This window comes from Zootoca vivipara, chromosome 10, assembly GCF_965207765.1.
Source record: "Zootoca vivipara chromosome 10, rZooViv2.hap1.1, whole genome shotgun sequence".
Taxonomy (NCBI): domain Eukaryota; kingdom Metazoa; phylum Chordata; class Lepidosauria; order Squamata; family Lacertidae; genus Zootoca; species Zootoca vivipara.
The window spans coordinates 54,108,945-54,171,010 of record NC_142593.1 but is presented as its reverse complement, the minus strand read 5'-3'; the positions used below and the strand labels follow the sequence as shown (position 1 = coordinate 54,171,010).

General features: G+C 46.5%; 2 protein-coding genes across 7 annotated transcripts; one reads left to right on the top strand and one right to left on the bottom strand.

Moving 5' to 3' along the window:
- Positions 1-15,133: 15,133 nt before the first annotated feature.
- Positions 15,134-48,118, top strand: KATNAL2 (katanin catalytic subunit A1 like 2). Of its 3 annotated transcripts, none has more exons than XM_035100585.3 (16): positions 15,134-15,305; positions 23,324-23,394; positions 25,246-25,412; positions 26,630-26,666; positions 27,440-27,563; positions 29,247-29,342; positions 29,620-29,718; positions 30,989-31,066; positions 32,036-32,134; positions 33,913-33,976; positions 34,873-34,991; positions 38,254-38,345; positions 40,375-40,485; positions 41,530-41,692; positions 43,276-43,378; positions 45,167-48,118. In XM_035100585.3, exons 1-16 carry the CDS (start codon positions 15,255-15,257, stop codon positions 45,304-45,306), a joined length of 1,614 nt encoding a protein of 537 aa, XP_034956476.1. In that variant the 5' UTR covers positions 15,134-15,254; the 3' UTR covers positions 45,307-48,118. The 3 variants fall into 3 exon arrangements, with proteins under 3 accessions (XP_034956476.1, XP_034956477.1, XP_034956478.1); XM_035100586.3 differs by having other exon boundaries at positions 15,143-15,305; positions 26,633-26,666; XM_035100587.3 differs by lacking the exon at positions 25,246-25,412 and having other exon boundaries at positions 15,174-15,305.
- HDHD2 (haloacid dehalogenase like hydrolase domain containing 2) lies at positions 45,387-60,486 on the bottom strand. 4 transcript variants are annotated; one of them, XM_035100588.3, is made up of 7 exons: positions 60,138-60,486; positions 56,905-57,013; positions 54,598-54,806; positions 51,677-51,761; positions 50,880-51,096; positions 50,714-50,777; positions 45,387-49,735 (listed from the first exon to the last, which is right to left on the bottom strand). In XM_035100588.3, exons 2-7 carry the CDS (start codon positions 57,003-57,005, stop codon positions 49,632-49,634), a joined length of 780 nt encoding a protein of 259 aa, XP_034956479.1. In that variant the 5' UTR covers positions 57,006-57,013; positions 60,138-60,486; the 3' UTR covers positions 45,387-49,631. The 4 variants fall into 4 exon arrangements, with proteins under 4 accessions (XP_034956479.1, XP_034956485.1, XP_034956482.1 ...); XM_035100594.3 differs by having other exon boundaries at positions 60,374-60,452; XM_035100591.3 differs by having other exon boundaries at positions 59,932-60,147.
- Positions 60,487-62,066: the final 1,580 nt, after the last annotated feature.

Genomic DNA, 62,066 nt, shown 5'->3' with positions numbered 1-62,066 from the left:
TGCCCCGCATAATCGATCACAAGATGCGGCGCGCGCATCGGTTGGTGGTTGCATAGTACAGTATATATATACCCCGCCTTTTCTCCTGATAGGGGCTCAAGGCGGTTTACAGACAAAAAAATATACCGTAGGAACCGCTAGAAACACGACTCACAGTTAAAAAGCAACTGAAATATACTCGGAGTCGAGAGTGAATTTCATGCTCTTTATTCAGCTCATATTCATCAAGGAGAAGAAGAGAAGACGAATGGCTCTTTTCCCAAAACCATCTGCTTATATACATTATTTACACAATGGGCCTTGCGTGATTGGCTACTTCAGGGCTACACCTGTGGGCCAATTATATTGTGGATTGACTTCTGCCTGCAGCCTGATTGGCTGCTCCTACAGGCCAATCAGGTAGCAGATTCACTTCTGCCAGCCGCCTGATTGGCTGCTCCAGCAGGCCAATCAGGTTGCGGATTCACTTCCACCTGGAGTTGGATTGGGTAGCTCCCGCTGATTCTGAATCCTATTGTTCTAGGATTCAGCTCAGTACATAACACCCCTCCCCTCTAAGTTCCAGTCCTGCCCGGGAAGTTGCATTCGTAGTCCCCAAGGTCTGCTGGCCGCCTCCGTGTGCGTTGTGGCCTGGGGTGTTCCTTGGTCAGGGGTTCTGGTTCTGGCTCGTGTTCCGAGGCCGCTGGCTGTGCCGGGGCTGTCTGGTCTGGCGCCACTGGACCACTAGGTTGTGACTCTGGTTCCGGTGTCCTTCCAGCCTCGGGGCGCCCCTCTGTGCCTACTGCTTCTGCTTCCCCTGCCCACCCCTCTCGCTCTACAGGCCTCACTGCCCTGCTGTCCCCTTGGGACCCCTCTGTCCCGCTCTCCTCCCGGGTTCCTCCTGGGAATCGTCGCCGTAGCTGGTCGCAGTGGCGGCGCCAACATTGCCCCCCTTCCGTTAGTACCTCGTACGACACGGGACCGGTCACCTTGGTGACTGTGGCGGGTACCCATGCTGGGCCTGCCCCAAAATTCTTTGCATACACTGGGTCCTGGGCCACAAATGTCCGGGGGTTCCTGCCTTTCCCCACCACTACCTCATCCTGAGCTCTGTCGGGGTGAAGTCGGTCCAGTCTAGTTGCAAGGCGCCGGCCCATGAGTAGTTCAGCTGGGCTCCGGCCCGTCGTTGTGCTTGGGGTGCTGTGCTGTGCTAGAAGAAATGCGGCAAGGCGGTATTCCCAGTCCCCTTGTGTTATGCGGCGGAGGCTGTCCTTGGTGGTCCGCACCATGCGCTCCGCTTGGCCATTGGTGGCAGGGTGGAATGGTGCTGAGCGGATGTGGCGGATGGCGTTCTGCGCTGTGAAGGTCTGGAACTCCTCTGACGTGAATGCGGTTCCATTGTCCGAGACGAGGGTGTCAGGGAGCCCGTGGGTTGCAAACAGCTTACGTAGTACCCGGATGGCTGCCGCCGTAGAAGTGGACGGTACCAGTGCGACCTCCAGCCATTTGGTGTAGGAATCCACCACTATGAAGAATGTTTTTCCCTGGAACGGGCCAGCGAAGTCCACGTGCAAGCGTGACCATGGATGTCGGGCGGACTCCCAGGGCTGGACTGGGGCCCTTGGGGGATCCGGGCGGGATTCTTGGCAGGTCTGGCAGTGTTGGACCCAGGCCTCTATCTCTCTGTCAATCCCCGGCCACCACACATAACTCCTGGCAAGGGCCTTCATCCTCACTACCCCTGGGTGTGTCTCGTGTAGGGCTGTGAGGACCCTTTTGCGGAGGGGCTGGGGAACAACAACCCTGCTTCCCCATAACAGGCACCCCTTGTGGGCCGACAGTTCATGTTTGCGGTTTGTGTAGCCAGCGAATTCTGGCCCGGGGCTGCTGCTGGGCCATCCTCGCCACACCCAGTCCAGGACCCGGGAGATGACCCTATCTTTTGTGGAATGGTGCGCAACTTCTTGTGCCTGAATGGGTCGGTCGGGAAGCAGCTCCAGGGTCATAACCTCTTGCGCAGGCGCTGGGTCGGGGCCTGTTTCTGGTAGTGGTAGCCTGCTGAGTGCGTCTGCGTGGCCCATCGCCTTCCCAGGGCGGTGGATTAGTGCATACTGGTAGCCGGCAAGGAAAATTGACCACCTGAGGACACGTGGAGACAACACTTGGGGGGTCTGCTTCTCGGGGGCAAACAGGCCAAGCAACGGCTTGTGGTCAGTCACTATGGTAAAGGGCCGCCCGTACAAGAAATCATGGAATTTTTTTACGCCCTTCACGATTGCCAGACCTTCCTTGTCAATCTGTGAGTAGTTTCGTTCGGCTGCAGCAAGCGTCTGGGAGAAGTATGCCACCGGCACCTCTCTTCCATCCGGGAGTTGGTGTCCCAGGACAGCGCCGATGCCATAGGGAGAGGCGTCGCATGCCAGCACCACTGGCAGCCTCTCGTCGAAGTGTGCCAAGACCGAGTTTGAGACGAGCAAGTCCTTGACTGCCTGGAATGCGGCCCTTTGTCGCTGGCCCCACACCCAAGGGGCCCTTTTATCTAGGAGTCTGTGTAGGGGCTCCGCTACCGCTGCCTTATGGGGAAGGAAGGCATGGTAAAAGTTCAATAGTCCCAAGAATGACTGAAGTTCGGGCTTGCTCTTGGGCGCTGGGGCCTCACAAATGGCCCGTACCTTGTCACCGGTTGGATGGACCCCGTCTGCGTCCACCTTAAATCCCAGAAAGTCCACCTGCGGCACTCCCAGTAAACACTTTTCCCGCTTCACCTTGAGGCCCGCCGTCTGGAAACGGTGCAGGACGGAGCGGAGGCGGTCCTCAAATTCGTCTGGTGTGGGCCCGGCGATCAGTACATCATCGAAGAAGGGGGTGACGCCAGGAATCCCTTTAAGGAGAGAGTCCATTAGATTCTGGAATATGCCTGGTGCCACGCTAACGCCAAATTGCAGCCGCTTTACTCTGAATGCCCCTCTGTGCGTCACAATCGTCTGAGCCTCTGCTGTGGCTTCGTCCACAGGCAACTGTTGATACGCTTGGGCCAAGTCCAGTTTGCCAAAGATTTTTGACCCAGCCAGGGTGGCGAGGACATGGCTGACCACTGGCACTGGGTATGCATGGGCCGTGAGAGCCTTGTTTATGGTGCATTTGTAGTCTGCACAGATGCGGACCGAACCATTAGGCTTGACGGGTGTGACAATTGGAGTTTCCCAGGGGGCGTTGGGCACCGGCTCCAGCACTCCTTGCTCCACGAGCCGGTCCAATTCCTCGTCTATGCGGGGTTTCAGGGCGAACGGGACCCGGCGGGCCTTGTGCCTGATGGGTCGTACAGCGGGGTCTAGCTGTAGGGCAATGGGGGGTCCTGTATATCGTCCCAATGCCCCATCGAAAACCCCTGGAAACTCTTTGCATAGGGCGTCCACGTCCACTTGTAAGCTAGTGCGGTTCACCCCGGTAACGGCTAGCCCCAGAGGTCCAAACCATGCCAGTCCCAGTAAGCTAACGTAGGGGCCCTTAACTACCAGCAAGTCCAATTGTTGCTTTCGCCCTCGATATTGCACCCTGAAGGTCCCCACCCCCATTGTAGGGACCTTACGTTTCTGGAAGTCCCGGAGGGTGAATGGGGCCGGCCTTAGTTTGGGACCCCCATTAGGGCACAGTTCCCTTAATGTTCGGGCCGAGATTATGGATAGAGTTGAACCCGTGTCCAGCTCCATGCGGCATGGGGCTCCCTCTATCTGTACCTCTATATAAATTTTCTCTGTGCTGGGATGGGGCAACTGGAATACCTGGTAGTCCGTGATCTCCGTCGAGTTGCCTTGGTGCATGGTGCCGTGTGACCTGGGGCTCCTGGGTCGGTCATCTGATGCTTGTCGACGGGTGAGTCGAGCCCGACACACCCGGGCGATGTGTCCCAATTTTCTGCACTGCCTGCACTCTGCGTTGCGGAAACGACAGGTCCTCCTCTCGTGGTTCTCCCCGCAGCTTGCACAGTTCCCTCCTTCTCGTCGAGGCTGCTGTGGTGTGTGTGCTGCTTGAGTGCGCCGCTGTACTCGGTGTACTTCCTCCCTGTCAGATTCGGATTCGTCGGTGAGGTCTTCGTGGTAGACCCTCGGTTGGGATGGCGGGGCCGGTCGTGCCTCTTGCGTTGACCTCTCGGCGGCTTCGGTTGCCAGGGCTTCCTCCAGAGCAATCTGGAACGTGAGGTCTTTTTTGGCGTAGAGGCGTCGTTGCAACATCTCGTCCCTCAGGCCACCGACGAGGCGGTCACGAAGCATGTTCTCCAACTCTGAGAAGTTGCATAACCGGGCGGCTTGGCGGAGGGAGGTCACAAACCCAGTTATGGTTTCCCCCGGGGCTTGCCGCTTTGCATAGAAGGCATTTCGGCAAGCTACCACCGAGGGCTGTGGTGAAAAGTGCTCCTTCAGCCGTTCCATTATTGTTTTGTAAGAGACGGTAGCGACATCTCTAGGTGCAAGGAGAGCCCGGGCGATTTCAAACGTCTCCTCTCCACAGACGCTGAAGAATGTCGCCCTCTTCATGGCATCGTTGGTGACTTCTTTCGCTTGCAGGAGGAAGTTGAAACGGGCGGCGTACCCTTCCCAGTCTCCTGATGCTGGTTTGAATGGCAAGAAGCTGCTGTCGGTTGCCATTCTGGGTTCCTTGGGTCCTGGAGCTGAAGCCTGGATGCACGGTGCGATGCAGCGGTGCAGCAGGTGGCGGTGCTGCGGTGCAGTGCGTGGTGGCGGTCAGCTCAGCAGGATCCCACCTTCGTCGCCAGTGAAATATACTCGGAGTCGAGAGTGAATTTCATGCTCTTTATTCAGCTCATATTCATCAAGGAGAAGAAGAGAAGACGAATGGCTCTTTTCCCAAAACCATCTGCTTATATACATTATTTACACAATGGGCCTTGCGTGATTGGCTACTTCAGGGCTACACCTGTGGGCCAATTATATTGTGGATTGACTTCTGCCTGCAGCCTGATTGGCTGCTCCTACAGGCCAATCAGGTAGCAGATTCACTTCTGCCAGCCGCCTGATTGGCTGCTCCAGCAGGCCAATCAGGTTGCGGATTCACTTCCACCTGGAGTTGGATTGGGTAGCTCCCGCTGATTCTGAATCCTATTGTTCTAGGATTCAGCTCAGTACATAACAGCAACTAAATATAGAATAAAAACTAGATAGATATACACATTATACAAATAAAAAAATTCCTTCCAGTAGCACCTTAGAGACCAACTAAGTTTGTCATTGGTACGAGCTTTCATGTGCATGCACACTTCTTCAGATACAGTACTTCTTCAGGTGCTACTGGAATGATTTTTTTTTATTTTGTTTCGACTACGTCAGACCAACACAGCTACCTACCTGTAATTATACAAATAGTTACAGTAATCCTATTCAAAGCACATTCTTCCGAAATTGGGCACTGCAGTTCACCCCCTCACGGAGTTACCGTACTTTCCCAGCAGCTACAGTGTCCAGAATAATAGCAATAATTTATTTATACCCATCATTTCTCCCCCAACAGATACTCAAGGCGACTTAAAGACAAAATAGGAACAGCTAAAAACATTTGAGGGACCCCAGTCATTAAAAAAACATTAACAGACTTTTAAGCTACATGTTATTACAGTATTATATCATCATCATTGGGGGGGAGGGTAATGTGCTTTGACTGTGTTTTAAAGGTATAAGTCTGCCTTTGAGGAGAGTTATGACAACAGAGTTGTGGTCAAAATAGCAGGATACACAAATCTGTGTTTTGTCTCACATTCTTCCCCCTTGAAGCCGATTTGCTCTTTGCTACCCATCACAGCCCTAAATTCTTCTGGGTTGATTTGGTAAACTCTTTCTTCCTCCCTCCCTCCCCAAAATATGGGAACTCCTAAATATGTGCAACTCCTAAATTGCAAGCGATTGGACTAGATGACCCCTAGGGTCCCTTCCAACTCTTAAAAGGTAAAGGGACCATTAGGTCCAGTCGTGACCGACTCTGGGGTTGCGGCGCTCATCTCGCGTTATTGGCCGAGGGAGCCGGCATACAGCTTCCGGGTCATGTGGCCAGCATGACAAAGCCACTTCTGGCGTACCAGAGCAGCACACAAAAACGCCGTTTACCTTCCCGCTGGAGCGGCCCCTATTTATCTACTTGCACTTTGAGGTGCTTTCGAACTGCTAGGTTGGCAGGAGCTGGGACCCAGCAACGGGAGCTCACCCCGTTGCGGGGATTCGAACCGCCGACCTTCTGATCAGCAAGCCCTAGGCTCTGTGGTTTAACCCACAGGGCCACCTGTGTCCCTCTTCCAACTCTTATGATTCTATAAAAAAAAGAAGTTCAAATGCTGCCTTGCTGTGTTTCAAGCCACTAATGTGTATATAGCCATAAACTTTATGTAATACCATGTCCATGTGCAGCCACGCATGCCTGGGTGGCAAGAACACTAACTGCTATTCCCACATGAGTTTGGGAAGTTATTGCACTCATGTCGTTGGACCCAGCTGAAAAGAGTTTTTGTTCTTGCAGCTGTGTAGAGCCACAATGTCGTCACTGTATTTTGGGATTCTGTGTATGCTGAAAATCAAAATTATTTGAAGTGGCCCTCAAGCTGATTCCGGGGATTTTAAAGACAATGATTTCCTGCACCCCAAATATAGTTGAAACATATGGGTGTTTTCAGGAACTGGGATTCTAATGAATAAGGAATCAGTGGAGCATGGTGATAATTATTATTGATTACTATGAAGAATAGGGACCCAGGTGGCGCTGTGGTTAAACCACTGAGCCTAGGGCTTGCTGATCAGAAGGTCGGCGGTTCGAATCCCTGTGACGGGGTGAGCTCCCGTTGCTCGGCCCCAGCTCCTGCCAACCTAGCAGTTCGAAAGCACGTCAAAATGCAAGTAGATAAATAGGAACCGCTACAGCGGGAAGGTAAACGGCGTTTCCATGTGCTGCTCTGGTTCTCCAGAAGCAGCTTTGTCATGCTGGCCACATGACCTGGAAGCTATACGCCGGCTCCCTCGGCCAATAATGCGAGATGAGTGCGCAACCCCAGAGTCGGTCACGACTGGACCTAATGGTCAGGGGTCCCTTTACCTTTTTACTATGAAGAATAAACACATATACCAAATACGTAACATAGGCACTTTTCAGCTTAAATGAGACAAAGAATAGAAACACATTTTATTATTCATGGCAATGAATGCAGAATTACTGCCATGTTCCATTTTGAAGATGTTCTCTTTCTAATTACTGTACTTTTTAAAGTGGAAACAGATTTTCAGTTTTACATATTAAGACTAGAATACTGCAGCCCTATGCATGCTTCCTTAGAAGCAAGTCTACAACAGCCATAGGAAAAATATAGTCATGGAAACAGGAGCCACACGATAATTATTCATTCCAAATCATTAAGATGCAAAGAAGCATATTTTTTTCTTCAAAACCCCACTTTTCCAGTAAACAAGTCTGGGTGTTTCCCACACCCAGCCAACAATCTCATGATGCCCAGAGATATTACTGAGAGCGGCTAAAGGTCACCTTGTGATCTTTCCTGAACAGGAATTATGGACCAGATTTGACAATATCTAGTACAGTGGTACCTTGGTTCTCAAACACCTTGGTACTCAAACAACTTGGAACCCAAACACTCCAAATCCGGTTTGCATACTTTTTTTGGAAGCCGAACACACTCAGTTTTGAAGTGTTACGCTTCCAATTTGGGTGCCACACTTCCATTTTGAATGTTACGCTTCCGATTTGAGTGCCACGCTGAGGTCTGATTGTTTCTGCTATTTATTTTGCGTTTTTGTGGCTCTTTGTTTTGTTTTTGTGACTATGTGGAACCCAGTTCAGCTACTGATTGTGTGACTGCAGTACATTGTTTATTGCTTTCATTTTATGGACCAATGGTCTCGTTAGATAGTAAAATCCATGTTAAATTGCTGTTTTATGGGTTGTTCTTAAAAGTCTAGAATGGATTAATCCATTTGGTTTTGGAATGCTTTGGTTTTGGAATGGACTTCCGGAATAGTTAAGTTTGAAAACCAAGGCACCACTGTATACCATACCGGTTCTTCAGGCAAGGCTCAGTGGTACCTCGACTTACGAAGGCGATCTGTTCCACGGCGCTCTTCGGAAGTCGAATCCTTTGTAAGTCAAAGCATCTATTTTGCGCATGCGCAGAACGCACACGCGGCGAAAATACTTCCGGGTTTGCCGACTTCGGAAGTCGAAACCTTCGGAAGTCGAGGCATTCATAAGTCGAGGTACCACTGTACACCAGTTAAAGAAGGCATAAAGAGCAATACTGTATGAAAATCACATACAGTCACACAAGTATTCCTGATCTATACTATTTATTTATTCTTCCACAGTTCAGGTTTTCCAAGAACCTGGACTTATTATTACACTCTAGTTTTCTCAATCTGGACACGTAATTGATTCATAATGACATCATCATACAATGACTTAGATAACATTTTCCTTTTTCTTGTATTGCAACGGAGTAGCAAACTGAAATTTTCAGGGCACTTTGATCCCTTTTCCCTGAGTAGCTTCAGAGGGCTGCATTCATTGGTTGTCATACTCAGAATAGACCCACTGAAAGTGATGGACGTGACTAAAATCCATTCATTTAAATGGGTTTACAGTACTCTGAGTAAAACTTGTCCTGCTTTTCTACTAAAACACCAAAATGACTTCCAATCTCCCACAAGCAAATACTAAAACTCAAGCAATGCAAATCCTTGAAATACCAATAAAGTAACAATACCTTAATAAACAAACAATCCACAGCCCCCACCCCTTTATCTATTTCTGTGTCAAATTTTCAACAGAAACCTCTTCCCCTCTTTGGAAATTACTCCAAAGTAAATTCCACTGTGGTTGTGCCATGTGCACACATTACCAGCTTAAAGTGCAACTTCGTCTCAATGTAGATCAAAACTGATTTTGGGGGGTGGGGTGGGGGTGGAATACATCAATACATATTATTTCATAAGAAAGGAAAGCAGAAATAGGGAATTTTGGCTAATACTGTGCATACACCGCTTCCCAAATCAGCTGGAGAGTGTACTGGATACAGTGCAAACAAAAGTATACACAGCAGAGTTTACTCACAGGTAAGAGTGCACAGGATTCAGCCACCGTTTTATATACCCCCCCCTCAAAGGTTACATGCCACAATTATACCCAAAGCATTTTGAATTTTCCTTGACTCTTTACATTTGTATAAGACTTGGTTGCTATTGTTTTTGCTCACCTCAAATGTAAGTGGCTTTAGTAGCCTTTTCTTTTACTACTACCTTTTAATATTCTGAAACACCGTCTTAACCTTCCAGGGATTCCTTCGTTTATCTTTCTTCTTGTCCTTTTTGTTTCAGTAGACCTGGAGTTGGAAGAAAAGACGGTTAAAGGAAAGGCATCACCCCTAAGAGCCTTCCTCAATTTTCTCTGGGAAGGAGCCATTAAACAAGTAGCAGAGCCTCGCAGGTATGAATTACCGTTGGAAAGAAAGAATACATACCTCGTTTCTCAGAAACCTCTGATCGGATTTTTTGTAAACTGAAGGCAAACCCTCCCAGCCTGTTAACCTCTAAATAGGCACTTGCAGGTGTTAACTATTTAAAGATTTTATTCCTTGAGTTGTTTCAGGTGGCTCTTGATTAAAATTTGGCATGACTTGCCAGGAGCCTTAACTAAGTAAAATAATGTATTATGGGTATTCAGAGCCCCTGTAATTTGTAGGGAACATTAACTGCCTGCCATATTTTCAATATGATGTCTTATTTGGAATGGAGCAGCAATCTAAAGTATAGATATCATATGATTAGCTAAGTACAAACCTAAGTAACATGTATACTCAGAAGTGCCAATTGAGCCCCACCCAGTAAGCATGTTTAGGATTACTGCCTAATGTTTGCTTTTGCTTAATAATACATGTACAGAGGTGTCATAGCTGCCAAGTTTTCCCTTTTCTCGCGAGGAAGCCTATTCAGCATAAGGGAAAATCCCTTTTAAAAATGGATAACTTGGCAGCTATGAGAGGTGTTTTAAGAAAAAACTGCTCCTTTTCCCCTTAGAGCCCGTATAGAGTCCTTATGCAGGTTCTCTATTGGTAGGAGAAAATAACAGGCCAACCAGAGAATATTGAGAAGCAAAGCAGCTAGTAAGCATGATCTTTATTAAACTGTTGCAACAGGGTCCTCACTCACCACATGCAGGAAGGGAGGAGAGAAACCCAGAACATTGGTGCACAAGCTCTTATACAGACTTTTGAAATTGCTTACCCTGTAGCTCAGGGACGCAGATGGCGCTGTGGGTTAAACCACAGAGCCTAGAATTGCTGATCAGAAGGTCGGCGGTAGCTCCCGTTGCTTGGTCCCTGCTCCTGCCTATTTAGCAGTTCGAAAGCATGTCAAAGTGCAAGTAGATAAATGGGTACTGGTCCGGCAGGAAGGTAGATGGCATTTCTGTGTGCCGCTCTGGACATGCTGACCACATGACCCGGAAGCTGTACCCCGGCTCCCTCGGCCAATAAAGCGAGATGAGCGCCGCAACCCCCAAGTTGTTCGTGACTGGACCTAGCGGTCAGGACATGCTAACCTCTACACCCCACTGACCTAGTAACCCCATCCTCTGGTTGTGCTGCTTCAGTACAATTGTTTTCACATATTAAATTGTTCTTAGTTGTTTGTATACTATTGTATACTATATACTATTCTAAACTATTTTTATATAAGGGATTTTTAAAAATTGTGGATGCTTTTACAGTGCTGTCACTTCAAGGCATTTTTTGGAAATTGGTTCATAAATGGAAGAAAATGAACAAAGCAGTTCTCCCTAAAATACCGTTGTTACCAGGCACTTTCTAATACGTATTTATTTAAAGAAAGAGTGTTTTTCTCTTTCTTCTTCTTCAGTCATAACGGGAGAAAAACCACCACTGTACAGAAGGCTGCATGGGAATAGGAAAAACTTTTGAAACGGTATCATGGATTAGTGGGAGAAATCAATGCTTTCAGTCAGGTTTTGTGCTGTAGTAGTTAGAGTTGGATTAGGATATGGGATAGCAGGGATTCAATCCCCACTAAAGCATGATGTTCAGAGTCTGGGTTGTTGTGAGGCTAAAATGAGGGGGCAGGAGAATTGTGGCACTTCACCTGGAGCTCCTTGGAGGAAAGGTAGGATATAATAATAATAATAATAATAATAATAATAATAATAATAATAATAATGTTTTCAGCCCAAGCACACACACCTATGTGCGCACAGCATGGAGTAGAGCTTAGAATCATAGAACTGTAGAGTTGGAAGCTGCCATGCATGTATGATCTCAGCTAGATCATACACGACAGATGGCTTCTACTTAAAAACCTGCAATGAAGGAGAGTCTATATAACCTCCCAAGGAAGTCCATTCCACTGTTGAACAGCTCTTACTGTCAGAAAGTTTTTCCTGACGTTGTGTTGGAATCTCCTTTCTTTATCTTGAAGCCCTTGCTTTAGGTCCTACCCTCCAGAGCAGAAGAAAACAAGTTTGCTCTTCCATGTGGCAGCCCTTAAGATATTTGAAGATGGCTATCATATCTCCTCTCGGCCTCCTCTTTTCCAGGCTAATCATACCCAGCTCCTTCAACTGTTCCTCATAAGGCTTAGTTTCCAGCCCCTTCATCACCTTGTTTGCCCTCCTCTGCGCATGTTCCAATTGCCAGTCCTTCTTAAATTGTGGTGCCCAGTGTTATAAGAATTTTGAGGTCATATCTATATATATATAATAATTGTTCATAAAACATGTACATGAATGTACAGGCACATGTCTGAAGCAGCACAGGAAGACAGGCCTTTCTGACACCATTTTGACTCTCTCTCTGACCAGGTGTTCCTCTGCAAGGAAGAAGTGGGGTGGGGGGAACCTTCTCATTGTCTCAGGAATTAAAGTGATAATCCCTGGCATCCTGATACCTGACTGCCAGACAAAAGGGTGTGATTAACTTGGCTGGGAAACAGGGAAATGTAAATATCTCTCAATTTTGTTGATTAGGTTTTGGGGGGCAGGGGGCAGGGTCCAGACTGCTCAGATTACTGCCACCAGACCTCCCCTTTCATGATGTACCTATGATGAATCTAGGGAGGGGGGTCTTGGGCTACACCCCTTCTGTGACATATGGATGATGCTTCTGGGGGGTGGGCTGAAACCAATTTCAAATTTCTTTTTAAGGGCAAGACATCTTTGTTTGGGGTTCCTTCCTTGTTCTCCTGTGTGAGAGGAAGGACCCTGTTGCAACAGTTAAAATAAAAGTGCCTTGCTTCGTACGTCCTGGTTTGGTCTCTGTTATTTGGTGGGCAGGAGACGCTTAAATTCGTCTGCTTGCCTGGATCCTTGAGCTCTCCCTGGGTCAAGATCCATTTCTCTGGGTTCATAGGAACCAGCTTAAATTTTACAACAATTTGGCGACCACTTCGGGGACCCAGTTTTGCCTTGAGCTCCGGGTTCACTGAGGAAGGGGAGCCCAGCGCGCCCTTGCCTCTTTTGCAGGGGGGTAAACCAACCTCAGGACCCGAGGCACTTGGTAGTAATTGAGAGTCCAAGCGGGACCCCCAGGACGAAGCAACGTTTAAAGGGACAAGGCTGTTTTTTTTTCAGGAACCAGTTGGAAGCTGGAGACAACGGGATTCGACTGAAAGGATCGGTCGTGAGTATTAAAAGGGGACACCTTGGGTGAGCTAAGAACCACAGCAACTAAAAATCTATTTCTCCACTTGGACTATCCTTTTCTACTCTCCTCTTTGGACCTTAGTTGCAGCAAGGCTGCCAGGCACAGTTACAAGGTAGAACTGAGGTCCAGGGCAACAGTCTTTACGTTAAACGCAGAGCTCAGAAAGACTGTCCCAGCTCCCTTCTGCCAAACTGAGCAGAAGTCTGAGCAAACTGTCGCTTTTCTACCAATCTGGGAATCTGGCTATCCCAGCTCTGTTTCCTATTCCTCTGCTCTTAATCTTCGGGTGAAGACGCCCCCCTGCCATGGCGACCTTTGTTAGGTATGACCCATGACCAGAGATTGCAAGTGCGCCCGTTCCTTTCCTACTACTCTGTATCTCTGTATTCCTCAGTTCCGACCTGACATTGCGTAGGCAAGCGTTCAGTAGGATATGAGTCTAGTGTGTAAGAGGCAGGGAAGTTGCTGTGGAACCCTCAGGCAATTGATGACCAGTGGGAGGGTTCCAATAGGGTTTTAGCTGCACCAGGCCGCCTAGTAGTTAGTGCACGCGAACGGCAGGCAGGAACACCACTAGGACGTGGGGGTGAGTCATAGACTCGGGAAGTTAAGAGTGTCCAGGAACAGGGTCGGGGACCCGAACTGCAGTATAAAAAGGCTTAAGTAAAATGGGTGCAACCCACTCTAAGGAATTCCTTTCCCAGACTCCCAACCGAGGCAAAGCACAACTGAGGCTTGGCTCCGGTAAGGACTTTGAGGATGAAAGTCCACTCCAATTCGTTCTCTTAAATTGGCACGAAATCCCCGGGGCGGACAAGCTTGAAGGGAACCAATTGCAAAAACTTTGTAAGAAAAAAACACTGGGTCCGCTTTACTATGGACCACCCAGATGAGGGGAAATGGCTACCAGGAGGTTCCTTTAACATACAGTGAATCTCCGCTTTAAAATTAACCCTGGTGAACTCTGAATGAGAAAAGTTTTGTGAGGAATCCTACAAAGTATGTTATGGTATAAAATTATATATGTTTGCATGTTACATGTTGTCTGTGTTGTCTGTGAAGTGTATGTGCGTCTGATCCTTGTGTCTGCTATAGTTCATTGTTCCCCTTAAAGTAAATGAGAGATATAATCCAGGTTTAGGAAATTAGGGGTTTGTGTAAAATTTGGCCATGACACCCACAGACTGCCTTTTTTAAAGCATGCATAGTTTAAAATAATATAATAATAAGGCAAGCTTGCTTAAATAATCTTATGTAAGGGCTTGATCAACCCAAAAACAATGGCAAATATTTAAAAGAGTGGAGGTAGTGTGTAAAGGTTTGTTTTAAAGAGGCTGTAGAAGGCCATTTTTTCCTCTCCAAAAGTAAAAAGAGGGGGCAGGGTCCAGACTGCTCAGATTACTGCCACCAGACCTCCCCTTTCATGATGTACCTATGATGAATCTAGGGAGGGGGGTCTTGGGCTACACCCCTTCTGTGACATATGGATGATGCTTCTGGGGGGTGGGCTGAAACCAATTTCAAATTTCTTTTTAAGGGCAAGACATCTTTGTTTGGGGGTCCTTCCTTGTTCTCCTGTGTGAGAGGAAGGACCCTGTTGCAACAGCAAAAATAAAAGTGCCTTGCTTCGTACGTCCTGGTTTGGTCTCTGTTATTTGGTGGGCAGGAGACGCTTAAATTCGTCTGCTTGCCTGGATCCTTGAGCTCTCCCTGGGTCAAGATCCATTTCTCTGGGTTCATAGGAACCAGCTTAAATTTTACAACACCAGCACAGTATTCCAGGTATTGTCTGTCCAAGGCAGAATAGAGTGGGACTATTTGGCCACCTCATGAGAAGAGAAGACTCCCTGGAAAAGACCCTGATGCTGGAAAAGATGGAGGGCACTAGGAGAAGGGGACGACAGAGGATGAGATGGTTGGGCAGTGTTCTCGAAGCCACCAACATGAGTCTGACCAAACTGCGGGAGGCAGTGCAAGACAGGAGTGCCTGGCGTGCTATGGTCCATGGGGTCACGAAGAGTGGGACACGACTAAACAACATTACTTCCCTTGATCTGGACACTATACTTCTGTCGATGCCGCCTAGAAAAGAAGTACTGAAGTTTTTTTTACTTCTTTTTTTTACTGCTGAATCACACTGTAGACTCATGTTTAAGCTTACATTTAAGGAACATTAAATGTGCATTTAAAAGCACACGACTCCCTCCTCCCAAATAAAGAAAACCCTGGGCTTTCTATAGCTTTCCCCCCCTCGCAGTGCTACAATTCTCAGCAACCTTAACGAACTACAGTTCCCAGGATTCTTTGCGGGGAAGTCATGTGCTTTAAAAGCTCCCTCTGCCTGCAAATCTTGCCCAACTCTTGATTGGCCAGTTTTTCCATCCCGCCCTCCACCTCTCGCCCGCCTGCCTCTTATTGGCTGAGCCGTGGTATGTTCCGGGATGCTGATTGGTTGCACTCTTTACACCTCGGGAAAGACGCCGCCAAGGCCGCGGAGCTTCGTGTGTTGCCTCATAAAGCCCCGAAAGGAGAATAGGAGCGCTTTTCTTTCGTGTACGAAATGGAGCTAACCTACCAAACGTTGAAATCTACTTATAAGGCCAAAGAAGCGGTAAGTGGAAGGGTAGCCGTCGTTGTGTTTCTCTTCCCCCCCGTTACTATGGTAACTCCCAGCGCTTGGTCTCTGCGCATGCGTGTGGTGAACTGGAACGCGCACGCGCAGTAACGCTGCTCCAGGATGGAGGGTTTGTGAGTCTCAAGAAGAGGGAGCAAAAGTTTTTGGGTGTTGGCAATATTGACATTTAAACAGCCTGAATAATACACACAAAAACTTATAATTATCCAAGCTGTTTAAATGTATATATAAATATATATACGGTCCATGGTGGTCACGAAGAGTCGGACACGACTAAACGACTAAACAACAACATAAATATATAAAATCTTTAATCCGCCCTGGGATGAAGGGTTATTCTTCATTTATATGAATAACAACAACAACAATAATAAACGTTAATGGGAGGAGAAAAAGTAATGATGAAGCAGGAGAGTGGTTTTAATAATTGGTATTCTGCTTTTCCAATGGCAAATGCTGAGCTCAAAGCAGCTCTCAATAATCGAAACAGCATCATTTCTGCTTTCGGGGGGGGGGGAGCCAGGAGGGTCTTTCCAAGGGGAAACCGCTGTAAGACCATAAGAAAATAAGAAGAGCCCAGCTGGATCAGGCTAGGGGTCCAACTTAGTCTACGATCTTGTTATTGTAGCGGCCGACTGAATGTGTTTGGGAAACTAGCAAGAACCAGTTGCACATGAGCAGTTCTCCCCTCCTGTGGTCCCCAGCAACTGGTATTCAGAAGCATTGCTGCCACCCCAATTGTGAAGGGCAGAGTGTAGCCATTGTGGCTTGTAACTATCAATAGCCTTCTCTTCCATGGATTTGTCTCGTCTTCCTAAAGCTGGTGGCTATTGCTGCCTCTGTAGGAGTGTGGGTATCTGAAGAAGTGTGCATGCACATGAAAGCTCATACCAATGACAAACTTACTTGGTGTTTAAGGTGCTACTGGAAGTAATTTTTTTATTCTGTAGGAGCGAGTTCCATAGTTTAATGCACTGTGTAAAAAAGCTATTTCATTTATCTTTAATCTTCCAACATTCAGCTTAATTGTCTATCTGTGGCAGAGTGCATGCTTCATTAAATCTTTCTCTTTACTGATTCACACTCCTGTCTTTCAGGGTAAAATCTATAGGAACATAAGAAGCTGCCTTACACTGAGTGAGACCATTGACTCACCTAGTTCAGTACTGTTTACATGGGCTGGCTGTGGCTCACCAGGGTTTCAGGCAGGGTTCCCTCCCAGTCCTACCTGGAGTTGCAGGGATTGAATCTGGGGCCTTCTGCATGCAAAGCAGATGTTCTGCCAGTGCGTTATTACCTTTCCTCTAAATAGCAATGCAGGAAGCTCCCTTATAGTGAATTGGATCATTGCTCCAATTATCTAATTCATTGTCAACACTGGCTGGCAGAAGTTCTCCAGGGCTTTGGATGGGTTTCACTCACAGGTGTACCTGGAGATGCCATTGGAAATTGAACCTGCTCTGCCTTTGAACTACAGCTCCCCCCCCCAAAAAAAATCCCATGACTTATAATATCAGTAACAAAATAAGAATTGGTGTCTGCCTGCCTCAAGAGACAACTGAGTGTGCCTCCAGGGGTAAAGCCAAACCACTGCCAAAGGGACCTCCCCAGGACATAAGCCTGGACAGTGTGTCTGGAGGTCCTGGGCTGCCCAGACAACTAGACCTCCCTCTCAGGCTTGCTGTTGTGGGCCAAAGAAAAGCAGAGCAACACATTTGGCACCAGCTTGGCTGCAGGAGTTGCTGAAAGGAGGCGTTAACAGGCATTCAAGGCGCTATCCAACCATCTCAGGAACTCCACTTCAGATTTGTGTAGGGTTTACTCCTTAGCCTTTTCTTCTCCTGAAGCTGTCCCACAAGGCAGTGGAGGTACAGGACCAGAGTTTTCCTTCTCCTAGATGGGCTACCTTCCCAGGTGGATGAACCCCATCTGCCCCACACTTCCTTCTGCAGCACATATGCAGAAGCCGCCTTCTTGACTGTTGGACCCACTCTTGGTCTCCTCCGCTCGATCCGCCGTAGCCTGCCTTCACATGCAGAGGAAGTCCCTAACTCACTGAGGGTTTAAGATCCATCAGCTACCCTCACCTGGTTATCCTACCACGCAGCAGGACAACATCCCAGCCATGCTAATCTGGCCATGCCTCTCCTTGCTGGGATCTATCGCCCCTTCCCTGTTCTGAGCACAATGGGCCTCGCTTATCACAACCTGCTCCGGACTCCCTCTTTGCTGCCTTATCCCCAGAGGCACCCAAGGGAGAGCATTACATAACATGGCAAGGAAACTTTTCGTGGCTGGACGTTGCCAGGATTCGCCCTCCCTTTAAACTCCACCCTCTTTGCCCAAGCCAGCAGGTATAAGCAGCCTGTTCCTGAGAGTGGTTGTCGGGTGTTCTTGCCTTAGGCCAAGATTCAGCACATTGTTAGCTAGGGACTCCACTCCGGATTTTGTGTAGGGTTTACTACTCATCCTTTTCTTCTCACAAAGCTATCCCACAAGGTAGTGGAGGTTACGGATCAGGGTTTTCCTTTTCCTAGATGAGCTACCTTCCCAGGTTGAGGAGCCCCTTTCTGCCCCTCACTTCCCTCTATAGCACACACAGAAGCCGCCTTCTTGACAATTGGGCACAGTATTAATCTCGTCCACTCAATCCGCCGGAGCCTGTCTTTAGGGGAAGTCCCTAACTCACCAAGGGTTTGAGACCCATAGGCTACGCTCACCTGATTTAGCTGGTATCAGAAAGGTATTAAAACGGAATCCAAGTTGACATAGATGTAGTAATACTTGCTCACAGAGAGCCTCAAAGGACAAAAATGGTATTCATGGCATGTCTAAAAGCTGCAAAAAAAGAGGTTTGGGGCAGGGGGTTCCCCCCTCCCCACAGTTCTGCAACCACAGTGCCACAACTGAAAAGGCCATGTCCCTGATAGCTTGGCCAGTTGTGGGTTGGGTTGAAATGACTTGGTTTTAAGCAGCGTCATTTGTTACCTGGAATTTGTGGTAAAGTTTCCTTGAAAGTTGGCTTACCACCCTTACCCCGCTACAGAGACCTGCTAGAGGGCAGAGGTGTTCAAGGGCCTGGGATTACTCTTGTTTTTCACAAGTAGATGTTGAGGCTCAATAGCTGACTTGAGCTTTATGTGAACTGACTGCTAGCTCTACAGATTGCCAATATGCTGCACGTGTGCCCATTCCCCCTGGTGAAATTAGTTCTCTTGTAGGCAGTATGATAGGCTGTGCTGTGTGCTTGGTTGAGTGCTGTGTATGTGTATGGTGCCCAGAATGTTTCTCTCCGGTTTGCAGACAGCCCCCCCCCCAAAAAAGTTGGCAACGTCAGTAGACAGTCTAGAACAGGGGTCAGCAAACTTTTTCAGCAGGGGGCCGGTCCACTGTCCCTCAGACCTTGTGGGGGGCCGGACTATATTTTTGGGGGAAATATGTACGAATTCCTATGCCCAACAAATAACCCAGAGATGCATTTTAAATAAAAGCACACATTCTGCTCATGTAAAAACATGCTCATTCCTGGACTGTTCGCGGGCCAGATTTAGAAGGCGAGACACATCCGGCCCCCGGGCCTTAGTTTGGGGACCCCTGCTCTAGAACATGCCTTGGAACCTTTTGCATTGTTTTCAGCAGATGAAATTATGTGAAAATAGTTCCTTGAAGTTCATTAAGTATGAAAATCGCTGGCTCCCCTTATCCCCAGTCTCCAATCAACTAGGAAATGGTTAGGATCCCCCTGCCTACATTATCTGACATTATATTGACTGGGTAGTATGCAAAATCCCATTGATGCAGTCAGTTTGTGTGAATCATAGAATCATAGAGTTGGAAGAGACCGCAAGGGCCATCCAGTCCAACCCCCTGCCAAGCAGGAAACGCCATCATAGCATTCTTGACATATGCCCGTCAAGCCTCTGCTTAAAGACCTCCAAAGAAGGAGACTCCACCACACTCCTTGGTAGCAAATCCCACTGCCGAACAGCTCTTACTGTCAGGAAGTTCTTCCTAATGTTTAGGTGGAATCTTCTTTCTTGTAGTTTGAATCCATTGCTCCATGTGCGCTTCTCTGGAGCAGCAGAAAACAACCTTTCACCCTCCTCTATGCGACATTCTTTTATATATTTGAACATGGCTATCATATCACCCCTTAACCTTCTCTTCTCCAGGCTAAACATACCCAGCTCCCTAAGCCATTCCTCATAAGGCATCTTTTCCAGGCCTTTGACCATTTTGGTTGCCCTCTTCTGGACACGTTCCAGCTTGTCAGTATCCTTCTTGAACTGTGGTGCCCAGAACTGGACACAGTACTCCAGGTGAGGTCTGACCAGAGCATGTGTGCATTCTTCAGGACTACCTGTGATGGTACACAATTTCTAGCAGATATGTGGATTCATCAATCTGGTTGCATTGGCTCAGACTTCTATGCATGATGAAATTCAGAGCTAGAGAGAATGCACATTGTCTGAGAGAAAGAAGATAATGTGCAGTTTGGATGCACAAGTGGAAGTGTGGACCTTAAATTAAGCAAAGTCCCCCCCGCCTTGAATAAAGAACCAGTTGACCAACTTTTAGGACCTATTCATCCAAAGTGTAGTTGAATATTAACATCACTGTATGGTTAGCACATGTGGTGCTGTTTGCTTTCTTTTGGATCGGCTAATCAGATGTTTAATGGGATGCCTGTGCCCTGTTTAAAGATGGGAAGGGAGCACCAAATTCTCCAAGGGCCATGATAAATGCAGAACAAAGCAGGTCTGATCATCACAACTTCATCTCATTTAAAATAAGCAGAGCACCATCAGCATCTTTTAAAAGAAAAAAAGAACCTTGAGGAATTATCTGATTGTAATATTAAAACTTTGATTGCACGCTAATTCATCTTTTGGCAGCTGCAGCAAAAACTATGTGTGGCATTTTAAGAAATGAATAATGTACTCTGTAAGCATTGCAGCTAATTAGGGAAGCACTTTTAGCATTTAAAACTAGCTCCTGTTTAAGTGCCTTAAGCTTTTATTAATTGTATGGACCAAAAACCCTTTATAGTAATTGAAAATTTAATTACACCCATTTTTTTGTTCTAGGAATGGGAGCTTATTAAACTTTAAACACTTAAACATCTATTGAAATACCAATGGCTGTAAAGATGGTGGCATTCTACATACCAATTAAAGAAGCGAGCGTAAATCACTATAAACCTAAACTGAATTTTAAGTAATGTTTTGCTCGTTAAGTGCGTCTATTCTTTCACACATGTACAAGATCTCTACTACTTCTGTGGTAACCATTGGCAGGCCCACGTTAGCGCAGGTCTTTGGAAAAAAAGAAACTCCTTAAATATTGTTCTTGGTGTTCTGCTCCTGTCTCAGGACCTGATGGCAGCAGCTCTTATATGAGAGTAAAGAAGAGATCTTTATTCACGGTACAGGCTCAGCAGCGATAAGTGGGTCCAAGGCACACAAACATGGCAAGAGATGCAGGGCCAAACAGAAGCAACAAAGATACCCCAACAGTTGCCACACTTACCGTATCCTGCAAAGCTTTTAAAGATGAGGCAGAGCACGCGCACTTGATAGACTCTCTCGCCTTATGGATCTGCTGTGCTTCAAATGTGCATCCGATCTCTACTACAGACAGAGGTGGCACCTGGGTCTTGGCAATGGGGCTGTTCAGACTCCGGCTGCCTTCTCCTGCTCAGTTCTTCTCCCATTCCTGACGTGACTGCAGGAGGGGGATCAAGAGAGTTGGCAGAGCTGCTTCTCCTCAACATCTGGTGTCATGAAGGTCAGAGCTCCATTTTCCATTCCTTGCAGCCAGCCTCCCACTTCTTCTCCTTCTCCTCCTCTTCCTCCCTTCTCTATTTCGGACTGCCAAACCATCCTGATGGAAGTGAGTGGCCCATGGCACTCAGTATGATTAACAGGAATTGTGCAGCTCACCTATGGAAGAGATCTGGGCTACAAGGCAGGCTGTGTGTTTTCTTAAATGGGGAGTAGCTGTCCCTCCTTTATCTCAAAATCCTAGGAGTACAACTTTATATATTTGATTCTATTTATGAGTCACTTCCCTTAGCATACCTTCAAGTGATTTCACGGTAAAAACATTGACGATAAAAGCAATTAAATGTAAAAGCTTTTTAAAAGATTGGGTCGTATCCAAAGCTTGTTGTTCCTCTAATGCAGCAGACCTCTGCTTGCGCAACGGAACTGTTCTGTCCTCTCCTCTGCCCTGCAGCCTCCTGTATATCCTCAGCATCTGCTGCCTCTGTACACCCTCAACATCTGGAGCAGATTTTGAGGGTGCACACATGGGGAAGAAAGGAAGGGGGAGTCCCACTGCATGAGTGGAACTCTGTGCATTCATGCACAGATGGAATGGGCAGCATCCTTGAAGGGCAGGTGATTCTGTTGCATCCTTTTCTGTGGCTGGGTGCTTTGAGCTCCTGGTAGCTTATTTCTTTATTGCTAGCCATTTTTTTTGCAGCACACTGGTGAGCTCTCCTAGTATAGTTTCGGAATTGCCGTATTACTCACATTTTAAAAAAGCCAATGCAATTCTGGGCTGCATCAATAGGAGTATAGCATCTAGATCAAGGGAAGTAATAGTACCACTGTATTCTGCTCTGGTCAGACCTCACCTGGAGTACTGTGTCCAGTTCTGGGCACCACAGTTCAAGAAGGATACTAATAAGTTGGAACGTGTCCAGAAGAGGGCAACCAAAATGGTCAAAGGCCTGGAAACGATGCCTTATGAGGAACGGCTTAGGGAGCTGGGTATGTTTAGCCTGGAGAAGAGAAGGTTAAGGGGTGATATGATAACCATGTTCAAATATATAAAAGGATGTCATATAGAGGAGGGAGAAAGGTTGTTTTCTGCTGCTCCAGAGAAGCGGACACGGAGCAACGGATTCAAACTACAAGAAAGAAAATTCCACCTAAACATTAGGAAGAACTTCCTGACAGTAAGAGCTGTTCGGCAGTGGAATTTGCTACCAAGGAGTGTGGTGGAGTCTCCTTCTTTGGAGGTCTTTAAGCAGAGGCTTGACAGCCATCTGTCAGGAATGCTTTGATGGTGTTTCCTGCTTGGCAGGGGGTTGGACTGGATGGCCCTTGTGGTCTCTTCCAACTCTATGATTCTATGATTCTATGATTCTAATAAAGTACAAGACAAATACTCATTTTGAAAAATGCACAGAATGGAAAAATACCTTTCTGTCCTGGGCCACTAGGTGGCTCTCTGGTTCCTCTGGTAAAGCCAGATTCCAGTAGATGAGCTAATGATTATTTTTTTAAAAAAATGATAAACAGTTTTCACTGTCAAATAGTGGCCGACACTTGCTTCATTGTAGACTATAATTACTGTAAATCTTGCACTTTTGCAGTAGAATCCTACACACGTTTGCTCGCTTAGTGGGCTTACTCCCAAGTATAGGACTGCAACCTTACTTTGTGTGTAAATCCCATCAACTGCAAATGGGAGCTGCATGTGTAAAACTGGTGGAATGTGTCCTTGAACTCTGATAATGTCTCTTCCTTGCCTGGATGGAAGATAGAGAGGGTTGTGTGAGTATGGGCAGAAAGAAGTCTACTGTACAAACGTTAAATTTACATCCATTGCCCCACCTGACACAATTGCCCAGCAAAGAAGGTGTTTGTCAGGCTAAAAAAAAAAGTTTTCCATTGCTGCTTCAAAGTCTCATAAGCTGCATGGACACATGCCAGAGCCCTGGTTCCAGGAAACTTTGATTATAGATTCAGTGATGGCTATGATTATAGATTCTTTGCTGGAAACCACAGGAGGAGAGAGTTGCTCTTGTGCTCAGGTCCTGCTTGCAGGTTTCCGACATGAACCTGGTTGGCCGCTGTGAGATCTGGATGCTGGACCAGATGGGACACTGGCTTGATCCAGCAGGTTCTTCTTGCGTTCTTTCTCGACAGCAATAGACTTATACAAGAGGATCATATTCTAAAACTTCCTCTTTTTATTTGCAGGAAGAGATGCGATCAGAAGCCCGTAGAAAAAACCTCCTCATTCTGATTTTACATTATTTAACGGATGAAGGGTATGTTTTCTTTTGCTTACCAGCAAATATTCATGGGGTTTGTTTTTACTGATCTGTTTTTCTTGTTGAATAAAAGAAAAACAGGTTAGCAAAGATATAACCCTAAATAATTGCAAACTTTGTCTTCTTTCTGGCTGCATACGGTAGTAAAACCTGGAGAATTCTACTGGGCTTTCTTCCAGGCAAATGTGTCTGTATACTATAGGCTGGCATCATCGGTAAATTTGTGATCTAGAGAAAGACTTAATACAGTGGTACCTCTACTTACGAATGTTTCTACTTACGAATGGAGCTCCGTCCGCCATCTTGGATGCGATTTAGATAGGATTTTTTTCTACTTACGAATTTTTAGATAGGGTTGCTTCTACTTACAAAGTTTTTCTCCCAATGCATTCCTATGGGATTCGACTTACAATTTTTTTCGACTTACGAATGTGCGTTCGGAATGCATTAAATTCGTAAGTAGAGGTACCACTGTATTTGAAAAGCTTTCCTGCTTAGTCAGCTGGAGGGGATTCCTACACCCCACAGGCAAACGACCTAATTACATGCTTTGTTTGGCTGGCCTGTTGAAACTGTCACCACACTGATGGGTTGTCAAAATGTGGGAGATGATTTTCCAGCAACAGGTATTCTGAAGCATTGTTTCCTCCAACTGTGTGGAGGCAGAGCATCGCCATCATGGTTAATATCCATTGATAGGCCTCTCCTCCTTGAATTTGTCTAATCCTCTTCTTAAGCCATCTGGGTTGGTGTCAGTCACTGCCTCCCGTGGAAGTGAGGTTTTTTTTTAAGGTTTCAAATTTTTAAAATGTTTTGTATATGCTGGAAGCCTCCCAGAATGGCTGGGGCAACCCAGTCAGATGGATGAGGTACAAATAATACATTATTATTGTAAGGGGGAGGGATTACAGAGAACCCCCCCATCAGAAGCAGCCCGTCTCCAAGCAGTCATGAGAGCGAGGGGTCTGAAGGGGTGAGTCAGGAAGTGGAGAAGGAGTGCCAGGGCTCTGGCAGCACTGGAGAGCCCCTGCTCCATGGGCAGAAAGAGAGAGAGGCGGAAAGAGTGGACAGGAGTAGGGCAGACAGAAGATCCATACCTCCGACGCCGGAACTGAGAAAGAGAAGGAAAGGGAGGCGCTTCTCAGTTCCGAGGCTTTTATGCTGGTCCCGAACACGGAAGGGAGTAGTGCAGGAATCTGACTCAAGCGGGTAGACATGAAATGAGCAATCCGTTACACTGTAAATAATGTGCACCAATAAAAACGTCTGAAAGACAAGCATGTGGACGGTCGTTACTCAAGAGTAGTCACAACAAACCCTGACAATTATTATTAGAAAATTGAGTAATACTGCTGCTTGAAAATATAACTCTCAGGGGAGGAGTGTTTGCCATGTGATGAGAGGATGTCTGCTATCACAAGATGACTGTCATTGAAAGGACCTTGTGTTCCATAAGAACATATAGATAGCTAATAAATATTTAAAATGCCAGTGTCAGGATGGGGTAGAAAGCAGGAGGCAAGGGGTCCATGGTCCCTGTGGGCACTATTTTGGGAACTCCAGGAATAGGCTATGATGCCATCTGTTGGAGGCGCATACAAAATAGTGGCTATTGGGTAGAGCTGTTTGCCCAGTGGCAGCTTGGGGGTTGAAGCCACTTGGAAAGACCAACATCAGAGATGATGATGATGATGTTCTTAACAGCTTCAGTGGTGATGCAATGATTCTGGTCCTGTTTTATGTTGCCATTCCCCCTTCCCACATCTTTTGTTTTAAATGTTTTGGGTTTTTCCCCCTACAATGTTATAACAATTGAATAAACTGAACCCCCAAATCTGTAATTCCCAGTTATGTCGACACTGCAAATGCATTGGAGCAAGAAACGAAGCTGGGCTTGCGGCGCTTTGAAGTTTGCGACAATGTTGACCTTGAGACTATTTTGATGGAATACGAAAGCTACTACTATGTCAAATTCCAGAAGTACCCAAAGATTACCAAAAAAGCCTTAGACACCAGTATGTGGCTAATTTCCAGAATAAATGTGTGTGGGTTTTTTTTTTCTTCTTCTCAGGTTTTAAATTCAGATTTTGTTATTACCACTAGTATTTAAAATTTTCTTTAACACCAGCAGCGTGCTGGTGTGGTAGCATTCCTCCTCGCTTTACCCTTATAACAGGCCTGTGAGGTACAGTAGGTTAAACTGAAAGAATGTGACTGGCCCCAAATCACCCCAGTGAACTTTACGGCTGAGTAGGGATTTGAACTCCCAGACCCCAGTCTGACACTCAACCACTGTGCCACACTGGCTTACCGAAGCTGGTTTCTGTGTGCATATCACTTGCTGGATTCAGAGCTGTGGGTGCAAACTGATGCAAATTGGAATGGTGATAGCCGCTCTCCATTCTGCATTAAAGGTGCTGACATTTAAAGTCCTAAATGGCCTCGGCCCAGTACACCTGAAGGAGCGTCTCCACCCCCATCATTCAGCCCGGGCACTGAGGTCCAGCTCTGAGGGCCTTTTTGTGGTTCCCTCACTACGAGAAGTGAGGTTACAGGGAACCAGGCAGAGGGCCTTCTTGGTAATGGGATGGAATTTATGTACGCAATTCACTGCCTTGGAAGTTATCTTGTGCAAACCTTTCTGAGATGAATGGATGCTTTGCAAGGGTCCTACCAGGCACTTGTGTGGTTTGCTTTTGCTTCAGTGGGGTTCGAGCAGAACTTCCCAGTCAGTTGTGTTCCACGTTGTTGCCTGCATGTTTAAAACATATAATACAATACAGTAACCAGTCAGCTACATTTCCATGCATTATTATATGGATATATGAATAATATTATTGTCCTAATATATATTTGATTCTTGGTAGCCTACTGTATTCTGTGGAAACTCATTCCAGGTGTCAATATATTTATCCAAACAAAGTCTACATCTGTAAGCAATCCTTTCAGATGATGTGGGTGTTGTCGTGTCATCAACCATTGATTAAAGGGGATCATGTATTTAGTCTTCCAGTTCATCAATACCAGTCTCTTGTAGAATCCATTTTTATTGTCCAGTTGTCAGCTTCCATTATAGGGAAGAACAACTTGTGTTAGGGCAAAGAGTAGATCACTGTGCAGGGCAAGCTTCAGCATGCTTAACTTTGTGGCTGGATTGTGGCCCTTGACTATATACATTATATTATTTAAAAGAAAGGCAAATTCTCTCTTCTCTCCCCCCCCCCCCAAACAGCAGACAACAAACCAAGAATTGGAGGAAAACAAAAAAGGTAAGAGAAATGGCTGCCATGAGGACACCATTGGTAGTAAAAAAGATTTTTCGTAGTCATGCAACCACAACATTATTCCTGATGGGTGCATTCCAAGAGTGGGCAGGGCCAGACCTAAAGTGGGTGGTGCCAAACACAAAATTGCACCTCTTTAGCATAGGACACACTCTTGGTAGAGGCACACACAGTCATAGTCCCAACACACACACACACACACACACTGCTCCTGCTTAAACCACATTACAAAGTGTGTTGCACTGAGGATGAAAAGAGCCCGTCCCAGTTTGTCAGGGTCTCCCATGTACTGGAGCAGGGTCAGCAAACTTTTTCAGCAGGTCCACTGTCTCTCAGACCTTGTGGGGGCCGGACTATATTTTGAAGGGGAAAAAATGAACAAATTCCTATGCCCCACAAATAACCCAGAGATGCATTTTAAATAAAAGCACACATTCTACCACGTCAAAACATCAGGCAGGCCCACAAATAACCCAGAGATGCATTTTAAATAAAAGCACACATTCTACTTGCGGGGCAGATTTAGAAGGTGATTGGGCTGGATCTGGCCCCGGGCCTTAGTTTGCCTACCCATGTACTGGAGGGTGGGTGCCCAGGGAGAGGGTGGAGCTTTAGCCGGGAGAGGGGGTGTGGCCTGCCAGGAGTGCCAGGAGCTAGGTGGGGAAATCCCATCCTTACCTTAGTCCTTCACTATTGTCAAGGCAGGTTGTAAACCTGACACTTCCTGAAAGCCTTGCTTTTTGTTGTTGTTGTTCCAGGGCAACAAGCAGCACATGTCGGAATCTTCCTAAGATTCAACCAGCAAATCAGAGGCCAGTTTCAAAAAGTATTTCTCGTAGGACAATCGAGCCAAAACATTCCAGCATGGATAGTCCTAAAGAGGTTGAGATTCCTTTTTTATTTCCTCCTCCCGCTCCCGTTTTGTAAATTTGGCGAGTGCAGTGCGCTTAGCAATAGGATACAGCAACCGGTAGATTACTTGCTAAAACCTTTATAGGAGGTTTTGTGTAACGGTATCAGAGAGGTAGAAGGATAATAATAATTAAATAATAATAATTAAAACTTTGGACATCCTGGGACAACCACAGACAGAAATCTGCTTAATAGACATTCCGTCTCCCCAGCAAACTTTGGGAAGAAGTGTTGGAAGGATGGCAACAGCTTTGTAGACAGATAATTGCCTGTATCCTCACCAAATTACAATTCCCCAAGCTTATTGGGTGTAAGCATTTCAAATTATCAACCAGATAACTGGAGTAAGATTAGAATGGATGCCTTAAATATGTTGCTAGATTGTATACAAGATATGCCATAACAAAGGAAGTGAAAACTTGATTATTTATCTCTTAATTGCAGCAAGGGTTGTTCTTGCCCAATATTGGAAAAGCTCTATTGTCCCATCTGTTAGGGAATGGTTATTTAAATCATTAGAAATTGCTCATATGAGTAAGCTAAAAGAGATGGTGTATACAAATGAAATGGACAAGCTGTATACACAGTGTTTTCTAAATGGCAGCTTTTTGTTCCTTATTGAAAAAAACAATTATGGATTAGGGAGTCTTGATATATTTTCATTTACAGAGAGAGTGAGAATATGTGTATAGATTTGCATAATTAGAAGGGAGGGGAAACAATTCCTCAGATCCTTTGGGGATTAGCATTACAGTTAAACTAGACTATAACCAAAATGTGTTTCTACTATAGATATACCCTCTGTATTCCAAAACTATTCTGAGAGTGTTGGGTAACCTGGCTTGGATGAAAAGAGAGAGAAAAGTGTATATAGCTGGATCTGTTTCAAGTGTTACCGCTGCTAAACTTGTAACTGTGGCAGTAATGGCTGGCTTGCACGTCACATTAAACCATAGTTTAAAACAAACTATGGTTCAGTGTGAACAAGCAGTGTGCTGACCCACATTGCCCAAAAGGTTCCCCTGCCCTTGCTGCTTCCATGCCACAGACAAAACAAGCCAGAGTGATTATTTCCAGCTGCCCCCTCCCTGCTCTTCAGGGGTGTCTTACTGAGCAAAGTTCAATATTGAGCATTCCTGCTTTTTCTCATTTCCTGAACTGTGCTCAACAGGAAGCAAAGGCAGAGATCAGCACCGTTGTGTACTAGCAGCAACCATCATGGATGTTACAAACTCCAATAGAATGCATTGGTTGCGCTGGGGGTGCCAGGCACAGAGAATTGTGGGAGTTTCTCAAACATGCCCGCTTGGAAACCTGGAACCAGTGTGGTGTAGTGGTTAAGAGCGGTAGACCCGTAATCTGGGGAACCGGGTTCACGTCTCCGCTCCTCCACATGCAGCTGCTGGATGACCTTGGACTAGTCACACTTCTCTGAAGTCTCTCAGCCCCACCCACCTCACAGGGTGTCTGTTGTGGGGAAGGAGGCGAAAGGGGATTGTTAGCCGCTTTGCGACTCCTTCGGGTAGTGATAAAGCGGGATATCAAATCCAAACTCTTCTTCTTCTTCTTCTTCTTCTTCTTCTTCTTCTTCTTCTTCTTCTTCTTCTTCTTCTAATTTCAAAATTGGCCTATGCTTGTGTTTGTTTTCTGTAGGAGAGTGAAGATGCTTTTTCCCGAGTGCCATCTGAGTTTGGTTTAAACGTGTCTGCAATCCAGAAAGGAAGTGGAGAAGGCACTCATCCTAGGAGGGTTAGTCAGAAGCCTCACAGCATGCATGGATTGTTATTATAAGAGTGTTTGGGTATCTGAAGGTGGAACCTTATGGATGTCTTACAGCAGCCTTCCCTAAATTGGTGCCCTACAGATGGTTTGGGGCAGCCCCACCTTCACCCGTTGTTGATCCAGTGGCTTCCCTACTGGTCTGGCTTCTTACATTTTGGTTCCCTGTCCAACATCTCTTGTGTTCCAGGCTGAAGACCTGCCATGGGCTTCAGGGTCCGGTAAACACTATTTGTTTCTCCTGTAGGGCCAAATCATTGATTTCCGTGGGATGATTCAGGATGCTATCAAAGGAGCATCAAATGAAATTGCTGTGCACAGCCTTAACTGCAATCCAGATCCTTCGGTGAGTGATATTCTTTCTGCCTAGTAAAATAAAATTTGAGAAGAAATAAGTGTCATGCGTGTGGAGGAAAAACTTAAACACGTTGCAGAGTCCCCCAAAATAGACCAGAGACAGTAGTACGTCATCCAGAAGAGCTTTTACTGGTGCTAAAAGCAAATGACCATAATGGCCACGAATCCGAATACAATCAGGAATGGCACAGTCCATAAGAAATCCAGTTGCAATAAAACTTAACAAGAACTTATAATAAGTCTAAAACCTTAACACGAAGCATACTATATATAGAACACCACACAGAGCAAAAGAGAGACAGAAAGAGAAAGTGAGACCCGGGCTCCTTCTGGCCAGTATTTATAATCAGCATGACCTTGCAGAATAGAGATAAGAGACAGCTGTACTCAGCTTCCAGAAGGTATAACCCAAACAACTCATGACCCTTCTGCCTGCTTCTCTCACACAGAGAAGCTTCTACTAGCTTCTAGAATCCTCTTGTATTAAGCAGAATAGAAAAGATCTCTACACATCAGATCAATGCTTTGTGCACTAAGAAACGCAAACTGACAATAAGTATCTGGTAAATCCAACTGGGAAGAAAAGTCTTTTGGAGTGGCCTTTGGACTTGCATGTATCATCCTCTCTCCTCTCCTTGACATGCATAGATGGTGACGTCCGAACTGGAAGTTCTTTTGGCTGTTCAAACGCAATAGCACCTTAGATCCTGGATAGGATGTAGTCTCTCCTCCTATCCACATAGCCACAGCATCTCCCAATTTGGACTTTACCTTCCTCCTAGGTGGAGGAATTGTGTGGGGAGAGCGTGGGGACTTTAAAACGCTGCATATGCACAGGGATAGAGATGGGGCAGGGGAAGATAGCTTGAACAGGACTTAATATGAAAAAAAAAACCTAATCCAAAAATGGTGTTGCATACTTAAAACTTTCACATACTCAATTTAAAGTTTAGCAGCCCCTCAAAATAACCGAAACAATATTTTTTTGTATGCTATAGCATGTCCAACTACCAAGAGACTGTGATCTACTCAAGAATAAAAAGACCGGCTGTGATCTACCCATTGTCATTGCCAGGAGTTGTTGAGCTTTTTTAAGGGAAGGGATGACCAAAGTTGTTGAGCGATTTTTTGGGGTTGTTGTTGTTGTTGTACTTGTTGCACTTCATGCCGCGATCAACCTGGGACACCCCCGCAATCGACCTATTGGACGTGCCTGCTATGCTGTATATAGATTGCATGTACATGTGTCTTTTTTGTAGGAACGGTTATTGAAACCTCTGGGTGCCTTTATTGGGATGACTGGTGAAATGAGAGAACTTGCGACGGTTGTGAGCAGGGTAAGACCGAACCTTGTTTCTTTTCAGTCCTGGAGCATATGCTGAGCCTAGTTGGCCAAGGAATGAATCCTCCGCTTCTCCGCATTTCCGTACCCAACATCAGGATGGGGGAACAGGAGGAAGGTCTATGAATAACCCCATTCTGGATACAGCCCAGCAGGAGAGTCCCCTGTGGAAGCCCCAACCTTCATTCTTCTAGCACAGCTTCCACCCTCTGCCGTGGGGTCCATGCAAGAGATTTCCCTGCTGGGTTGTGCTCTCTGTGTATGCACAGGAGGCGAGACTTGACGCTCTGTGGGGAACCCTTTTCAGATTGAGGGCTTCGTTCACATCTGGGAAGCTTTCTGGGGCTGGGCTGGGGCTAGAGGTGAAAATGGGCAAAGCAACAAGTGAAAATTCTAACTTTCTACATCAAACTAGTTCAAGCATTCACTCCTCAACATGTTTCATCTGATGCACAGCAAGGAGCTGCTGGGATGGGTAGCAGGGAAGAGCCCAGACCTTTACATGTACTTAGAGACCTTCACTTAGGGTACCTTGTGCTCAGCCCATGGGCCATAAAACTCCCACACTGCAGCCCTAAACCTAGATGCTCTGCAGGAGCATCTGTTTCATTGGGATTTACTCCTAAGTGAGCCTGTTCAGAATTTTCAGTTCTCTGCTGCAATAACAATTTTGTGCTTATACCTTCTCTGTGTTTCTCAGGCTTGGATCCCCAGCTGTTGTTGGGACTACAACTCCCATCATTCCTGACTGCTGGCCCTGCTAGCGAGGGATGATGGGAGTTGTAGTCTAACAACAGGCTGGGGACCCACTGAGAAACACTGCAAAGCAACCTGTCTCTTTCTGTGTCACTGTTTTGTTTTTATGCTCTGGCATAACGGAGCTTATTTTGCTGCACCGATGTTTGCCTGACTGTACAGGGAAGCTGCAGCCCTGCCTTTAAGAAGACCAAAAAATGTCTTGCAGGATATCTACCTCCACAACCCGAATGTAAAGTGGGACGATATCATTGGCCTCGATGCAGCCAAGCGGTTGGTCAAGGAAGCTGTTGTGTACCCAATTAGGGTAAGAGAACCTGTTTTGAAAGCTTCTTTCTCTCTGGTTTGGCACTCCTGATCTTGAAAGTGTCAACTTCTCAGCAGTGTTCAAAACTCTCATTGCTCTAAGCGCATGTTGCGATGGGGAATTTCATTAGTGCGAGCAGTTTCTGATCCCTAGGCGCAGTACTGCGCCTAAAATTTTGGATTAAAACTGCAGAGTGGAAGGAAAGGAGGAGCTTTTTTCTGCCTCCCCACTTCCAACTACTCTTTTAAGACTGGAGAAGAGACCCTCTTAAAAATATGAGGGGGTGGGCAGGGGAAGAACTAAACCATGTTAAAAAAGAACATAATATTTTAGCTGCAGTTCATTCATTTTCAGCTTTGTATTCTTGTTATTAAAAAAGCACACCTAGACATTCCGTTGTTGCGCCCATAACCTAGGTTTAAGGTGCCATTTAGCTCCTAGCTTTCATATCTCGGTTTCTAGCACTGATTTTCAGAGGGGGCTAGGGCAGGCTTCCTCAACCTCGGCCCTCCAGATGTTTTGAGACTACAATTCCCATCATCCCTGCTGGCTAGGGATCATGGGAGTTGTAGGTCAAAAACAACTGGAGGGCCGAGGTTGAGGAAGCCTGGGCTAGGGAGCCAAATTGGGCCAGACATGGAATGAGGAATGAGCATCAGATGGAGCTGCCTTGGTTGAGCTGTCTCTGAAGTTGACTGGCATTTCAGCGCCTCCTACTGCCTGCCAGCCAGAGTACAGCTTCATTCCAGTGCTGCTGTGGTGCAGGAGTTTGGCTGCAGCTTTCCCTTCTTGGGCTGTAGGACCCAGATCTCCCTTTACCTTGGGTGGCTGTCCTCTACATGCAGAAGGTCCAAGCTTCAGCCCTTGACATTTCTGATTAAAAAGCATTAGGAACTGGTAATCACAGAGACCCTTTCATGAGACCCTGGGTACCCTCTGCCAGTCAAAGTAGACAGTACTAGGCTGGATGGATATATATATAAGCACTCGTGTTTTTTGGAGTACGTATTCATCTCACTGGCAGTGTCTTTTCAGTGTTTCAGACAGAAGAGACATTTCTGCGTCTGAGACTTTAGAGAGATGCTGCCTACCAGAGTAGGCTGTGATGACCTAAATGGATGAATGTCCTGATCATGCATTAGACAGCTTCGTTGTCTCCTCAAAACACAGATCTTCAGTATTTAAGTCAGAGTTGGGAGGGACCACAAGATCATCTAGTCCAACCCCCTGAAATGCAGGAATGTTTTTGCCCAATGTGGGGCTTGAACCCACGGCCCTGAGATTAAGAGTCTCATGCTCTATCGACTGAGCTACCCCAGCCCTAAGAAACCTTACATTGAGCCATCACTGGTCATAGATTAAGTCACAGAGCTGTAGAGTATTTGTTGGATGACTGTAATGAAAGATAGACTGCCCTGTCTCCATCCCCACCCACCCCACTGTTGCTTACAATACCTTTAGACATGCCCAAGGATATGCCTGCAAAACAGACCTTTCTTCTCTCTCATTTACGTGCTTTGGTGAAGCTGGAAGTCTGCGAAGCAGAATCTGCAAGAGGTTGCTATTTTGCCTCGAGTTTATTGCATGTCTTCTCTGTGTCAGTTACACATGGAGTTCAGTTGCAAACTGCCCCCATAATTCACGTGCTCTACAGATGAACTGTTGCGAAATCAACATATTGGGGTGGTGGTCGTTTGGGTGCCCAAAATGGTTGCAAAAATTGCAGTTTGACTCCCAAGAATTATTATTTAATTCTGATATTATTTTTCTCTGCTTAGTATCCACAACTGTTTACTGGCATCCTCTCTCCATGGAAAGGACTATTGCTCTACGGGCCCCCAGGTACTGTGCATAATTAATAACTACAGTTTGCGAATGAACTCCCGCATTCCCTTAAACCACAGCTTGAGAGACCTTTTTATGCATCCCCTTCCCTTAGGGTAAACACCTTTCTTACTCCTGGCTGAAGGCAGACATAACATATTTCAATATTGTTCACATCCACTGTGTGGACCTGGCCCCATAACTTCTCTTGCAGCCTTGCATATCTTGTGAGATGAATGCATAGCTGCCAAGTTTTCCCTTTTCTCGCGAGGAAGCCTATTCAGCATAAGGGAAAATCCCTTTTAAAAAGGGATAACTTGGCAGCTATGGATGAATGCAAGATCAGCTTCCATTTTTGACCCTCTGGCTGCAGAGTTGCTGTTCTCCATTTAAAAGGAGAATGTTTTAAAGAGACATGTTTCCCATATGCATGCCTTTTTAAAAGCAACCACCACCACCTGCGAATCCCTTGCAAAACCGCTCCAAAGACTGGGAGTGTTATTGACAGAATGGTTAAAAAACGGTCACTGCATCTGTTTTGGGAGGGTTTATTTTATGCAAGGAAAGCAGGTCTGTGACTTAGCTGCTACGTACAATCTCAATAGTACCCTTTCTTCCTATCTCTAGTCCCCCCATTCCTGGGAGAATATTATTTCTCCCAAACCTGAATGATAGTGTTAAGACAGAGAGACAAGGTTTTCTTCCCAGCTAACACTTGCTTGAATGCTGGTCGAGTGATTGTTACGGAAACGCCACTGCCGATAAATTGTTTCACTTTTTCCAAACTCCTTTCAAATGGTCAATTGGGGATTTTTAATGGAGGTATGCCTCTTCTGACCAAATAGCTGAGGGAGAAATGTTGAGGAGCGCCTATGTCAAGACTGAGTGCTGACTGATTTTCCTGCACCTTGTAGGCACTGGGAAGACTTTGCTAGCCAAAGCTGTTGCCACTGAATGCAACACAACCTTCTTCAACATCTCGGCATCCACCATCGTCAGCAAATGGAGGGGGGATTCAGAAAAGCTTGTGAAAGTAAGAGCGCCTTCTGTTTTTCTCATGTCCTGGCGGAAATCCGCAGTGTTTGGCAGAGAATCTTGTGAGTGAGGTGGCCTAACGCAGGAATGGATATATTCTTCCCCCTCCCCGCCTTTCTTTTCTAGAAGCCCCACCACCCAACTCTTGCTTTGTACCATTCAAATGTGAGTTTACTTTCTGGAACAGGGAAGGTGTAGCTAGCCTAACTTAAGTGATCCCGAGTCTTCAGTTTGTCTTAGGGATGCAAGAGTTTCCTTGCTAGAACAGGGCAAGGTCCACCTAGACCTGTATCTGTATATCTATATCTGTATCATCTATATCAGGACGCGGGTGGCACTGAGGTCTAAACCACTGAGCCTCTTGGGCTTGCTGATCAGAAGGTTGGTGGTTCGAATCCCCGCAGCGGAGTGAGCTCCCGTTACTCTGTCCCAGCTCCTGCCAACCCAGCAGTTTGAAAGCATGCCTGTGCAAATAGATAAATAGGTACTGCTGCAGTGGGAAGGTAAATAGCATTTCTGAGCGCTCTGGCTTCCGTCACAGTGTCCTGTTGCGCCAGAAGCGGTTTAGTCATGGTGGCCACAGGACCCGGAAAGCTGTCTATGGACAAATGCCGGCTCCCTCGGCCTGAAAGTGGAGATGAGTGCTGCACCCCATGGTCAAATTCGACTGGACTTAGCCGTCCAGGGATCCTTTACCTTTTACCTTATCTATATCTATACCTGACCAAGGTAACATATATTCGGTGCTACCAAAAAGAAATGAAGGCAGAATTCTACAGCCTTACATAAATTATAATAAAATTTCTTAGTTTTGCATAATTTTGCTAGTTATGGGGAGGGCAATGACAGGCCAAGAAGCACTTGAAATCCTACCCCACTCTGTCTTTGGAGATTTTACCAAGGGTTTGTTAGCGCACTGATCACACACTGCTAAACCTATCATTGGAGTTCTAAGGGCTAGGTGCTTTTATTATTAAATGACACCTTTCTTAAGTTATCTGGCCTTTTTCTTTCTGTACTGGTGTGTAAATGCATAATCCATCTGTAATCATCTGGCTGCAGCAGTGAATTAGGCTCTCAGTATGTGGTTCCATTAACGGCAAAGATTAAAGTTGCAACTTCAGACCCATGCTGGAGTTTGTGTCAGAATGGAGTTTGAATGCAGTCATCTTTTTAAGCAAGGAAAGCAAGAACACATGATGCTAAAAGTGACAGGATATTGGGTTTTACCTCTCCTTAAGAGTTCTGTTTGTAGAGAAAAATAAGCCATCATCCTTAGTTTAAAAAGAAAATCCAAGAAAAATCTCATTTTGTGTAATACTTGGGATTATCCACGTTGTGTTTTGATCAGGAAAACGGAAGCTATTTAGTCCAACCAACCCAACTTTATTCTAACTTGCATTTACGTTTTTAAAAACCCCTTATTTAAAAACATATATGGGGCAACAATACATAAAAGGGGGATGTTTTAATCCTTGGTGCTCTTTTAGGATTTGCCCAGAATCCCTTTCTGGAATAATTTTCTTCTATCCTATTATTCTCCATATACTTGGGTAGGATTTAGGAGAAAAGATTTAAAATGCAAAGACAGGATTATTTGTGTGTGTTTGCTCTTTCTCTCCTCTTTTATAAGCCGTCCAGATTTAAGAAGTGGTTTGGCCTACCAAACCAAGGCAGCGTTTCAGATATTTTCTCCAACTAGCCTTCTGGCACCTGCGTTTCCTTCTCTCTCTCTCTGGCAGCCAGAGCCCAGAACAAGTGCAGCTTTTTATTTTATTAACTCTGTACCCTCAGTTCTCCGAATGGATCATAAGATCATAATGACATAACATGAGTAAGTGAACATTGTCATTCTCTACAGTCTAACTACATCAAAGCCAAAAATGTACAGCATTTGGCTCTATTCCAGACCACACTTGGAAGTTCCAATTAGTTTAGCATTTTTAATATATGCAGTGAAAACAAATGAAGCCTGAGCTTCATGTGTTTGACATTAATACCTTTGTTTTGGGTAATAACTGATTTATCTAAATGGTCTGCAGTGAACGGAATAATTGTAAATGTAGGTTAAAGAGGAATGTGCAGGAAGAACATAGCAATGCAGTTCATAAGTGGTTCATCATATGATCCTTGGAGGTTTTTAAGCAGAGGTTGGACGGCCATCTGTCATGTATGATCTAGTTGAGATCCCTGCATTGCAGGCGTTGGACTAGATTACTCTTGGGGTCCCTTCCAAGTCTACAATTCTATGGTTCTATGAACATGCATAAGATATGCGTGTACCTGATGTTGCTCTTCTCCTGCCCCAAAATTTGAGTTCTACAAGCCCCATTGAAAAGAACAGGAAGAAAGAATGTAAAAAGAGCTGGATCAGTCCAAGGGCTCATCTAGCCCAACATACTGTTCTCACAATGGCCAGTCAGATGCCTAAGGGACCTGAGTGCAACTTTCTTTCTTTCTTTCTTTCTTTCTTTCTTTCTTTCTTTCTTTCTTTCTTTCTTTCTTTCTTTCTTTCTTTCTTTCTTTCTTTCTTTCGCGATCACTCGTAGCCAAGTAAAATTGTCTTCCATGAACACAGTCTTAACAGTGAGTCTGTAAGTGACTGTGGAGGCCAGTTCTGGATCTACACGTCCTTCCACAGTGGTCACATAGTTTTCCGGGCAGGAGTTGATCACGGTGAGGGTTTGCCAAGTGTGCCTTCCTCTTAGCGCGTTTCTCCCTTTCGTCCTGAGTTTGAGCGTCTTCAAAGCCCACGACACATTTGGTAAAGGCTGTTCTCCAATTGGAGTGCTCGCAGGCCAGTGTTTCCCAGTTGTCGGTATTTATACTACATTTTTAATGATTTTCCTTGAGAGAGTCTTTAAACCTCTTTTGTTGACCACCAGCATTACACTTTCCATTTTTAAGTTTGGAGTAGAGTAGTTGCTTTGGAAGACTATAGTCAGGCATCTGAACAACATGACCAGTCCAACGAAGTTCATGTTGAAGAATCATCGCTTCATCACTGATGATCTTTGCTTCTTCCAGTGCACTGGCATTAGTTCGCCTGTCTTCTCAAGTTATGTGTAAAATTTTCCAGAGACACCACTGATGAAATCTTTCGAGGAGTTGGAGATGGCGTTAATAAGTGGTCCATGTTTCACAGCGCTCTCCCCGCTTGTGATCCCAGCAACTGAAGGTGCGCAAGAACATGGCGGTGGGGAGATTTGTCCCTCCTGACTTTAGCTGTCTCTCCCTCCTCCCCTTTTCTTTTTGGACAGGTGTTATTTGAACTTGCCCGCTACCACGCCCCCTCCACAATCTTCCTGGATGAGCTGGAGTCCGTCATGAGCCAACGAGGCACAACCCCAGGGTAACAAACGTTCAAGTGGGGGATACCCCTTTGCCGACTGTTTTCCATAAGGCCGATCCTCAACGGCTCAGAAATAAACCTACCTTGCTAACTGCAAGAAAAATATGTTTTCCCTTCTGTATATCTCGTTCTTCCACTTCTGACTCTGAGCATCCCTATGTTCAAATAAAGGAACAAATGCAGTATGTTTAGAAATCCAAACTGTTTGTGCCAGTAGGTCTGTGACTCAAGCTACTTAGCCTTCCCCCTGGGTTAAGCATGCCTGGGTCTGATCTGCTACCTAGTATAGTCTTGTTCTGAGCTCCCCAGAGGAAAGCTGGAATATAAGTGTAATCAGCAAGTATGTCAGTTTATGTCAGTTTATGTCAAGGGTGGGGAACCTGAGACCCAGGGCCAGATGAAACTTCTAGGTCTCTTTACCCAGCTCTTAGGGTTCTCCCTGGGCCTTGCCCTTCTCCAGCCCTGATCTGTGGCCCTACAGATGATGGTGCAATGCAGCTTCCATCAGTGCCGGCCAGCATGGCCAATGGTCAGGAACGAGAGGAGTTGTAGTCACACAGCATCTGAAGGGCTACAGATTCCACATCCCTCTTTTCGTCCACCCACCTGCATTTACATCCCAGCCAACATCCGTCCGTACAGTCATTCTCCTCCTGAGCCAGGTTCAAGGTCTCTGAATTAATCTACAAATCCCAGGGCGACTTAGATTAAGGACCGCCCAGATCAGGGTTTCCCAAACTTGGGTCTCCAGATGTCTTTCGGACTACAACTCCCATCATCCTTAGCTAGCAGGACTAGTGGTCAGGGATGATGGGATTTGTAATCCAAAAAAGGCTGGAGACCCGAGTTTGGGAAACCCTGGCCTAGACCCTTTTATCCTAGCTTAATTACGGAGATCATCTGCAGAAGTGTTGTAGGTTATTTTCCATGTTGACAAGGCTCATTTGGGATCAAAATGGAGCCTTTCGTTGGTGTGTCATCAACCCAGTATTGTGGAATACTCTTCCAATAGTGAATCAGCAGGTGCCTTCTGTTCCAACCTTTAAACATCTGCTGGAAATCCTTCCATCCCACCAGGCTTCTTCAGGCAGTTCAGAATTCATCTTTCCATAATAGTTGCTTGACGGTCTTTGTTTTTAAATTTTTTATGTACTTTTATTATATACAAATGCTATTGTAAATGGCTTTGTTATTCTCGATGATATAGTGGTAGATAAATATTTTTATAAATAAATGATAAAGTAACTTCCACCGTCAAGCACATCCCAAGCAGAGCACAAGATCTCACCATGGAAACCTGTAAAATTGGCTGTCGCCCAGTTGCAGAATGCAGACTTTGCCTGTACCAAAGAATGACAAAATCTGCTACGAAGCTCTCCTGCATGTCCCACATTCAGCCAAAAGGGAGTAGCGAACGGTTACAGATGTGTTTTTTGTGCTGCTCCCATTTGTTTCGGCAGAGCTTGCCCAGAAGAGCTCCTCAGTAGTTTGCATCATAGTTTGATACAAGGATATATAGGATTAGTAAGACACTCTGAATCAGACCAGAAGTCCATATTTCCTGGCATTTATTGGGAATGTACAAAGCTTGCCTACTGCCACTGAACTATGGCCCGTTTCTGTTCCCTGTAATTATCCAGGCTGATCTAACTTACGACTTAATAGCCTTCTCACTAAATGCTGGCTTTGGGATCTGCTCAGTGCCTCTTGCATTAATCTGCATGCAAAGATAAAACTCCAAAGTGTGCATTTCCTTTCGTTTTAGTGCTCTTATATGAGTGGATTCATTGCAGAATTAACTTCTGGGCATTAATCGTCATGAAGTTTGGACATAATGCTTAGGTTTTATCTCATGGAACTTAACCGCACTTGGAATTGGGGGTTGGGTGAGACAGGGAGATGCAAAACCCATGAATGGGTTTCTGCTTCTGAGCTTGTCCCTGTCTCTGTAATGGCAGCGGTCCGGATGCGGGCCAGGGAATAACATTGACTCCGCCCCTCCCTTTCTCCATCCTCCACATCTTGGTAGCGGTGAACACGAAGGAAGCCGGAGGATGAAAACGGAATTACTGGTGCAGATGGATGGCCTGGCCCGGTCAGATGATCTTGTCTTTGTTTTAGCGGCTTCCAACCTGCCCTGGTAAGATATCCGGAGAGTACGCTTTGAATACATTTGCGTGAGCCTCTAAACACAGATAAAGATTTTACTTAGACCCAGAGCAGTAAAAAGCCTTGATATTTGGTTAAAGCCTTCAAAGATTAATTGGGAGCTTTTTACTTTGCTCCTGCCATTCTTGCTGTTTGTGCCGCAGGAGTGCATAATCCTCCGTAAAGGCAACATATGCCGGCGCAAGCCAGCTGCTAATATTTAAAAAGGGGCTTGATGGCCAAGTTATTTACTATGGCTAAGCTAAAGAAGGGTTTCAGCAAAGAAACGCTTAAGGTGCTTAAAGCATCCAGTGCTCAGGAAAGATATGCTCTATAAATAGGCAAGGTTGGATTTCATTGGTATTAAAAGGCGACTTTTAAAAGTTTGAGGATAAAACCCTTCAGTTTTTTTAATGTCACGTAGATCTAGTGGAACAGCTGAAAATACGTACTATCCAGATCCTTCTTAGCATATTGGGTGGAAGTCCTGTTGGTGCTGTTGCACTCATGGAAGGCTTTTGATCCAGCAGACTCTTCCTCTTCCAACAGAAAAACGTGGAGAGGGGATTTTTGCCATCTCTGTCCCTCTTCCTGCAGCAAACCTTGCATTCTTATTAATAATAATAACAACGCCGCCCGATTACTGCAGGCTCGGTGATTTAAATATGGAAGCGTGAACAGCCTCTGTTGTAAAGCACTGTATGTTGAGGTTTAAGTTCTGATGGTCTGATCTTAGTTCACTGATAGCCCATTCCCGCACGCAGGTTCCTGCTTGATTCTGCCGTCCTCATGTGAGAATCATAGAGTTGGAAATGGACTCCAAGGCTCATCTAGTCCAACCCCCTGCAATCTCTGTTCAAGCATAAAAGTGCACTTGTGAACAAGTCCTGCCCTAACTGAGCCTGCCTCAGTCTGGGACTTGCGATCCCTCTCCACCCTTTCCCGTGATTTTCTAGAGATCGCAGCCAGCACTTCAGAAAATGGCGGACGGGCCCCTGTAGCCACGGTCATTCTTCCCTTCTCTTTCCTTCTCTAGGGAACTGGATTACGCGATGTTGCGTCGGCTTGAGAAGAGGATCCTGGTGGACCTCCCGAATAAAGAGGCAAGGCAGGCGATGGTTCAGCACTGGCTTCCTTCCGTGAGCAACAGCGGCGGAGTCCAACTGAGGACAGAGCTGGACTACAGCTTACTCAGTCAGGTGAGGAGAGGCCATCACTGTTAACGGTTGCACCTCACAGGGAGTTTTCACAGAGAGCAAGGTGTGGCAATTTGCCCTGAGTCAGGACCCAGCGTGTAAGGGGTTAAGCTTGGAACAGTTAGAACCCTCAGGGGCGGGCTCAGCCAAGGGATAAAAACCCCTCCCGAGTGGCAATGGGGGAGAGTTGGAGTTGGAGTTCAGTTGCAGTTGGAGTTGGAGTTGGAGTTGAGTAAGCTAGTGAAGTCAGAGTTGGTTGGGTTGTGAGAGTCAGAGAGCTAGGTGGAGTATTGGGGGGTAGGAACATACAGACAGGATAGCAGTGTGATATAAAACTAGTTGTGTTGTATAACTTAGAAGGTATAGGCCGGTTTAGGCAACGTTTTAAGTTCATGTACAATATTAACAATCCAGTAACCGCACGCATATGTACCAATAAATAAACTAAACTTGTTGTTTTTAAATCATATCCTGGTTTGTGTCATCTGAGAAGGGAAATAGCAAGTATCCAGCTGGCAGTCTGAGGGGAGCTGCAGCCTGGGATACAACATGTCATTGGTGCAGCACCAATCGATCTTGAAAACATCCAGTGGTGCTGTACAGGTCCAGGCGGGACCGTGACACAAGGCATATGCACACAGTGCATCGTAAGTAGGCCTGGGCATGTGCCAAGCTGACTCAACAGAAAGGAGGCCCACCACCCCAAGAGTCGTGTTTTGGTGGCCAACTTTAAAGGCACCTGACGCAGTTCCATTTTGGCTCTGAGGTTGTGCCTTCTCCTGGCTGGGAGACTGGTCTTGGAAACCTCCATGTCTGCTACTTTTGGGTTGTTTGGAACGAGATTCACAAGCAAAGGATGATAATGATAATAATATTTATACCCTGCCCTTCTGGCTGGGTTTCCCCAGCCACGCTGGGTGGCTCCCAACAGAGTATTAAAAACACGATAAAACATCAAACATGAAAAACTTCCCTAAACATGGCTGCCTTCAGATGTCTTCTAAAAGTCAGCTAGTTGTTTGTTTCCTTGACATCTGGTGGGAGGGTGTTCCACAGAGCGGGTGCCACTACCGAGAAGGCCCTCTGGCTGGTTCCCTGTAACCTCACTTCTCACAGGGAGGAAACCTCCAGAAGGCACTCGGAGCTGGACCTCAATGTCTGGGCTGAATGATGAGGGTGGAGACACTCCTTCAGGTATACTGGGCCGAGGCCATTTAGGGCTTCAAAGGTCAGCACCAGCACTTTGAATTGTGCTCGAAAACATACTGGGATGAAACTGAAGTACCCACCTGGCATCAATGAGCGAGGCAACATCCATTTGAGAGGCTAGAGAGCTGGGCAAGCAAGAGCAGCGTGTACTGAGGAATGGTTGGTCCTTCACTTCAGCAGGGCAGGAATTGGGGGGAAATAATTGGGGGGGAAGAGAGAGAGCCATATTCTAAATGGACAAGCTTGTGGAGGGGCGTTCCTTTGGACCTCAATCATTTTCTGAAACATTCCATGTTCTTCAAAATGCTACATTTACACCCATTTGCATTGGGAAGTTCCTGGAGACTGAACTGTGTCTTTCCTAATTTACTTACTAGGAGATGGAAGGATACTCTGGTTCTGACATCAAGCTGGTCTGCAAAGAAGCTGCTATGCGCCCTGTGAGAAAAATCTTCAGCGCCCTTGAAAATCACCAGCCAGGTACATCTGTGTTTTTGTGTTTTTATATTGTAAACCAGCTCAGCCGTGCCTCCTAGAAGCTGTTGACATGCGACAGCGGCCACACCCTGGGAACGGCTTTGACAGGCCGGTTAAACTAGGTGAGGGTAGCGGATGGGTCCCAAACCCCCAGCGAGATAGGGACTTCCCCTGCATGTGAATACAGGTTCTGGTGGATTGAGCGGACGAGACCAAGAGTGGGTCCAGTGGTCAAGAAGGCGGTTTCTGCATGTGCTGCAGAGGGAAGTGAGGGGCAGGTGGGGCTCGTCCACATGGGAAGGTAGTCCATCTAGGAGAATGAAAACTGTGGTTCTAAACCTCCACTGCCTTGGGGGACATCTTTGGGAAGAGGAGTGAACCCAGCACAAATCCGGAGTGGAGTCCCTAAGAATGGAAGTATGCCCCCTTCCAGCATCTCCTTGCAGTCAAGCTGGTGCCAAACGTCTTGCTCTGCTTTCCTTTGGACCACATTCGCAAGGCTGAGAGGGGGGAGGGTCTTGTCGCTGCCCAGGCTTGCATCCCAGGGAGGTCACTTCGGTGCTGCTAATACAGCAGTTTGATTGGGGTGTAGCTCCATTGTCTCTCGAGACAGATGGATACCAACAATATTGTAAACTGTCCTGTGATCCTCAAATGAAGGGCAGTATGGAAATTTAATAAAAACAAGTAAATAAGTTTTTTGAGCGTTCAAGCTGTACAGCCACTCACCTGCTATTGCAGTGTGCTGTGTTAAGGAGCCAGGCGCTAGCTATCTTCCAGTGACGAACTGCAGTTGAGGCATTCTATTTCCTGTTACGAAGCCCCCCCCCCCCAAAAAAAATCCAACTTTTGATATGATGGCCTGGCACCTCAGAGGGAAGTTTCAGTGCTGGCCTGGAGAAACCTCATGAGAGTCTCCATTACAGATAGCCAGGCTCTCATGTTCCAAGCAAGCTGAGTTGAAAGGGAAACTGGTGAATTCACTGTCTTTTACTGGAAATGCTCTGCCCATATCCTACCACTTGTAAATTTAAAAGTGAACGAGGGAGCATAAAACCCTTTCTAGGAGTATTCAGCCAAGACGTGGTCATCTGTTATGTTTCAACAGCCCGAGGCTGTTTTGCCAGTAGAGCCAAAAATAAATGGCAATATCTCTTCTCCACCTCACCTGGGCAGCGGAATAAATTTTTCCAGAAGCCTTTTTGCAGACATTTTGTTTATTCAAGCTGCCACCATTTCAAAACTTTCAACACCCATTCAGTGTCGAGGAGATAGGATTGATGGTCTCAGTTACACCCAACTAACTCATCAGAAGTGCTGCTTCTCGCCTGGATAGCTAGGAATCTTTTAGATACCTCCTCTCTGCCCATCAACTTTCCTGGGGACTTCCCCACTTCCTTCTCCTGTGTTCCCTTTTGCTGCTAAAGAGGTGCTGTTACTCCCCCCCCCCCAGAAGTGCCTCCAGCAAACCCCACTCTCACAGAATAAGTGTGAAGAAGTGTGCATGCACACGAAAGCTCATACCTATGACAAACTTAGTTGGTCTCTAAGGTGCTACTGGAAGGATTTTTTAAAAATTTTGTTTAGAATAAGGACAAGGGATTGCATTCCCCCTCAAGCCCATCATCTGACCAACTCTCCCCACCCCGCAGCTTCTTCCCTCAAGGGGAGACTTGAGTAGTAGCCACACCCATTCTTCTTTTGTCAACGTATATGCTATCGACAGGGCAGCTGGGACAGTAACATGAACAAATAGTGTGTGTGTGTTGGCCCATGCTCTTCTTTCTGCAGACAGCGGGAGCTTACCTGTAATTGAACTGGACACAGTCACCACAGAAGACTTCCTCGATGTGATCACTCACACGAAGCCCTCTGCTAAGAACTTGAGCCAAAAATACACCGAGTGGCAAAAAGAATTTGAGTCTGTCTGAACTCTACCTTACCCCCCCCCCCACAAGTCAAGATTTCAACCATCCAGGTCCCAACAAATTTCTGGCAGCCAGAGACTGAATACTTAACATTAAAGTGGATTTTATTTTTCCTTAATCTAAGAGAAACAGAACAATCCATTCTCAAAGGTGCACGCTAATTATTATTATTTTTTAAGGACTGAGAGAGGGGCTTGCCGCTTGTTTGTTGCCGAGCCTCTTTCCCCTCCTGCCTTTACTAATAGGCAATGGGAAACATTTTTGCACTTTATGCCTGAAATCCAATTAATTGTAATATCCTCTTACACCCACCGCCAGGCATACAGACATCCCTGCTGACACCACAAGTATTTTGCTGCTGGTGCTTCAGAGGAACAAAGACAATATTTGCAATACCAGAAGAGATGGTGGTTAGTGGGAGTTCTCAGGGATCCTTGTATTAAAACCAGCAGGTGTTGAGCAGGACTTGCAAGGATGAAGAATAAACTATTGGTCCTCTTTAAGGGATGCATTCTGGGATTCCGGTTCACCCCTTGCCTGAGTTTATTCAGAATCTAAGGTAGACTTTTCAAAGATGACTGGGATCACGTGTGTCTCGGGGCCAAACATGACGCAGCCTTAGAGCTGGAGAACCTCCCAATAGTTTTTGAACATTGCAGCTGTGGTAGAAGCAGCAGCAGCGGGGAGGGGTGCTTAACCCTGTCCTCCAGGCTGCTTTCTTTAATAAGTTGACAGGATGACCCATTACCCCTGCAAAAGGTGCTTCTTCCTCGGCAAGGGAAGAAGATAGCAGTGCCGTGGATTTGGCTTCAGTGGGAGACTCAAAGGTTTTCTCTACTCATGTTTCTCTCCTTTGCATCATATGATCTTCTAAAGCTAGATATAGGGCCTTCAGGTCAAATTGCCCCAGGCTGTGGAATCACTAAACTGATGCGACTGTAACTGTTTTTAATTTGGGACTTTAAATTGTTGTAACCTGCCCTGGGGACCTGCTCATGAAGGGTGGGTAACAACAGCAGCAGCACCAAATTTATTGATGATAACTAGGGCTGGGCGATATCTGGTTTTCAAAATCGTGATAGATAAACCAGCTAAACAATATACCAGTACAGTACCACCTCTGGTTACGAACTCATCTGTTCCGGAGGTCCTTTCGTAACCGGAAACCACTCGTAACATGAGGCGTGCTTTCGCTAATGGCGCCTCCCGCTGCTGCTGCGCCGCCGGAGCGCAACTTCTGCTCGCATCCCAGGGCAAAGTTCGCAACAAGGGGCATCTACTTCCGGGTTAGCGGAGTGTGTAACCCGAAGCATTCGTAAGGGGGGGCGGTACCACTGTACATCACGATGTCTGAAATAAGGATGGAGGTATGTAGAGGCATCGGCTGGCTACACGGTTTCCCCCATGTTGCTTTTTTGCTGGCGCCTGCTCTTGTGATTCATGGCCCCCGGCATGAAGCAGGGGAGAGCTGAACCAGCAGAGTCAACAGGGGCTGCAAGAATCGAGAAAAGCATTGGCTAGCTTCAGTTTTTCCCACATTGCGATTTCTGTATAGCACACACACACATACGATTCATGATATTTTGCCAGGTCAAAAATTATGAAACCAATCTCACAATATGGACTTCAAATCAGTTTTGGATGATATATCACCTGGCCCTAATGATAACAGTTCCCCCATCCCTTAGAGCTTGGTGGACCTTTCAGAAACTATACATGATGCACTGCTTTCCATTTAGTGTTTCCCTTGTCTGGTCTGTTCACTGGTTGTTTGTGTTTTTTTGTATGATTTTTCAAGTGGTTATTAGTTTGTATTACTTCAAAATGGTGGTGGTGATGATGATGAATAAGGAATGTATGTTACCTTGAGCCCTGGAAAGATGGCTAATAAGTGCTTTAACAATAGGTCAGTTAAATAAACGTCCACAAGTAACTTTAGCTAGGTTAGGGCTACTAAAGTTTATCAAGGAACACAGGGGGGAGGCGGGATGGTCAGAAAAATGCAGGAGAAACTTGGTCAGGAAGCAGACCATGAGGAAAGGGATAAGCACATGTCTTCACAAGTGCACACACTTGTAACACTGCTTCTGCTGTTGAATCTGGAGCTCCCCACAGCCATGTTAAAGGGAAGAACCAAAACAAAAGGTAGTCACTCCACTTGTTTTCTACATCTAATCTGTTTTGGCCCTTAGGCTGGGAAGGTCAGTGCCGGAATTGCCGACATGCTGCATTTCACACCACCTGACTCTCCTTGTCCCAGAATAAAGCACTCTTATGTTTCTGGGGATGAGTCTGTGTTGTAATAATAATAATAGTAAATAATAATAGTACAGTTGCAGTCCTGTGCACTGTTAATCAGAAGTAAGCTCCATGGAACTTAAGACTAACTTCTGGGTAAATGTGCGTAAGATTGGCATGCACATCCTACGGCAAACAGTGAGAGTTGTCAGTTCTAACTAGTTAATTTCAACGGAATTTGGGTTGTAGTCCTAACCCTACTTGCCTGTGTGCAAGTCTCACTGAATTCAACAGGACAGACTACCGAGTATATGGAGTTAGGATTGCACTGCTAGCCATTGGATTTGGGCCAGTGTTTTATATAAAAAAAATTGAGCAATTGTTTTAGGTTTTGCTGTTACCATATTTATAGCCCACTTTTTGTCTAGAGGAACTCAGTCTCATCAGGGCAGCATTTTCCATTTAAGAAACAACAATTAGAGTTGGATCCTGCCAGAGTGAAGGAGAGATTTACACATGTGCTTAATGCTGCAGCTTGAAATCAGCCGCAATGAAGCAGCACTTAACTTTGCCTAAACGGTTGCATTTTGTTGTGTCTTTTGTTATATGAATCTCTGATCAGCGTTCCTAATCATGTTTCCACTCAGCTACGGTCTCCGTTACAGTCCTGGTGTGTTTTCCATCCAAAAGAGAGTGTAGCTGTAGCTCATTAAGAAAACTGCTCTTTCAGTAAAGCCACAGCTACAATTACAGTCTAATAATTTAACACTCAGGAGCACCATAAAGTAAACAAAAAGGGCTTCATTCTTAGTTTTGCAAATGGTCCAGAGAAGCCATTTACTGCCATTACAAAAGTTAGCTCATTTTGGTGCCTTTAACATGTGCGGGAAGGATAGGACTTGCTTCAAATTGCAATTTCATTTTACAGCTGTACTAGCAAAACCCCATAAAAAGGGGGGGAATTTGTCCCCATGGTTTCCCTAGGATTTTCCCTCTCTGTAAGGAAATGGGTGGGGGACTCCACCAACCCAATGAAACCTTGCAATTGTCAAATTAATAGGCCCCCATTGAAGTCTAACATCAGAAATTCATGGTCTATAGAAGCCATTATGGACCAGATCTCTGTTTCCAAGCCATTCCTGTTAATAACCCCACCTAATTAAAACATCTGTAAAGCTCTGGTAGTTCTAATTTGTGCATAAAAATTGAAAAACAACCCTGGCCACTATTAATGGGCTGGCAGAAGTTCAGCCACGAATATGATTATGAATGGTAGGAGTGCTTTAAATTAAGAATCGCTAATTAAGATGCAGCCTGGCTGTATTTAATTGGATCAGGAGGAGGAAAGTGGCTAGCCATGGTAAGTAACCTAAACAAAATCCCTTGATATTTTGCAATTTAGACTTCCAGTAAATGATAGCTCGTGGTACCGTTTACCATGTCGCTTTAAAAACACGCAAAAAAAAGTTACCATGAAGTGGTTTAAATGTGGTTGGTTGGGATTTATCAAAAACTTTGTTTAGGTGAACAGCAAACCTTGGCTGCTTTTGAACTGGCAAACATGCAAACTCAGTTATTGACCAGCACTGTGCTGTTGACACACACACCACTCAGAGCTCAGGAACAACACCTGAGGAGTATTCCCCTGTTCATGGCATCAGTGCGGGAAGGAGGGTGGAAGGGAAGAGAGAGGCCAGTGCACTCATGCCTCACTGTTTTTTAACAAGGCTTGGGCTTAGCGTTTATCTCCTTTTCCGTTCAAATGTCATGTCGCAGGAATAACTGAGCTATGCATTCTGCAAAAGTGCAGAAGGTGCCACGCTAGACAGCAGACAAGGGGGGAGGGGGACATCTATCTAAGCTCTCCCTGCCGTGAAAAGAACAAGAAAACTGGCGTGCCAGGCAGGGTGAAGGCTAGGCTACGACTCTTCTCTGTGGTAGGCTGATTCCTATGCACAGGAAGCTACCCTTCTGGGGAGAGCATTCAAATGTGATCCTCCCCGCTTGGTGCCGTCCACCAAGAGCTCCCCCAAGCAAGTCTGCTTGGGCTCTGCTGAGGATGCCGCCGGATGTAACTCTTGCAGGCGTCTTTATAGGAGATGCTGGAGGATGTGGTCTACAGCATGGGGAAAGCTCTCGCAAGTTAAGTACGGAGGAGGAGTAATTTTGCCTTCGTCCCTCTCTCGGTATTTCCCTGTAACAAAAGCAGAGAGAAAACGCTTCATCTCAACACCTGGTTCACGTTGGCAAAACACATTAATGACATCTACGCATTATAACCGTTCCCAACTATGCCCACTCGACCTCTTTGCTCCGCAGAACTGGTGGTGTTACAGGTGCCACGATACTTGCTCTGCGCTTGTAAGGAATCCATCTTTCCTTGTGGCAGCACACACTTTGGAACTCCTTGACTATTGAAATCAGGCAGGCCCCTTTTTTCCAGCACCTTCTAAAAACAGTTTAGACAAGCCTACCCCAGATATGTAGAATGTTGCCATATGTCTTAATCTGGTTTTTAGCTTAATTGTAGATTTTAATTATTTGTTTGAGTGTTTTAAATGCTTATTTTAACTTTTTTGAAAAAGAAAAAATCAAACCAGTTTGAGGTGTCCGGTGGTATATAAATCTTGTGAAATAAATAAGTAGCCCATGACATGGATATTAACAGTCAATGACAGGATAACCTATGACATGCTTAAAGGTAAAGGGACCCCTGACCATTAGGTCCAGTCGTGACCGACTCTGGGGTTGCGCGCTCATCTCGCATTATTGGCCGAGGGAGTCGGCGTATAGCTTCCAGGTCATGTGGCCAGCATGACAAAGCCGCTTCTGGCAAACCAGAGCAGCACATGGAAACACTGTTTACCTTCCCGCTGTAGCGGTTCCTATTTATCTACTTGCATGTTGACGTGCTTTCGAACTGCTAGGTTGGCAGGAGCTGGGACCAAGCAACGGGAGCTCACCCCGTCATAGGGATTCGAACCGCTGACCTTCTGATCAGCAAGCCCTAGGCTCTGTGGTTTAACCCACAGCGCCACCTGCAGCACCTACCAAATATGAGTTACTACATCTCCCCATTTAAAACGTTTACCTTTCCGCAATAGGCTAGTTCCTGCACACACATGCACCCCACTAGCGATACAAGCAAGAGGCATGGCGAGATGGTGCTTACCCGTCTTAACCAGTATTCCCAGCATCCCAGCGTTCTGGGCACCTCCCACGTCATCCCTGCAGTCCTGCCAAGGCAGAGGGGAACAAAAGCGTTAGGCCTGCTTGGTTCCCGGACACTCCGTAAGAGGCTCCATCTTTAAGGTGGGTTAACACGCTCAGGCACTCACGTCGCCAATCATGATGGCTTCCTCTGGCGTGCAGCCGGTACCACGCAAGGCTTCCAGGAAGAACGTCCGCTCGGGCTTCCCCACCACGGTGGCTTCCACGTCGGCTGCATATTCCAGCCCCGTGACGAAAGGTCCAGGGCCGAGAGCGAGGCCGTCTTTCCTCTTGTAATACCTGGCTTTGTGTATAGCTATGAGGGGAGCGCCATCGAGGATCAGTCTTGAGAAAGGAAGATGTGGGAGGAAAATAAGAACATAAGTGGAGCCTCCTGGATCAGCCACCTAGTCCAGCAGACCCACCAGTTCTCACATTGGCCAACGGGATGCCCTGTTATTTGAGAAGGGCAGGGAAAGTTCTTGCTACCTGGTTTGAGAGAGCACTTGGCAAAGTCCTCTCTGGCCGGGCCTCTTCTCTTTATATTATTTATTAGCAAAAATGCGCCGGGAGGGTGTGTTGACTGGGGAAAGCCCTAAGGGCCTGGTGGAGAGGTTCTAAGCCTCAGGTTTCCCCATCACTGCCATAACAGATAGCAAAGTCCTTCCCTACTTGGAAGGACAATAGTGTGACTCATTGTGCTCTGAAAGCCCCTGGAGGCGAAGGAATTCCACCTGATACCACCAAGCTCTGTTGCCCTCCCAGTAATAAAAAGAACCCTTGGGACAGTATCACCATAAAGTTATCTGGAGGTGTGCTTTATGACCGGTAGAAACTGAGCTTGTGCCAAATGTTAATTGCCTGGTGGGGGCTAAAGGAAGTCGTTTCCTACAAAGAAACTCACTGTCGCGTCATTCCGACTTACCGAAATGCTTTGTTCATCATTTGGTAATTGAAGTGGTCGGGAGCAAGCCCTATCACCACAGCATTGGGCTCGTTTGTATCAATCCCTGGAAAAAAAGAGGACAGCCAAACGGCTCACCTAAAATTGTCTTACTGATAGAACTGCCTTGCCGTGAAATCTTCGGGTGGCAGAAGAGAAAGGGACCCAGGACCACTGTACTGATTCTGCTGAACTTTTCTGCTAGAACTTTTCGCCACCGCTGTCCCTGAACTTTTCCCACTGAAGTTGGGCATTATAAGAACTTTGCAGCTTTAAGAACTGGTTGCCTGAGCTCCCTCCTCCCTCCTCCTCCCTCTTTTGTGTCATGTGTTGTTGTTTGCAGACCTGAGGGCAGGGGCTGTTATGGATCCACGAGCCTCTTTAGCTGAAGAGCAGAGGAACAATGCCTTCAATGGACAAGCATTAGCTGTTCAAACTGGGAATGGGGAACATGAGTGGAATCCAACCAACTTGTTCCATCAGCACGAGGGTTTCTATTTGCAAAATGAAACGCCCCCACCTCTAGCTGCACACCTCTTAAATCTGTTTTTTTTTTTTGTGGGGGCTGCCCCAATCCTCTGGAGCAGGTGCGGGGAGAGTGCAGGACACATAAAAGGGGAGTAGAGGGAAAGTTCTATTGCACAAGCTAATGGAAGGAGGGCATCGGTTGCTGTTCAGTTGGCCCCACAATGCCCTCTCCAATATTATTACAAAACAAAAACGCAGAAACTGAAAAACAAGCTGGTGTGGATTTCGCTTGCAACTTTCTCTGGGAGCATCTGGGTCCATTAACCAAAGAATGGATTACACTCATCCATCTGCGAGCAATCTTATATGAAGATTATCCAAGAATAATTCCATAGTAGTTACTAACAGGAGCTTAAACATCTTTCAGCGTACTTAAACTACTGAAAACCGGAGTGTAAAAAACAAAACAAAAAACTAGATATGGAGGGAAGAACAAGGCAGAAGACCCGCAGAAGTCTGCAGAAGACCTGACCGAAAGCACAGAGGGGAAGGACTTTTGGGGGGGTTGGGCAAGGGCCACATCCCACCTTGGCCAGCTTTCTGGGGGCCGCCTTTTGGTGGTAGGCAGGGCCAATGCAAGAGGAAGTGTACCCAAGCTGTGCTCTGAGACACACTCATGTTCTCCCCAGGAATGAGTCTGGGAGGGGAATCATGTAAGCATTTTGTAAGCCTAATTGCCAGGGTGGGGATGCGATCTTTGTGAATATTGCAGCTGGGCAGGATTAACACTTCCCTCCTTAGCCGCCTCCATCCCCCTGTGCAGCAAATTAAGCTTGCAGTAGGAGATGGCCCTTTAACTGGCACCCAAAGGATGAATGGGGTCACAGGGGGAGGAGCTATGAGCCTATCTGCCAAGACAGGAGCCACAGCTGAAAGCAGATGCATAGGAAACCCCACCAATCTGGAACTTCAGATGGAGTCGAGCTATTGCATTGCCAAACTATGAAGCCCAAATTAAGCTTTAGACAGGCAGCAAAAAGCAGGAGGAGAAAAAGAAGAAGAAACCCTCAATTAAGCTTTAAATAAAGCAAACAAACAATATAAGCCATCTTGTCATGGACATAGAGGGTTTATGGGTCGTATGGATTTTACTGAACGATGCAAACGGTCCATTAAGCGATCAGAATATAGTATACGTGTTTTCTGTGCTCTGCTTTAATTAAAGTCTGCAGTATAGAAAGCTAATTCTGCTCGAGTCTTGTAATGGTCTGCTGCAATTCCTAAAGCGACTGTGCATCTCTCGCAGGACACACAGCAGACTCTCCCAGTGAAACAAGGGCTTCTCTGGGCAAGTCCTCGGGGAATGTCATGGATTGGCTGGATGCAGAGGAGGCACCAGCCGGGGAACCCCCGGGGAAGAAGGCTCAGAGCCTGGGGTGTGGTGGTGGAACAGCGATGGGTGGTCAGAGGGAGAAGACTGGGAGGAGGTGGTGGCAGAAGCTGAAGAAGTGACAGTAGGGGGTCAGAAAACTTTTTCAGCAGGGGGCTGGTCCACTGTCCCCCAGACCTTGTGGGGGGCCGAACTATATTTTGAAAAAAAGAATGAATTCCTATGCCCCACAAATAACCCAGAGATGCATTTTAAATAAAATAACACATTCTACTCATGTAAAAACACACTGATTGCTGGACTGTCCGCGGGCCAGATTGAGAAGGTGATTGAGCCGGATCTGGCCCCCGGGCCTTAGTCTGCCTACCCATGAGTGACAGGGTTTAGTGAGCGGGAAAGAGGCTGTGGCAGACAGCAGTTCAGAATCAGAGGCAGGAGCAAAGGCAGGAGAGGAGGGGCCCAAGAGGCAGATAGGCAGGCTGCTGAAGACATCAGGAGGGTCTCCCCCTCCTGATGCAACTAGCTCCCTTCCCCCTGGTCTCCTAGAACCCGCAGAGAAATAAAACGGGCATTGCCGAGGGTGGTTGTGCGCAGACACAGCCTGAGACAATGTGGGAAAGACCCTGGAGAGGAGGAGTCCTAGTGGGAAGGCAGGGACCTTCAGTCCTCACATTGGTATCATCAATATGAGGCCTCCTAGAAAGGGTTGCTGAAACCACTAGGCCTGAGCCCTGGTTTGTTTCCTTGAATAAAGAGCTAAGTTCACTGGCCTCGGTGAATAGATCCTACTGTTCACGTATCAAGAGATGAGGGAAGTTATTCAGTCCGAGGGCCGCATTTCATTCTGGGGAACATTTCGGGGGCCACATGCCAGGTGTGGGCAGGGCCAGAGACAAATGTGGGCGGAGCAACAAATGTATAAACTTTACCTTTATCCAGGAGGATCACACCATACAGTGTTAAGGGTGCTGAGCTCACAGAGCCACGGTACCCAGGACCCTTAGCAAACTAGAGTTCCCAGCAAATTGGCGCCAGGACACTATACCTTTGAAATCGTGCAGTGCGTTGTCTTCGACAAGCAGCAGGGGCCTGACTTGCTTCTGCTCCAAGAGATTTCTGGCTGCCGTCAGAGATGTGAAGATCTCGTCTTCCTTGATGTCGAACTCGAGTTCCCTCAGCCTCTCCAGCAAATCTCGCTTGCACTCCTTTGTCGTATTGGTCACGAACCGGATGGAAACCGGAGCACTGCGCAGCCTTGACCCGTGAAAAAACAGGGTAAGCAGTTTAGGACGCTGTCATTTTCGGAAACCACAGCAAAACATGTTTTTGTTCTCGCGTTCATGGAATAGCTTCATCAGAAAATAACATGAGCACATTATCACAAGCAGGGCTGCCTAAGAAGATTACTCCTGGATATTTGGAGTTTAACAGAAAGAGAAATCCCACCTATGGCTTTTGATCACTCAAAGTTGAATCCAACGTCCAATGTCATATTGGTTTCACACATATGACATTCCGATGTAAGGTGCATGCCAGGGGCTGGCAGGACACTGCAGAGTGTGAACCAGGAAAAGTGAGGGCTGGATTCTGGTTCGGGAGAGAGGGGCAGTGGTTTACGGGGAATTTTGCCAGCCAGGAAGCAAGAGTCGGAGGCTGTAAGATGGGGCGCAAGATGGGTAGGAAGAAAAGGAAGAAGAGGCAGGTCAGGGTGGGTGCTTCCCCACCCTCTCCTGCACCACTGGGCCCCAGAACCAGGAAGGGACTGAAAAGGGAAGAGCAGAGGCAGCTTCCATGCAGAGGCATAGTCTCCAGAGTGCATGCATGCAGCCCTTCGGGGGAAGCCACATGAACTGGTGGTGGAGGAGTGGTCCCCTGCTGTTGCAACTGTTCTATAGGGTGCAGCCCTGGGGATAGCCGCCTAGACACAAGACTGGAGCTGTAGAAACGACTGTGTGGTGTAGTGGTTAAGAGGGGTGGACTCTGAACCGAGTTCGCTTCCCCGCTCCTCCACATGCAGCTGCTGGGTGACCTTGGGCTAGTCACACTTCTCTGAAGTCTCTCAGCCTCACTCACCTCACAGAGTGTTTGATGTGGGGGAGGAAGGGAAAGGAGATTGTTAGCCGCTTTGAGACTCCTTAGGGTAGTGAAATAAGCCCTAAGTGCTCACTGGAAGGACAGATCCTAAAGCTTAGGCTCCAATACTTTGGAGAAGAGAAGAGAAGACTCCCTGGAATCGTCGGAAATGACTAAATGACTAAACAACAACAAGGGTAGTGATAAAGCGGGATATCAAATCCAAACTCTTCTTCTTTGACAATAAAGAGTTAACTCTCTGCCATGTGCACTCCTTTGGCTTGGAAGCGCCCTTGACGATGCTCTTGGCAAAAAACGGTTCCCTTCTATGCAACTCTTAAAGGCACAGGAGCCTACTCATAAGAACGTAAGACAAGCCTGCTGGATCAGGCCAATAGCCCATCTAGCCCAGCCTCCTGTTTTCACAGTGGCCCTGTGGGAAGCCCACAAGCATGGCATGAGCACAGTAATGCTCTCCGCACTTGTGAATCCCAGCGGCTGGTATTCAGAGGCTATGCTCTGCCACCACACAGATGGCGCAAAGAATGCTTCTGAATACCTAGAAACCACAGGAGGGAAGACTGCTCTTGTGTTCGAATCCTGCTTGAAAGTTTTCCCACAGGCATCTGGTTGGCCACTCTGAGAAAAGGAGGCTGGACTAGATGGGCCATTGGCCTGATTCTTACGGTCTGAAAGCCACCAACAGCCTTTATCCTCCACATATGGATTCTTACCATAGCTGCCAAGTCTCCCGTATTCTCCGGGAAACCCCGGTTTTTCTAGCTGTTCTCAGCTGAAAAAAACAGGTTTTTTTTGTTTCCCCCCGGTTTATTCTGGCGTGGCGGCCATTTTGGAACTGGGCGGAGCATGCTCAGAAGCGACTTTTGATGCAGCTCTGCCCAGTTCTAAAATGGCTGCAGTGCAACTTCTGGCGCGGTGGCCATTTTGGAACTGGGCAAAGCAGCATCAAAAGTTGCTTCTGAGCATGCTCCGCCCAGTTCCAAAATGGCCGCAGCGCTACTTCCGGTCTTCTACTTCCGGTCCGGTCCCTTATTTCTCCCACAGCAACTTGGTAGGTATGATTCTTACGGGTCTGCTGTGTTAAGCGCCAAGAGCCAAATTGTGTCATCTTGGACCTGACCCTGTGCATGGATGGGGCACATCAACACCCTTGCCTGCAAGACCTTTTCCTTGCCCAATAAGCAGCCTTTGTGAAAACGGCCTTTTTACACATGTTCGTTTTCTGTTCTTTTAGGGGTGCCTGGAAGCGATAACTTGCCTTTTAAGAGCTTCCTGGGCCCCTGGAACAGCCGAGTCTTCAATATGAAGCGTTCCACTGAGATCCACCAGGACTGCCTTTAGCGCACGCCGGGCCGCCATCCTTCACACTGGCAGGAGAGGGAAGGAAGATTAAACAACCAAAGAGTTAGATAACAATGGACAATTAAAAAGCCACTCTGTTATCTGCTCCATTTGTGCCAAGCCTAGTAATGCTTAGAGAGCATTACCCAGCATGTTCAATGAGCCCCTTTGGGCAGGGAAGTAAGAGGCAACATTAAAAATATATATACATAATTGATAGAACAAGCATTCTCTCCCATTCGCTGCACACAGAAACCACCTTTTTTCAACTTTTAAATTCCACCAGCATACTCGCACCGGAGAGAAATGGCACGTCCAGCTTAAGATTTAAAAGTACAGGCTATCTTATCTCAAGTCTTTTGAGTTTTTATATTTTCACCTGCTGCATGGAACAGAGGTGTCGTGCCAACTGCAGCAGCATGACACAATTAAAAAGCAATCAGGCACATGCTTCCCCCCCCCCTTTCATTGGAATACTTTTGCAAAGCATTCCAAGCCGAATATTGTTGTTTTCGTAGGTGGAGCGTCAGGTGCACAGATGGGGAAGGGAGAGCCACGCAACACGACAGGACCAGCAATAGGGCCCAAGAGTCCAATCTGAACACAGCAGGTGTTGGACAGAAGGCTGTCCGTATCTTGCTTCAGGGAATGCAAAGTGCCCATATTAGAAACTGTCCCAAAAGCACAGGAAATTTGGGGGTGGGGGTGGGAAATGCCTTTTATCTGTGCAACTGAGCGCCTGTTTTTCATAGGTGCATAATGCCCAATGTGGGTGTTTTAGAACGGAAGCAGAGACTGCTGGATCAGGCCAATGGCCCATCCAGTCCAGCATCCTGTTCCCACAGTGGCCAACCCAATGCTTCTGGGAAACCAGCAAGCAGAACGTAAGCACAAGAGCCCGCTCCCCTCCTGTGGATTGCAGTGGCTGGTATTCAGCAGCATTGCTTCCTCCAGATGTGGAGGCAGAGCACAGCCATCATGGCTAGCAGCCATTGGTAGACTTCTCCTCCTCAAGGAACCACTGCCACATAGCAAAACCTACAATATAATGATTCAACCCATCCCTTGGGCCTGCCGGCTATTTCTTAATCTCAGGCTTGTGGGTTCGAGCCATACATCGAGCAAAAGATTCCTGCATTGCTGGGGGTTAGACTAGATCAGGCATAGGCAAACTCTGGCCCTCCAGATGTTTGGGACTACAATTCCCATCATCCCTAGCTAACAGGACCAGTGGTCAGGGATGATGGGAATTGTAGTCCCAAATATCTGGAGGGCCGGAGTTTGCCTATGCCTGGACTAGATGAACCTTGTGTTCCCCTGCCTATTCTCTATTGATCCGGACACTTCTAACAAGATCGTAAGCGCATTTTGCATGGTGGTTCCTGAGACGAAGGAGCAGGCTGGCATCAATGTCTGGATACAACCATTTTGAATCACACCCATTTTTCAGTTTCTTGCAAATTCCTAAGCTGCAGTATGTGTGAAGCTGCTAGTCATTTATGCACATTTATAGCCTACCCTAAACATGTGACTCCAGGAGCTCAACACAAGAAGTAAACTATGTGTAACATACTCATTACTGGGCCAAAATTTAAACTGAATCAACAGCAGTCAGAAATGGCAACGACAACGCACTGGGGAGGTGGGGGGGAGATTCTGACCTTGTCCTCCACTCGCGAAGGCCTCTGGGAAAAGGGTACAACTCGGAAGGGAGGTCATTCCACAACGTGGGGGCCATCATAGAGAAGGACCGCCACCCAGCAAACTAGGCAGGATCCTGATGGTGAAAAAGGAGCTGAGAATCGTAGGGTGCTCTGCTACGTGATGGAAATGATCAGACGCTCTAACCCAATACAAGCTGTCGATAATGTCACCTCTAGGAAAAATAAATCTTTGGCTTCCTCCTACAGCTGCATGCAGGGCAGCGCTATTAGAACGATGAAACAGCTCTTTAGGGCAAATGACAGAACGGTTCCTCTAATCACATGGGAATCAATGAGGCTCCTCTCGTATTACATTATATTACACTTTTGTTCCGTCCTTCCTTCCAAGAGTAAGTGCAGATGGTGGTGTCTTATCCTCACACCAAGGTCACCTAGAAAGCTTTATGGCCAACACCCTAACCACTACACCAGACTGCCCCCCCCTTCTCAACAGCCAAAAGGAACAAACTTTGGGATTTCTTTTCCCAGAGTGCAAACTCCATGACCAGCACGGACTAGCCTTCGGGAATTTTAAACATTTATCAGCACTTTCCTATCGAGCAGTTTTGAGATCATCAGCTGCCATTGCAGGCTTTTATCTAATCGTAAAAGAAGGAGCACTTCTCTTTCCCAGAGATAAAGCCAGCCACTAAAAGGTGCTTCAAGGTACATACCTGCAGAGCCTGCTTTTTATCACCTGCAAAATAACTCTTTTTATCGAAGAAATAAAAACTTATCTGCAGGTGGACCAAGGTTACGCATCAGCTGTAAAAAGAGGCTGATTAAGTTCAAGGATTATACATAAAATCACAGAATTGTAGATTCTGCAATGCAGGAATCTCAACTAAGGCATCCATGACAGATGTCCACCCAGCCTCTGCTTAAAAACATCCACCTTCTGAGGAAACTCATTGCACTGTCAAGCAGCTGCCAGAATAAATTAGTATTTCTTTTTAGTGTCATTGTTTTTTCATGGGAATAAGGTCAGAGGTTTCAGCCTTGCAAATGTCATACTTCAGAATCCGCTCCTTGTTGCACAAGTGTCTCGCCAACCCACAACCGTGATAAAGTCAAGGCTGTGAGTGATTGGCTGCACCCCAACACCACCCACCCACATACACAAAATAGCCCAAACTCTGCAGTGAAACAACCTACGTTTTGCACCAGGCTCTCTGTAGCAAATAAGGGAAAGTGGTGTGCCATTGGCATCCTTAGCAACTGACAGAGGCAATCATACGCACCCATGCAGAGAAAAAGCAGAAAATGCCCCACTCCCAGCATAGCTTGGAAGGAGGAGCCAGAACAGCGACTCTTCCAGAGGTACAGTAGGCAGCCTCCTCTCACAAAGCTGCTCTTGGCTCACAAGTGACTTTAATTCAAGGTGATTTAGGGCATTATTGTCCACCACCAGCTCACCCCCACCTTCAGGAAAAAAAGCGCTCCTCACCTGGCGTGCCTCACACCCACGTGTCAAGGTGAGGAAATCAGAGAAAAAAGAGGGGAGTTTACCAACGTTTTAACGTCCCCCTCCCTCTCTCATGAGATGGACCTGTCCTTCCAGCTAGGAGGACCGCATCGCGGGTTGGTCCATTGCCAGCCGAGAGGGTGAGTTTCTATCTCCCCCCTTTTGCTGCACAGTTGGTGCCGCCCTCGCCCTTAGTCGCCACGGGAATTGGGCCGTACCATGGCGGCAAACGGGGAGGGGGGTTCACAACTCCCTCCGTGTTCGAATGATCTGACGCTAGAGCGATGCGGCACAGCCGCAAGAGGTGGAGAAGGGCGGGGCTCGGAAAGCGGAAGATCTCTCTGCGTAAGGACCCAAGCAGGCCCCGGCAGGCGACTAAAACGAACGCCTGTGGGACTTTGTTTCGTTTCAGTTCCGCACCTCCCCAACATATTTTGCTGAAAAACACAGTTAATGTCTCCCCACTAGACGCTCCCGCTTTTAACATTTCGGTCAGATTTTGACATTAGCAAACAGGCACTCCAATAGTCACCGTTTGCCTTTTTTTTGCGGTGTCTTGCAAGTGGATGGGACAGAGCCAGTCTGCTGAAACTGGCTTAATGTAATGAACGTGGGACGGAGACTCAAGCATGTCAGAATGCACTGGATCGGGGCGGCGGAAGATAAAGGACCAAGCAGCAAATGAGGATGAAGGCTATAGCCACCTTTCTAGTGCAGTAGAAAATGCGTTCGTTGAACTTCTGCCCGTCTTTGTGGCAATCCAAATTTCCCGAAGGGGAAAGTGGGATGCTGCACTTTTAACACTCGCAGAGACACTAGCCAAAATATCTAAAAGGTACAGAAAGCTGTACTCTCTTGTGCTGTACAGTATTGGATCACCGTAACACCCAGGAGCAGTTTGCCTTAGGCAGTACAAGAGAAGTGGGAATTAAGGTTCACCTGTTGAACTTCTGCTTACCATTCAGCTGCTAAACGCACAGCACTGTGTGGAAACAAAATAAAAAAATTCCTTCCAGTAGCACCTTAAAGACCAACTAAGTTTTTTTATTTTGGTATGAGCTTTCATGTGCATGCACACTTCTTCAGATACTTCTTCAGCACTGTGTGGGTGCGTGGAGCAAATGCCAGTGCCCAAAGCTTTATTGCAGAGAGCAAATGTGAGTGGCTTTCAAAGTTTACCTCCTCCCTATCTTGCTTCCTCCCCCAAACAGTATTTCCAAAAGCTGCATACTTGCAAGCAAGAGATTGCTTCTCACAAACTAAACTTTTTATTTATTTCTGAAAAAGTACCATGGTCCAAGATCTATACTCAATACAAGGATTCTTTAGCAAAGGAGGCAGGTCCCCCTAAGAAGCTCCTATTGTTGTAATATGGATAAATATTAAATGAAGGGTGCACAAGATTGAGTCCATACACCTCAACTATCACTATTGGTTATTTTAGTAATAGGGATGCACATCTTGTTTTTATCCTCGTGGCATGCTATTCATCAGTAGAAAGGTTGCCATCAGTATTGTCTTACAATGTTATTTTGGCATGTATTTGAGCAGTTATGAGCTGTTATCGGGCTACCGTATTTCCAAGTGTGTAAAGCTGGACTAGGATTCCCATCCCAGCTTTGTTTCAGAGCTCCACCCATTTTTAGCCCCAGCCACCCACTTTCAGTCCCTGATGGAAAGAGGTTATCCACACCTGGTCTTGTAAGATTGCTGACATAGACCTATTTAAGAGGAAATTTGATGATTTGTGCAGCAGAAATAGGTCTTTCTTATGGAACCGTCTCTCCCGGTATGCCCCGTGGATAAATAGTAACACCTTAGAGGTCCCGGAAATAAGATTAGCCTCAACTAGAACCAGGGCCTTCTCAACACTGGCCCCGACCTGTTGGAATGCTCTGTCTCCTGAGACCA

Coding starts and splice junctions, on each gene's coding strand:
- KATNAL2 (XM_035100585.3), top strand. CDS start 15,255: ATGGAGCTAACCTACCAAACGTTGAAATCTACTTATAAGGCCAAAGAA. Junction 38,346..40,374: donor CAACGAGGCACAACCCCAGG/GTAACAAACGTT, acceptor ACATCTTGGTAG/CGGTGAACACGAAGGAAGCC. Junction 40,486..41,529: donor GCGGCTTCCAACCTGCCCTG/GTAAGATATCCG, acceptor TTCCTTCTCTAG/GGAACTGGATTACGCGATGT.
- HDHD2 (XM_035100588.3), bottom strand. CDS start 57,005: ATGGCGGCCCGGCGTGCGCTAAAGGCAGTCCTGGTGGATCTCAGTGGA. Junction 51,097..51,676: donor ATGATGAACAAAGCATTTCG/GTAAGTCGGAAT, acceptor TCCTTTCTCAAG/ACTGATCCTCGATGGCGCTC. Junction 50,778..50,879: donor AAGCCATCATGATTGGCGAC/GTGAGTGCCTGA, acceptor CTGCCTTGGCAG/GACTGCAGGGATGACGTGGG.